The sequence below is a fragment of the Alligator mississippiensis genome, chromosome 14 (genome assembly GCF_030867095.1).
Source record: "Alligator mississippiensis isolate rAllMis1 chromosome 14, rAllMis1, whole genome shotgun sequence".
NCBI lineage: Eukaryota > Metazoa > Chordata > Crocodylia > Alligatoridae > Alligator > Alligator mississippiensis.
The window spans coordinates 25,853,360-25,925,448 of record NC_081837.1 but is presented as its reverse complement, the minus strand read 5'-3'; positions in this window follow the sequence as shown (position 1 = coordinate 25,925,448).

Sequence of the window (72,089 nt, the reverse complement as noted above, 5' to 3'; positions counted from 1 at the left end):
TTCTTTTTTCCATGTATGTTTTTTGTATTGCCAGTCTTCAGGTTAGGGACCATCCCTTGCTAAGTAGATGTATTACATCTAGTTCAGTGGGGCCCCAAAGAGGTTTTTTTTGTGGGAGAAAGGTAGGGTGTGTTGTTGCAGAACAAGGGAAGTTTGTGACAGCTGAAAAGTGTGCCTGTGTGATAAAGGTGCTTGCTGAAGGCTCTATGAAGATTAGACTAAGTGTTTTTCTGTATTTGTTTAGATATTAAGCTATATGTTGTTGCTAAAAGTCTAATTAAAGTTTAAGATGTAGTGAGGCCTTGTATAAAGTAAGGCCTAGTAAATTTAGCAAAGCCTTGAAGTAGTAAGACCCTGTGGTGCAGTTAAAATTACCTTATCAAAGGAATGCAAGGCTTGTACTGCTATTGGTCAGTCTAAGGACAGTTAAAGTAAAAGGAATCTGACCGGTCATACATTATCAGAACCATTCAGAAGCTATAAATTAGCTGAAATATCTGGAAACCATTCAGAAGGAAGATACAGCTCTGTGAAAAGGATTAGTTAGCTGTTGCCTGGATCAGTGGGCCCGTGGACCTCGAGGAGCCCAAGAACTGCATTCCAGGGTCCTTCCCAGTACCCCTTGGACAGCGCTGATTGGGGACGCCTCACTTCACTGAACTTTGTGGAAAGAGAAGCTTGCACTGTATCAGGCATCAGAGGGGACTGTCGATAAGTTGCCTACATGAATTGCTTTTGTCTGCCATTGTTTGTCTTGTTACTACGTGTAGTTGTGTTTTTGCTAAGTCAATAAACCTTTTTTACCTTTCTACCCCTGACCACACTCTCAATCCCGAACCCTCCACAGGCAGCTGGGACAGAAGTTAGATGGGGACCTATTTTGGAACAGATTATGGTTTAAATAAAGTGCCTTTTCTAGGGTTACCTTGAACTACTTCCAATTTGGATCCCCTTGTTCTAGAATAATAGTGTCTGTGCAGGGAGCTATTGAAGACCAAGGCAAAACTAAACAATGTTGGGTTTTGGGTGGTGGCAGCACATGAAGTTGTAGTAAGCAGCCACGCAGAGTTTTTTGCCCCCACTCCGAAGTAGAGACCTGGGGCTCACTTCTTAGTTATCCTACTGATGGCAGAATATCCAGTCCAGTCAATTTCTCCCATGCATACGATCTCCATCATCTGAGACTTTTTTTACTTTGTAACATTTTTGGGGCTGCAGAAGTAGCCACTTGGGGGAATCTTAGAAGCACCAGACAGTGCTTCTTAGAAAGAATTAAACAAAGAAACCTACACAACATTTTTTGTGACAATTTAGGAGATTTTTATGCCACAAAGTGGTGTTAGAAGAAAAATATGTAGCTACTTCCTGAAAAGCACGTTGTGCATGGAGCTTCAAGTAATTCAAGTCATGGAGATCCTACCACTCTCCTTTACAGATGATTTCCACAACTTCTGCTCAGTGCTTTCCCACAGAAGAGGCCAGACCACAGAGATGGATATGTAGGGACTTGTGGTTGGTCCTGCTTTCATTGGAAGGGGAAAGAGCATGGATACCTTTGCTTTGATGACCATGGAAAGCCACTGGGTGTCACTAGCAACCCATATCCAGACTGACTACTCAAAGCCTGTGGAAGCAAATATGCTTTGTGTAGACCAGAGAACTGACTCGGAGACTCTCTTGAGTAAAAGCAGCAATCTCAAAATTGTTTGCTTCAATGCAGGGAAGTTCCCTTCAACAGGGTGAGCAGACAACCGGACCTTCTGAGTGTAAACACTAGTTGTGGGTGACACTACATACTATAGGAGAGTTGATATCTACTGAAGGGCTTCTTTAAAAAGTAGTAATCATTTATCAATTTTTAAGGTCAAAATCATAGTTTGGAGTGTTAGCAGAATTCACAGGTATTACCAGGTAGTACCTGACAGGGGTTGTGACATGAATGCTTCTGCTATGGCCCCCAAGTAATTCTGAATGATAGCTGCCAATGCATCACAGGCTGTCTGAAGTCTACCACCTTAAACAGTGTGCACCTGCTGGCTGGCATCACTCCTTCTGACATCAGAAGAGTAGTGGTCAGCAGGATATAACGATTGAGACAAATTGAAGATGTGAGACACCTGCTGTATGACCATCCTGCGGCACACAAACATCTGAAGTCATACAGCAGCTTCCTCACCAGCACCCAACCTCTCAATGGCATACCCAAAGATACATGGCTACAGATGTGGAATGAGAAGTTGAAGAAAATACCTGACAGTGAAAAAATGGACATTTCAGCAGCCAAGTCCTTGCCACCAAGGGCTGACCACCCATGACAAAGGTGGTGATGTCTCAACCACCTACAAACCAGAGTTGGACACTCCAGGAACTAAGAAAGCAGTGGGGCTATACCATTGGTTCAGCCAGATACAACTGTGGCACAGAGCTTCAGACTATGCAACACCTGCTGCAATGCCTGCTGCTTGAAGGCACGTGTACAATGAAAGACCTCACAAAGTCCAATAAACGAGCACAAGCACATGTAAAAAAATGGTCAAATGTGGTGTAGAGACACGAGAAGACAAAAGGTAGTAATGAGATGTGGGTTTTTCCAGCACAAGTACATATGGCAAGAGGTACTATAGCTCCTTGATCTACAGGAGAGATCTCCTTATTGTACAACACGGCTAAGCAACCCAGGCAGGACTTCTAGATTTCTTACTGTGATACCTGCTCCCTGCATCACCACAGAGTCCATGTCGATGCCCATCCTGTCCTTGTCCCATCCAGAGTAATCCCTGAAATTTCTCTGAAGATGCATGTTCCTTTCTACAAGGCATTCCTTGAGTCCTTGAGACTCCTGGATTTGGAGACAAGATTTGAACTTCAGCCTTCACATCTGATGAGAAGGCACCATGCTACACATGCTGTTTTGGGATGGGTCTCTTCTGCTGGCTGTCTTTTATCATTTTATCAGAAGCCCTCCCAAACCTAGCAGCCCATTAGAGTAGGGTGATTAAAACATACCAGCTTCAGTAGGCGATGGCAGACCGGGGGGGGATGTGGCTGACATTGTATCTGACCATCTTTGACTACTCAGCCTTAATAACTCAAGGCATTTATACACCTGCTCCGGGAGCCAGGGGGAGGGAAGGGTGGCTGGTCTGCTCTGACTCAGTGTAATTAAATTGAGTCTGCTCTGACTCAGTGTAATTAGAATGGATCAGAGCAGCCTCACTGCATGTGTATAGGCATCCTAGGTATCCATATACAGTTGAGGGCTGCCTTTAGCATGAATCCACACTTCTGGAGCCAAAGACAGACACCTTAACCTTAATCAATGTATCCTCCTTTATGCAAGTAATTAAACAGTTGTGTTGGACTGAGAGAGACTGACTGTATCGCACAGTGATACTGGCACTCACTTGTGATGTCAGAGGCCTAAGTTCAGGGTCCTGGGTTCCTTAGGTAAAGTGTGGACTTGAACCTCTTCCTATTTTGAGATATTTGAATGTGTTACTTGAATGTGCTTATCTGAATCCAAGAATGGGTTTTTGCCCCATGTATTGTTGAATCTGCTGTTGGCAACTGATTGATAGTTTTACTTTATGTTTACCATATATTCTGTGCTGGCTAGCATGGAAACACTCTTACCCACGCCAGTATCTTAAGTCATTTTGCTTTACACTACATTAGGGGAGAGACTGCAACACCTACCACATCGTAAATGAGCACACTATTAGGCCAATCTGGAATCAATGCTTCTGCTCCATTTTATTAAGTATTAAGAAAAACTCCTAGGGTCTTTAGTTTATCTCATTGTGAAAAAGAATATTTTTAAACTAGAGAAAACTTTTACCAGACAGGAAAACCTTTTTGTGTCCTGAGGTAGCACTTCCAGCAACATTAATTGCTCTGCTTTCCTTGTAGACTTCTCCTTCTTACTGTCTCCTATAAACACCCAGGGCTAGGTTTTCAGCAGGAGTTTAATTCCAAGTCTTAGCAGCTGCCACCTAACATTTCATTCACAAGCCTCAAGCATTAAGAGACCATGACTTGTCCAATCTTAAGCAGGAGGCTTGCAGCAGACCGTGCACTTGCATGCTCCACTATCCCTGACCAGTGAAACAGCAATTCACTAGCCTACTACAGTCCAGCAATTTTCCCATCCCTGTGAAGACAGGTGCCAGCCTTTCCTGTAGTATAAGAGAGTGGCAGTCCCATCCATGCGGTTGCTCAGAGACGCTGAGGGAAGGGGCCAGGGGATGTTGATTTCTGTGGCACGCTGCTGCTGAGTGATACATTTTTAATACTATTTCCATGATCATTATTCCTCAGCTGCAGATATTGGTCCCTGCTCTCAGCTTGGGGAGTTAATGGTGTAATTGGAGCTCCAGCAATGAGGCCATGTGGGAGACAGGCTCCATCAATCCTTTTCCATGTACATGAGGCTTTGATTAAAGGTTATGGGGTTAACTTGCTCCTATTCACTGTTCCGAGGCAGGAAAAGGAAGGGAAAGAATAAATAAAAGCTCTGTGTTGAGACGACTGCCAGGCTCTATCAGCTTGGGCTGCACACAGTGTTGCTATCAGGCACCTGCCCCTTTTGCCCCTAAGAGCTATTTGTGTTACTAAGATGCTGGGGAGTAAATGAGTTTTGAAAGGAGAAGTCAGGCAGGTTAACGACAGAGCAGGAAGAGAGAGAAAGGGAAGATTCAATGAGGTTACATATCCTCTTCTCTCTGTCCCTAGAGCCCATTCAGCTGCTCAGCTCCCTTTCTTTTCCTTCTCCCGCCCTCCCCACACTGCTGTCCGCCACAACCTGAGCAGCACCTGCTGTCTGAATCTGTGACTGGATCTCTTCAAGTCAGTGGCTGTCCCTGGGGGACTGACAGGGGCAGTCACATCTAGTTCAATCTACTCAGACCTGGCCCAGCAGTAGGCACTGGATGACAAAAGGCAACAAACTGGGGTCTCACTTATGCTAAGGGCCCTTTCTGCTCTTCTTGCATAATATGGCTCTTCTATTTATCTGTACCAGCCCTGCTTCCAGCCTCTGTGCTGGAAGTGTGCGGCAGAAGCTGGATGGGAGCAGCAAGGATGGAAGGATCTGGGGCATAGATTAAGATGCCACAGATAGGCTGGGGGCAAGAAGATAGAGGGAGGGGATGGGTCAGAGGATGTGTTGGAAGATGGGGGGAAAGGAATGGAAGTGATGGTGTGTGGCCAAGCTTGAGTGGGGGAGGAAACGGAGAGAGTTGGAGTGTGGCTAGATAATAGGAAGGAGGCCATGGAGCATGTTAGGGGCAGGAAGAGGGCACTGAACAACTGCAACCTCCCAGGGTCTACAGTGGGCCGTAGGAAGGAGAGTGTAATTCAGAGCAGCTCTAGTTGCCTGCCGGTACTGTGACATTCCCTGAATGGTCCCAGGTTACAGAAGGCACAAAGATGGCTTTAACCCCCAGCCCCAGCCCCAACTACAAGAATGGGGTGACTGAGGAGTATGGACTGTGGTTCAGTCTTGAAACACTCCTAATCTCTGGGTAAATTATGCCCAGGCAAGATGGGATCTGTCCAGACCCATCAAAGCCTGGTGTCTTGCCAATTCACTTTTGATAGACAGAAGTGGCTGTCTGTGGCCTGGGGAATAGGCTCTGCACTTGGCCTAGGCTGAGCAAATAAGGTTTGCAGTGCACGGATAAAGGAGTGATTTACCTCCCTCTAAATGAGATTTGTAGTTGTCTTGAGTATTTATCAGTGATGAGCCCTGTCACTCCCTGCCCAAAGGATGTGGGTTTATAGCAGTGAGTCTGTTCTTTCATGGCCATGGGGGGTGATTTATGATTGACATACTCAGCTACAGTTTGGATGGGCTCATTGCCCTGCTTCATGCAAAGTGAGTTGGCTTCTTGTTTGGTGATGCCATGTAGCAGTATCTCCCCATTGCTGCACCCCCTCCTTAAGTCCTCATGTCCATTAGTTTGATAAGGGGCTGCCATTACCCTTCCGTCTTTCTCCAAACAAACTGTTGAGATTTTTCCTTTCTTTCCTGACTATCCTTTGTATGATCCCTTTTGCAGACCCTGCATATATAACTTCTCAGTCAAAGGAACATCTCAGCCATCCTGTCTGCCTTATTATCCCATTTCATCTTCAATGCACCCTTCAGTCTACTGATGTGCTTCTGCTATATCATTCACTTGAGTTGACACTATTAGTTACTATCAGTACGTCTAAAAGAGAGAGCAGCTCAGAGGTCATGTGACACCTTTCACTCCTGCCCCTCAGTTTCCCTTCTCAGCTATTTGTCTGATGGTATTTAGAGTGGGGACAGGTCCAGATCAGGATTGCCACCTATTGACTACAGTCAATATAAAAAGTCCAGAGATCCGGATTGTAATTCCAGCCATTTGATGTCACACCTGGTAGCTAAGCTTGGGCAGGTGCTCTGAGCTATGGTGAATCCCCTTCCGACTGAGCTCTATTTTCCTTGTGGCATGAGTATATCCAGATCCTTTTACTTCAGTGAGACATTGTCTCTCTGAGAATGGGGAGAATTTGGTCCCTTTAATATTTGTGATCTTTAGCTGCTATGGCCCATGGATTATGTTTTCATGACAATCATTTCAGGTTGTGTTTCCAGGTTAATCAATTTAGTACCCTTTTTTTTCTTCTCCTGACCCCTAGCCTGACCCCTGCCATGAGGTATTTATCAAGTTAATATCAGTTAGAACAGCACACTCCAGGATGCTCCTTGCTTCCTCACAAGCCACAGTCCATAGAGCTCACAGCATACTGGGATCCCAGGACATGACAGCCTGTAAGGCTTGCAGAACAAGACAAGAATGCATATCAGCCTCAAACCCAGCAGAAGGACTGAGGTTTGCCATGGGCAAAAAACACTGCTGCCCTGTCAGTCACCTTTTAGCATTCCCCTCTTCCCACTCTGTGCCATTTTCCTTTTCCTCCTTGGCTCACTTCTTCTGTTGTAACCTGAGCTGATCCTCTCTTAACCTCCCTTAATCTGTCCTCCTCCTACTGTTGTTACTTTGTATGATCACTAATCTTGTACATACCTCCAGGGCTGAACTAAGAGTACTTACAGTTCATGATGTTGACCTCTGAGTAGTAAGACAGTCCTGAGCCCAGGGATTCTTTGGCTTATCCCCAACTGATATGGCTCTTACAAAGGCACCCCAGGGGTGTTTTAGAAGGAGTACCTACTTTTCTCTAGGGGAGCAGAGTTAGGATGCAAGAGGTCACCTAGATTTATTGTAGTAACAGGTGGATTTGGATTTGTGCATAGCAAGGCTTCTTAAAGATGCCATGACCCTGCAAAAGGCTCTGTGAAGCCAAGGTCATTGCCTAGGCCTAGCTTGCATGTATACATATTGCCAACATAGCAAAAAGTCACATCCCAATCCAATACAGCTACACTAGCAGAACCCCTTGTGTAGATGAAATTATAATAACACAGAAACTGGTTTCCTGGTGTACAGCTCTTTTGCAGATATAAGCTATGTCTCCCATGTGGGGAGGAAAGCAAGTGTTTATTATAGTTAAGCCATAGGTCCACATGAGCCTAACAGCCCAGCAGGCAAGTGGCATTAAGGCTCTCCAGTTTCCATAACCAATAGCACACAAGAGAATGATTTGGTCTTAGGCACCTTTGACTCTCCAACCAAGTATTTATTTTCAACTCGGTAAACTCAGGGTGGCCTTTAGCATAAGTCCAGAACAGAACTCAAACTCTTGCCTATGTAACCATAGCAAGGCTTCTTAATCACCCAGCCATTGTGGTCCTTTCCTGGCATTATGCTATTGGTAACACTCTACCAGCAAATTCTTGTGGGTTTAGATAAGCTTGTAAACATTTCAGCATAATTATTTTGGGGACTATTTTATGTCTCCACTGAATGTAAGGCCTAGAGCAGTGATTCTCAGTCAGGATGCCACAATACCCTGGGGTGCCTCAGGATCTTCTCATGGGTACCATGCAATGTTAATACTTTTAGACGTGCAAACAAAATTTATAAAATAAACTCAGAGATTTCAAATAGGAACCCATAGTGTTAAAAACATTCTGACCCATTGGGTGTGTCCAAATGAGCCTTGATGCATGGTATGCAGTGCCACAGATTCGTTTGTGGCACCACACATCACATATGCACATGCAGGCATTCCCTGGGCTGGTAATTTGTAGCACAGGGTTTTTTTTAACACCCAGTGTAAAAAAAAATGCACCTTGAAAAAGAGGGGCGGTGCATGGGGCAGCAGTGTGTATTGCTGGAAACGGGAGCCTGGCCAGCCAGAGACACATTTTGGCTGCTGGCCAGGCTCTGTGCTGCTGGATTGCCATGGCTGCAACCCCTGAAGGCCTTCAGGACCCCAGGTCAGGCTGCTGGGGCCAGCCAGCCCAGGTGCTGACCCCAGCCTCCCTTACCCCACCCAGGGCAACATGTCATGGAGTAGAGCACACATGCACAGGCATTTCCTCAGGACAAGGGGACAAGCAGCAACGGCACATATTGCAGGGAAACGCACATTTCCACTCATGAGGACATGCTCATGGTCTTCTTCCTGAGATGTTTGAAATAGAAAAAAAATGCTGTGTTATTTTTTTACAGTAAAAGATTGAGAAAAATCTAATAGCTGGCATTTTCTGAGGAGTGCCTTGAGCCTGTCTAAGGGTGCCTTGAGTCTAAAAAAGGTTGTAGACCACTGACCTAGAGGGACTATGGGGTCATTTAATATGCCCTCTCATATAGCACCAGCCATAGAATTTCAGTCAGGGAGCCAAATAACTTTTATTTGACTTAAGCATATCTTTCAAGAAGGCATTGAGTCCTGATGTGAAGACTCCCTGTTGACATGTTCCACACCAATTCAGTGAAACACACTTTAACAAGCAAACTTTTGGCTGAAGGAAAATCTCCTTACATCTTTTATCTCCTGGTCTGTGTTCCATACTCCAATCTCCTTTGTTTTCTTTACTTTACAATTTAAGCAACCAGAATAATTAACTGTCTATTTCCCCCCTCATATTCCTCAGACTCTTTCTGACTTTACTGTTTTTCTTGAAATTGCTCTCTACTTTCCTGTGCCTCCACATGCTCCTTTCATCTTGCTTCTATTCGTGAGTCTAGTTTCCTTCTTGTGAGACTGTTTTCCCTAGAGATCTTGTCCTTGTTTTTCCTCATTCCCTAACCTGTCATCTTCTGGCTCAATATTTTTGCAGCTTTTCTCTCCTAAATTTTTTCCTTTGTGTTTATGTTTCCTTCCTTTCCTCTGTCTTAATTCTTTCCCATCTGCTGAGGCTCATTTGAGGCTTAACAGCATAGGCAGCAGAAGGTGGGGCTAATGTGGCTTAGTCCCCCCCCAAACACGGGGCAGCAGTAGGGCCACAAGGCAGCCCAGCTGCAGGCTTCTAGTGGCTGCAGCAGGGGTGGGGAGGGGCACGCACACACAGCAGTGAGGGGGGGAGTGAGGCTGGGGCTGGGGCAGGCACTTCACAGCCGGGGCGAGGTGCAGGACTGAACACCCATGTTTGGCTCCCAACGATTAACCTGCCTTTACTGTATCGGGAAGATCCCCAGAAATATTATTGAAGCCCATGGCCCAGAATTAAGCCTCTGTCCCAGAGGTGTATATGTGCTTCTGGGAACAGATAGAATGTATTTGTTTTTCCATGTAAAGCAAAGAATGGCAAGTAAGGTCATTTTTGGTGCATTGGCTGAAAAGACTTACTGCACTCACAGAATTTAATGCATATATGAAATCTGGCAGACTATTAAATTTGTGTTTGATGAAAATGAAACAGAAGGGTGATCTGAGGAGATCTGGGGTTTTAGAAAATACTATAGCAGCAATGGAATTCATAACCCAGGGATGTCCTCACCAGCTGGCATGTGGTCCAGAAGCGGGGATATTGTTCCAACTCCTCTTCAAGTCAACGGATGTTTTTTCTTAACAAGGGCTTCAGTGCCCCTGGGGAGTTCTCTTTACACATCTCAGACTCCTCCAGCATCATGTCCTACCCCCAAACCCTCACTTTTCTCTATCCTTTCAGCCTCAGAAAGGCTGGGGGCTATGGCTCCCTTCTGCTACTGTTTCTTTTGCAAGTCTCTCTTAACTCCGCATAGAAGCCTCCATCTCTCACATACCTTATGCACATCCTTTTGTCCTCCAGTTACCCTGACCATTCTATCCCATGGTATTCTCAACCTTACTTCCCTTCCATTCATGTTATCTCCTCTTCCTCCACCAGCATATTCACAATAGCAGCAGCAGAGAGGAGGACAATTTGATTCATGCTGGCACCCTGGCACTATGATAACTCCTCAGCAATGTAGACTTGGTATCTAGCCAACTGTCAGGTGTATGTATTCTAGGGCCGTGACCCCTGTCTGGTGAATGTTTTTATCTTGTGTCAGATATTACTTTGAGGATGCTAGTGTTCCCTCCTGAGTGTTTTCCACTTCAGTGATTCTTACCTGCCAAGACCTGATGTTCTGCTGCTGGGGGAGTTGGTCAGGCATAGGGAGTTATGCCAGTTCTATGCAACAGGGTATAAGGTCAATTTGTGGGGTCCTCCTCCCCTACACCCCACCCTTAACATTGTTCATGTAGGGCTATGAGCCCAGACCTTCAGTGCACCTCAAGCTGTCTCTCTGGGGAAGGAAAAACCTTCACAGTACCTTCCTGTCACTGCTTCTCTGGCAGCTCTTTCCAGCTTCCCAGATGCATCCTCACACTCCTGTCAGCTGTACCTCTGTTTGTAGTGATCCTCCAGCCTCCTGCCTTTCTGCTGAGCTCCTTCAGTATCAGCAGGCAGGTGCTGGCTGGAGAGCTTCCTTAGCATCCTGTCCTCAGGAACCCAGGAGGCTCTCCCTGGCTGTCCCTCTCCTGGGCCAGAAGTACTTTCCCAGTCTCATTGCTGGTCAATCACGAGGGAGCATTTGCTTCAGAAGTGCCGCTCACCACTCTGTGCTTCCCTGAGTATTCTCCCTTCTTCGAGGGTAAGTATATAGAGGGTTTATTCTCTATTGTGGGACCCACCCTTATCCATAATCTTCTTCTATCATGCCAACCATCATCATACAGAAGGGCAAAAATATAGGTAGAGGGTGCTTTGCTCAGAAGACAAAGCTAAAGCCAGTGTTGTGAGGAAAGGAGTTCTACACAGATTGAGACTCCAGAATGCAAAGGCCATTTGTATCCAAAAACACACATTGGCTATTTTTCAACTCCAGCATAGTGGCTTTTTCATACGAAACAGGCACTGGATGTTGCTGACCAATTGCCAGGACCTGGAATGGAACAGGACTCCCAGGTCTCTGTTATGCCAGGCTTCACTGCCAGCAGTGGTCAACATACTTTGGAGGAAGATGGGTTGCTGCACCACTGACAGGTATATGTTTTTTTTATGATTGAGTCAAGGCTTTGAAGCTTGGGAATTCAGGTTCTGAGGATGGCATCACCCCCTAGGTCTTGTGGCTGTACAGACTGTGGGGTAGAATCACCCTGTTGGGCCTGTGTTCCCCATGCATTTCAGACCTGCTGGTTTTGTAGGGGAGGGGAGGGTGGAGGATTGTACTTTGTCTCTGTGACCTGTTGGGTACATAGATTTCTGACTGCAAGGGACTGGAGTGAGTCACTCCTTTGGGTCTGTCCTGAACTGGATGGGTATGTTTGTCTAGTGAAGTGTGTGTACTATGATGTAGGAGTGTGTTTCTGTTGTTTATAGTGTTTGACTGTGTAACGGGCTCTGTATTCAGGTTGGGGAATTGTCATTGGATCTGCATATGGCTGTGTGTATGGGCAGTAGGGTCTGTAACCACTTGGGCATACAAGATGTGAGGTTGGAGTTGTCCTCAGGGTCTGGGCTCACCTGGTCATAAAGCTCTGAGGTTGGAGTCACTCCCTTGAGCTTCATTAAGTGTTTTTCTTTTTCTGCTTCTCAAATTTTATTTTGTGAACTGTGTTTCAGTGATTAACCTCAGGGCCATCGCGCCTCCTAAGGAAGATGCTCTCACTTCATTAAGAGATAATGGAAGCTGTCACAGATTTGAAGGATTGTGCTAGAAATAGGAGCGGGAGGGGGGAAGAAATATATTCTCAGCAAAGTTACATTTTCATGTAAATTGTTTAAAGATTTAAATGGTTTCTATTAGGAAGGGTCACTGGGGCTGTGCAGAAGCTAAATTAGTCCTTTTGCACAAAGGCATAATATTGTCTGTAAATGAAAAGGTATAAAAAGAGTTGTTAATTCTTTTATCTCTTTCTCAGTTCCTCTCAACCTACCTCCCTCCTTTATTTGATCTCTTGCCACTTCTTTCCTTCCTTCCCTCCCCAAGATCCATTGATTGACCTATCTACTGTTGATCTGTTGATCTAGTTATCTATCAATCTCTTCATCTTTATCAAATAGACCGATTATTCCACTTCCAAAGACACCTCCCTTCTTTCTTTCCTCCTTTCCTCTCTCTCATGGAACCCAGCCTTGGACTTCACTGTTTCCCACCCAAACTGTGGCCCATCAACCCCAGCCAGCAGCCTGCACATCCAGTGTGTTGTTCTCATCCCTCTGAACCATGAGACCAGATATGCATCTTTTGCTACTTTTCATTTAGTATCTCCAGGGCATAAATAGCTCAGAGCCTGCAAGATCCATTAATTAGTTAGTGAATAGAACAAGGTGGTTTCCAGCCTTTCTGCTGCTTTCAATAAAGCATCAGTGAGAAGGTGAAGTGATTGCTAGTTTTATATGCTGCATGCTATCTAGGGAGCTAGTCTCTCATGGGTGGGAAGCTGGGCTTATGGAAAAGGGATGCATGTCAAACTACTGCTTGGGAGACTAACCAGGTATAGCAAGGGCAGCCCCTCTTCCATTCTTCTTCATCCTCCACCCGTAGGAGTGAGAAGAGAGTTCTGTCTTCACAGCCCAGTCAAGCCTCCTTCACTCTGATTCTTAGGTTCTGTGTGTGTTTGGATTGTGGGATTGCTCACCTAGGTCTCATAAGGTTATTTTCCCCTGCAAATGCTATGTGCAACTGTTCATAAGTTCTCTTACTTCACTTGTGTATTCACATGTAAATGCATATATGAACAAAATTCAGATGTAAACATATATGCTCAGAATCGTGCAAATACAAGTGTGCATTAATATTCACATAAAAATAAATCCTTTCATAATTACTCACAGAAAACCCTGTTTGCAAATGGTCACATGCAAATGTAAAGCAACAGGTGTATACAAAGCAGAAATATTTTGTGAATGACTATTAAAATGCATATGCATAATTCATATGCAAATATACGTGTATATGGGTGTTTCAAGGCAAATGCACATTTGCAGAGTTATGAATGGACAAATACATATTTGCAGAATCATTGCATATGTGTGTCACCATTATTTGCAGATTATTTGCTTTGCTGCAAGGAACCCTGCTAATACAAGCCTTGTCGCCACTTTTACACAAGAGACAGTGAAGAGGTGTTCAATTCTGGCACCATGAAGTAGAGGATTTACCTGGCTTTGCCCATCTCTACTCATGAATCATTTGGATAAACATACCCAGAGGTGAAGCACTCAAGCTGCATTGCAGGGAACAGTCCTGCACCGCACATAACAATAATGGCAATAATTCATGGACAGCAAGGAAGATGCATTTATTTCAGTGAAAAGACCAGACAATTAAGGGCATTTTGTAATCATATTTGGCTCTTAGTGCTTCTCATTCACAGGCAGCTGGATAAACATTGCCATACAGGCTTATCAACCCCTCTCCTACCCCTTGTGTGGTATAGAAGCATTTTTGCCATTACACAGATGGAAAAAACTAAGGCATAAAAAACATTCTGCCTCTACATGTCAAGTACCACCTTTGTGGGTCCTCTGATTCTCAGATCATATTGTGCTGCCTCTTAGCTTCAAGGTGAGTTGTTCTGAAGCAAGATTCAGCCTAGCAGGTTCCCCCACCATGGCATACATGTTGTCTATTACTATATGGATTATTAATAGAGAGTGGCCAAGTTCCAGTTTTGCTTTCAGTCATGGAGGCAGAGCTCTGATTTTCTGAACTGGTGAAATAATCACACTTTACAACACTGTTTGTAATGTATAGGAAGATCCTCTGGTAGAAAGTGCTAGAGAACTGCAAAAATGATGAGGAAGATAATGAAAATGATAGTGATTTTGCATTTTGATGAAGGCGCTCAGTTAGAAGAGGAGAATATTGAACAAATCTGATTCTACTTGAGAAGGGAACATATTAGGGCTGTGTGAAATTTCGCCAGCTGTTTCATTTCAATGCTGCTTCGACTCGTTTTGAGCTTGAAAAAGTGAAATTGCAATGAAACGAAGGGCTTTGAAACAGCCTCAAAACATAACGAGGGCAATCAATACATTTTGAAAGTTCTGAAACGTTTCAAGTTTCAAAGCTGGGATTGCTTGCAGCTAAAGAGAAACTAAGGAGTGGGAGGGGGAGTGGGAGGGGGAAGGACTGCTCTGATATTGACATGTGTAGCTGGCCAGTGTCTGTGATCTGTCCCTGAGGTCCCTTCCAATCCCAGTGTGCTAGGGGAGGGATGGAAAAACAGCATAGAAAGCATTGTTTGAGCTGAGCTTTCTCTGTGCCTTCACACTTACAAGTGATGTAAGTTTTGCTCTGAACAGTTTGAGGTGCAGTTTCCCAGAACTACACCTACACCTATCTCCTACACCTATTTTCCTACACCTCTCTCCTTGAAACCTGGCGGGCTTCATGGCCTCAGAAGGGGCTACCATGCCTGCAGTTTTCACCCTGATGTGCCTTAACACGCATGTGTGACATGAGTTTTGCTTGTCAGCAGTTTGAGGTGCAGTTTCCCAGAAAATCCTACACCTATCCCCTTGAAACTTGGAAGGCTTTGTGGCCTCAGCAGGGGCCACCATGCCTTCAGTTTTTACCCTACTGTGCCTTAACATGCACACAACATGAGTTTTGCTTTCAAGAATTTGAGGTACAGTTTTCCAGAAACCGCTGCACCTATCTCCTTGAAACTTGGCCAGCTTCATGGCCTCAGAAGGGGCTACCAGCCCGGCATGTTTCATCCAAATAAGGCAAGAAATGATAAAGTTATAGGCAGTTTTGTGTTTCCACATTATAACCTATGGGCAAAACCTGTAAACAGCAACAAAACAGCGACACAGTTTCAGCAAAACGAAACAGAACAGTGCTTTCGAAACTAAGCAAAACTCTAAATGAAACACTGTCCTGTTGAAAGGGTGAAATGGAAGTTGAAACAAAATGGTGCTGTTTCGCACAGCCCTAGTGCATATAGTCTCTCTCCCTCTCTCTCATACATGTTGGCACTGGATTTATAACCCATATGCCTTATTTCAGGTGGACCCAAACCCTCAGACTGACCACAACCTCTCCATTCAATAATAGGCAGATTGTATTGATGCACAGTGACAGCAGATAAGAATAATGCAGGCAAGCAAAACAAAATAAAAGCCCACCCCAATTTTATATCTACCAGTCCTAGATCTGTCAAAGAGGGAAGGTACCCATGGCCAGTACGTGAGCTTCACCCTGAGGTTCATTCTTGAATATTAGATGTCAGTGGCTTGGAGGTCAAGAGCTGAAGCACACTTCCCCCCACTCTCCCCAGTGGTGGGGGTGAGACAACCTGGTGGTGTGCCTTCATTCCATTGTGGCCTTGGGTTCCCTCTCAGGGACCTGTTGCTGCTCTGAAATTCCTCCTTTTGTATCCTTTTCCTTCTCTGATGACTTTTCATTTCCGGGGATCATTAATTGGTTTCCTTGTGGTCATCATAGTGTTCACATTCTGTTCTGCTAGCATATTCCTTTGTTCTAGCAAACCCATCACATGAATTTGGTTATTTGCCAGGCCTCCTAATTTGGACTGGTCACCAAAACCAAAAATCCCAAGGGCTCTGCAGTTGGGTACTGTGACCTGGTGCCAATGCTGCAGAGTCCCTTATCTCTGTTACAGTACACTGTTCTTGTTATGGAACAGCATAGTACATGTCTTCAATTTCCACAGAAGTGGAAAGGGACCTTGGAGTCTTAGTGGACTCCAAGATGAACATGAGTCGGCAGTGTGACGAAGCCATCAGAAAAGCCAATGGCACTTTATCATGCATCAGCAGATGCATGACGAATAGGTCCAAGGAGGTGATACTTCCCCTCTATCGGGCACTGGTCAGACCGCAGTTGGAGTACTGCGTGCAATTCTGGGTGCCGCACTTCAAGAGGGATGCGGATAACCTGGAGAGGGTCCAGAGAAGGGCAACTCGTATGGTTAAGGGCTTGCAGACCAAGCCCTACGAGGAGAGACTAGAGAACCTGGACCTTTTCAGCCTCCACAAGAGAAGGTTGAGAGGTGACCTTGTGGCTGCCTATAAGTTCATCACGGGGGCACAGAAGGGAATTGGTGAGTATTTATTCACCAAGGCACCCCCAGGGGTTACAAGAAATAATGGCCACAAGCTAGCAGAGAGCAGATTTAGACTGGACATTAGGAAGAACTTCTTCACAGTTCGAGTGGCCAGGGTCTGGAACGGGCTCCCAAGGGAGGTGGTGCTCTCCCCTACCCTGGGGGTCTTCAAGAGGAGGTTAGATGAGTATCTAGCTGGGGTCATCTAGACCCAGCACTCTTTCCTGCCTATGCACGGGGTCGGACTCGATGATCTATTGAGGTCCCTTCCAACCCTAACATCTATGAATCTATGAATCTAAGCCTGTGTGTCTGCTAGCTTCAGACACAGTGGGCCTTGAAGGAAACTTTGCCACAAACAGATTTTCAAAAAACAATGAACCCTTGCCATGCCCCATGACCATTGCTCTAGTACAATATCTATTTTACCTACAAGCCAATTCCCAAAAGCAAACCTCTACATACCATGTTATAGCTAACAATATACACATACACATACACTGCCTCCAGGTCTGATTCCCTTCTAATAATCATAATAAATATAAAAAGCACTGATGCCCACACATATATAAAAATAGGTCTGTAAAATGCCACTAAACAGAGGTCAGTGAGAAATCCCTTTCTGCTAAAAGTGGACATCAAGGTCATCAGCTACACTGTCTACACACAGAAAAAGCTTTGAATTCCAATCAGTATGGAGGACAATGCTGTCTCCCTACCCTAGGCTTGATTCTGCCCACTAAGGTTGCAAACAGTGGATATACATACCTTATGCTGTTGAAATGCTGGTGTCTACTACATTAGTCAGTGGAGGCCCCCAGTGGTGGTGGCAGAGCATACCCTAATGATCAAGCGCCCAGTAGTGATGGTGACCTGGTTGCGGACATTAGGGCAAATCTGACATTCCATGGGATAGGGGACAGCAGGCCATTTTTGGACCATAGGAACATAATGTTTAGAAAGGTCATCTGGATCATCAAATCTGGTCTCTGCTATCTCAGGCACCATGGCATATAATCTGTTTTGGAAACTGACATTTCCTAAATAGTTCTCCCTCCCTGGTGTTTGTCTTTCATGAAGTATTTGGAGAAAGCAATCATATCCCCTCACAGTCTGTATTTTGCCAAGTTCTTTTAATCTGCTTTTATAAGACTATTTTTTTTTATTCCTGGGTTGTCCTAGGGAGATTTCCATTTAAATCCAAATCTGACCTTTTAGGTCTATAGCAGAAACCTAACACAAACCCAGAAAAATGTTTTGGCTCAGATCACTTTGGGAAAAGATTATTAAAAAAAAAAATGTTTTGTCCATGCTATCCCTTCTTATCTCTTCACAATCTATCATATCATTAGTATACAAAGTTACCCCATTCACTTTACCTTCATTTCCATCTTCCCTGAATAGTACATGCTATTTAATATGCAGGTTCCAGTCACAGCTGTTGTTCCACCAAGTTTTCATTATCCCTGTTTTCACATTTTCCATCAGCACTTCAAATGCCTCCATTTTGTTGCCCTGGTATTAGTTGTATCTCTCTGATGTCACTTTCACTAAATGTATCAGCTCCATGACTTTGTGGTTACCCATTGTTGTCAATGGCAGTCAACAGTTTCTCCTCCATCTTAATTTTGATTATGAGTTCTCATATGGCTACAGAGTCCAATTATGAGGAGCATTTTCTTATGCAAAGAACAATATAATGTTAAGTTTACCTAAAAGTTGTTTTTTCTGAGTTTCCTTTGAAACTTACCTGGAAATGGCTGAGTTTACTAATGTCCTCACTACAAGTCCGGTACAGCTCTCACATGCCTACAGTGAAGATGGTATAATTGATGTCTTATCGATCTTAAGTATGGTTGCCAATTTAATATTCCTTTACCCTCACAACCTCATCCACAACCTTTGGACAGCCTTTGGTTTATTTTGTCATGTAGAAGCATATCATGTGATGTGGCATTTCTTGCATAGATTATCTTATCCACTGCAGACAATGAGTACCCATCTGTGGTGATGTTAGGAGGTGTGTAACATGTACCAGGAGAAGACTGGTATGTGACTTCCATCTTCTTGAGATTAATAATAAGCCCAACATTCTTACAAACTCCTGAAAAAAATGGTCCATGAAGACTTGGAGATCCTCCTCTGTGCTGAGAGAAAGAAGCAACCATTAGTAAACAAGAGCTGTCAAGTTAGTTCTGAATTCTTAGTTTTAAATTGTAGGTGGTGAAGATTGTGCCCAATTATGCTGTCATCAGCATTAGCACTTTCTTTCTCCCTGCTGTCCGCCCTCTGACATTCCTGTATCCACGGCCATATACTCATTTACCTGATTCCTGCATTCTAAAACCAGGTGCAGAGATTACCAGAGTCTCTCCCAACCTGCTTCCCCTATATCTTGGTTTAAACTTCTTCTAATCAGCCATGCCAATGTCAGCCTCTAAGGCCAAAGCCCCAAGTATTTCAGAGGCTTCCTTCCTCTGAGAACAGGCCTCTTTCTATGAATGCCTCCTCACAGTCAAGCATCCCCAAACCCTCCTCAAAGCCACAGTACATTAGATATATGCTGATCTCCATGATCTTTTCATGATTTTCCCTACTTCTTTGCAGGCCTGCAGAACTGCATCAAAGTTCACCTGAGTTTCCACTTCTTTGAATATCTTCACTAGCCTGGTAAGTCACCCTTTATCCGTTCCATCGAGAGTCTGTCAGTGTCATTTGTTTCCAATCATTTGTATTAACCCACTCCCATCAGGATCCTTTTCAGCCTCCACTTCTTATCTTTCTCCTGGCAGACAGCTCAGCCTTCTGTTCTTTGGCTTTGCTCTGGTGACAGGCCTGTCAGTTCTTAACAAGGAGTCCCCAGTCACACAAACCTGCCTGTGCCTCCTGTTGGTGTGAATCCCAGGTTTTCTTCCATCTGTTTGTCCTTCTGTCTGTGGATCATCCCATCTTCTGCTTTTTCTCTTAGTCTCCTGTAGAATCCCTATTTCCCCCTCAGCTCTAGTCCCTGGCTATCTCGCTAGCCTCTTCCTCTCTGTTGCTGGGACTGGCTTCCCTTCTTTTTGTATTTGCTACTCCATTTTCTTCCTGTTTCTCCTCATTTTTCAAGGCAGCAATCCTTCCCTTAACTCTAATCCTCCTCCATTAGCTGATATCTTCCTCTACCATGTCCTCCTAATTATGAACCTCCTGGGCCACCCATCATCCATCAGTTTGTCCTTAAGGTCTTCTTGTTCAGCAAATGTCCACGATGTTTGAGTTGTTCTTGTAGCCTCATTTCTTTTCTGCTCCTTTATGCCTTCAAATCCTATCTTATCTTCACCAACATGTCAAGTTCCCTTCCCTTCTACAAATAGCTTTCCCCAGGTACTCGGTCAAGGACAGTGGTATAACTAAGGGGTAGCAACTGGAGAAGCTGTTTAGGACACCAACCTGGAGGTGGGGGCGGGAGGAACTGTCGTTGTCACAACCTGGATTCAGTTGCCATCAGGACATGTGACCAAAATCAGTGGCTTTCTCAGGCTCTTCCTAGGTAACAATTTTTAGGGATGGTTTGTTAATGACCACCAGGCTGACTGAGGTATGCAGTATATCAGAATGAGTTCTGTTCCTGGGAGCTGTGGGGTTGTGTAGGACACCTTTTTATCTACACCTTTGTGACTATAAGAAGAGTTTAGATCTTCTAAGAAAAGAATCAGACAGATTTGAATGGGGCTTCCATGTGTTGTTTAGATCTGTTGATTAGCAATTTTATCCAGAATCCAGAGCAACTAGTGAGCATCATAGACAAACATATACCAACTGACAGTACCTAACACCCTCTCTCACACTCAGGAAATCCTGACCCTGGACTTTTCTAGCAAATCCGAATCTAAGAGCTGGGCTCCACTCAACAAAGTGGAGTCACATTGCATTGACCTTCTGCAAATTACCAGTAAGCAGAAAGGGAGATGGGGACACCACAGAATCTGCTGTTTATTCAGAAGCTCGGATTACACCTTCTTGTGAGTGTGGTACACAGCTGCCAGCCTCATTTTTCCACCTTCCCATTCCCCTGTGCCTTGGGATTAAATGGGTCTTTGGTCTCAGCATCCAAAGCTTCAAGATACACATCACCATTGGCCATTGCCTGTATTGCTTCCCCACACAACTTTTGGAAAATTGGCAGCCTTTCCTTAGAGAATGGATGGTGTCCCCAAGGGGTGCCTTGTTTCTTTTGTTTTTTGGCAAGAGTGACAAAGATGGGGAGGCGCTGAGGTTGACAGGACCAATAGGTGGCGCCCATACTGTGGTCAGGGTTAGCAGGGATATGGCAGAAAGCACCAGTTGATTCCTGATGGGCTCTGGCCTCAAAGTTGCGCAAAGCATGAGATGGGAAGACATTCTGGCTGCCATCCAGGAAGACATATTTGATGACCCTGGTGGGATGGAAGAGGGTGTTCTCAGGGGAAGGGGGGAGATACCCAGGTGTCCATTGATAGATATCCTGCCTCACTCTCTGAGGAGCTAGTGTTGACATGGCAGCTGCCCTAACCTGTGAAGAGACCAGATGACTTGGTAAGGTGAGGATGGTACAGGAGATAACTCTACAATTAAACCTTGTCAGGGATTTCCTGAGAGGTAGTTTTTCTTTAGAAAATGTCAAGAATATGTTAGTTTTGACTATTTTTTTATTGAGAAAAGAAAGGTTTTTCAACTTCCTGATGATTTCTGGTCAAAACCAAGGAGAGAGACCTGCCTAAACTAGTCAGCAGTCTAGTCACACCTGAGATGCATGAGATATGTCTTCAAGTCCCTGTTCTGCCTGAGTTAGACCAAACTTGAGTTTCAGTCTCCTACATTGTGAGGAGTGCACTCAGCATCAGTGTCTGTGGCCAGTAGGCTTTCTCCTCCTGAACTTGCCCTACTTTGCATAAATAATTAAACATTTAGTAGAACAGGGACTTGAACGTTTCTCACATGCCAGGTGAGATCCCTGCCTAGTGAGCTACAAAGTCAATCCCTTGTTCTCTCTTCCTAGACCACTGAATACTTAATTATTGTTGCAAAGTGGAACAACTGCAATAGGAAGGCACTGGTGAGTAGGACTCTCAGTTAGGTAATGGAATACTTTAATTCATGTAAGGCAGGGCAAAGACTAGTATCTGGGTCTCCTATCTCAGTGTCATAACCTCAGTGCTATTCTCAGGTAAAGGACATAGTTCCATCAAAGTGGATGATGTTTTATGATGTTTTGCACCAGTGAGGACTTAATCAGTTATCTGTACAATCATGGTGTGGTGGCAGGCTCTGTTGAGGGTGTTAGTGGGCCCAAGCTCTCTTGTTCATGCTTCAGGACCTGGTTGTTCACTGAGTCAAAAAACACTTCATGGATAATTCATATCATACATTACCCATGCATATACATTTCATGAATAATTTATACTGAGAGGCTGTGGGCTCTAATGTGGAAATGAAGGATCTCTCAAAAACAGGATCTGATGGGAAGAGTCTGGATGCAGCTGCCCAGGGTCTGAATCTGGCAACATGAGAATGACTCGGGGAGCAGAACTAAAGAATCTCCAGGACTGCAAGACCTGCCAGGCAGGAGCAGACCAAAGGTCTATCTAGTCCAGTGTCCTGTCTCTGACAGTGGCTCAGAATCAGATACAAATAGTTGTGGGACAGGGTTGACTATGTAGATTTAGTTATAGGCAAGACAAGGATTTGTATGGGATAGTTTGGGAAGGAATGATCCTGCCTCAGGCAGGGGTTTGGCTTAGGTGAGCTCCAGAGGTCCCTTCTAGATCTGCTTCTCTATGATTCTGTGAGTCTAAGGTATCAAAACTCCTGTATCATTTAATCCTATTCTGGTCCCAGTACTTCAAGAGTGGCTGAATCAGGAGGTTTGATATCTCTATATTCTCACAGGAAACCTATAAGAAGCACCTTGCTACAGTCAGTATTGATAATCCAAATGGTCAGTTATAGCAACCAGAGAGCCAATACCAAGGACAAAGTGTCCCCTGCAGGTGACTCATTGGATGCCATCAGCTGCAATGGGATCAGAAATTAGCCATGTATCAGGCAGTCTGCCACATCAAATAGTTCGAAGGATGTTCTCAGGTTCCTGATGCTGCAGCCCCTTCTACTGAGGCTGAATGATACCTGCCTCAGTTTATTTTGCTCAGGAGCATTGCTGGGTGTCCCTCATTATCTGTTCTTCACCCGTCACTCTGTCTCCCCCACATGGCAGTGATTAAAAGTCTGATCAGAACCTGGGATTCCCATCCTGATGGGAATAGCACAGTGTTGGCTTTTCTATCATTTCAATTTCCTATGAGAAATGGAAATTTTAAAATTCCCTGTGGAATGATTCCAGCCAGCTTGTTTCTCCATCACCTTGGGATGCCCAGATCCTGGGCTGCTTTCCTGGCAATTTCCTATGTTGCCAGGGCTTCTAGTCACCCTAAGATCCACAGCTCTCCTGAACAGTTCAATCTTACAGAATCAACATTGTCCAAAGGAAAATTGTTTGGTCAGAAAATTTTCAGCCAATTATAATGACCAGCCCTTAATGGGGTTCATTCTACAGTCCACTGGTTTTTGGCTATGTTAGTAGAACCATGACCCACTTTTAAGCATATATGATACTGTGGAATATACTTAGTTATTCTGAGGTACCACCTAGAGGTTTCAGTCATGGATAGTGGCACCTTCGTGCCAGGCCTTGTACAACAGCACACAACATCAAAAAGTTCATTGCCCCAAACTGCTTATAGAGTACAGACAAGACAAGACATGAGAAGTGGCTATAACAGACAGACAGGCAGAGCCCACAGAAGCAGTGAGGGAGTACTGGACAGTACACTAGGCCAAAGTCTCGGTGTAAGAATGATCTATATTTATTTTTGTTTGGTAGGCAGCACAGCAAAGAGTTTTTGGGAGGGAGTTAGAAGAGGAAAATGAGGAATGGATCTTTGTGTATTCATAAAGAGTAGAGAAAAGGCTGTTACACTAAACAGGATAAAATTACAAGGGTATTTTTCCTGTCCCAATGATTTGTGGTATAAATGAAGCACAACATAAGGTGAGAATTCCTCCCTTCTTTATGCTGTCTTAGGCATGGTGAATTAGGTGCAGAGCTGCCTGGAGAGTAGAATTCTCATTCCATGGGAAATTCTGGTATTTTGACCTTGGTTGTCTTCCTAAATTGAGATTTAAAGTTGAAAAACTGATCCCCCCCCACACCCACTGAATCATTCTCCTAGTGTCTGTACTATGACAGTGCTTCATGGGATTTTTATCACAGGGAGAAACTGTTGTGCAGCAGAGAGGATGTAGTGCTGCTAGGAAGTTGTATCTGTAGAAGAAGAGGGCATGTGCAAGTCGGAATAACAACTCCCAGGAGGTATTACAGCAGCCGAGGCAATGCTTAGCCCCAAAACTCTATCACTGCATGCTGCCGGGTACAGGATTTGAAGGCAGGTAGCGCAAGGATCTGTTTTGACACATTCCATTTAGTTTTACTGGTCTCAAGCCCCACAGTTGACCCACTCTGGAAGATGTACTCTTGATTACAAAGGGAAACCACAGTATAGATGATGGCTGCAGCATCACAGCTTAGGTATGGTTGAAGCTGTGCAAAAAATGATGTCCAGTCCCAGAGGAAACATATATACCAGTTTGTAGAATCACGTTTGAACTGAATTTTTTTTTTAGTTTTTATCTATGTGGGTTTCTCCACAAATGTCATTAGAGACTCTTCATTTTCAGAAGCTTGCCTAGAACCAGACCAGTACTTGGTATATACCAGTACTGTGAAATATTTAGTCACATTTCTGTCCAAATTTAAATAAGAAAGCAACGGTAATGGGAGATATTTTTTGTCAAGAGTTTCTTAGGCTAATCCTGCTGACCCAAGAGGCTGCTTTTAAAAAATAACTTAATGTGTCATTATTCTTGATATCTACTATTATTGAATGGTGCTTATAATTACAGTGGCTCAGACCATTTTTTCTTCTGGAACATTTTATCAAAAATGATGTAGTCATGAAGTCAAGGAAATAGGCAAATCTTTCTAACGCAGTTCATTCTTCTTCAAAAATCTTTTCCTCTTGCATAAGTCTATCCCAGCTATGCAGTTAGTGCAATGAAAGATATTTTCCACAAAAATCTTCACTTCTTTTTTTTCACTATTCTCTGAAATTTTCATGAGGAGGTTTTGACTATTCATTGAAAAAACAACTGAAAATGAGTGGCCAAAACCTGGAAAATTTAGTTAAAAATAATGAAAACAACTACAAACTGCTGAAAATAAAATACTTGCTATTTATTTTTTTTATTTCTTTGTGCAAAAAAAAAGAAACTAAATCCCAAATTTTCATTGCAAACTGGATGGAAAAAATTAACCAGTCTTAATTGTAAAGTGGACTCAAATAGATTTAAGCAGTTTAATGGCGGTGTGTAGGAATGGATTAATCTTACCCTTAGAATGTAGCTCCAGTGGTTCCAAACCTCCCTGGAACATCCACTGGACAGTCAGGAAAATTCCCGTAAGCACTGACAGAAGGAACAGCTCCCTCCGTTCACAAGATCACAAGATTTATCTATACGTTTTGGACATTCTGTCTCTATAGCGGGTCTGGTTTGTGCTTGGTAACATGTACAAGTCACTGAGATATAAAACAGATGACATCCAATGACAAGATCAAGCTGCTTGCAAGCCCAAGGAGCTGTGCTAAGGAGCAACTCATAGACATCAAACATTTAAACAACTAGAAGGCTGAATTATTAAAATCATGCTATGTGAAATGTTTCTCTGCAAGGAGAATAGCACTCCCTTCCCTGGTTCATTGTCTCTCTGTGGGGTGTCAGCAATGCTAAGGCTCAGTCTGCCAATCCCATTCCCCTGACATGCTCAGAACAACAGAAATGCTCCCAGCTGCCAAGGAAACAGAATATTTATGGATTCCCTTAATCTCAGATGCAAGGGCCATTCCAGTCAACCCAGGCTTGTATCTTTTTCCTTCTGCAGGGTGTCTGAATTTTCTCACAAAAGATGAGATTTGCCAGCCTGGATCACATCAATGGTCCATCCCATCTTGCTGATGTCTAGCAGCATCTTAATTCAAGTGCTTCAGGGGAAGGTAACACTCCAGCCTCATGGTGACACCTAATTTGGTGTAATAAACACACCAGGACTTCATTTAGTGACAGGGAAGTTACATAGAGACATGCATAACCAACTTCTGACAGGAGAAGTAGGAAGATAATGAATGAAGGGAAATGTCTCCTATTGGCTTGCCCTTTTCACATGGCCTACACACTGCTGATAACCCACTCCAACACTACCTACTACTTCTGCCTACAGCAGATATTGGAAAAAAGAATACATACTTATGTGAGTTTTCACTGATTTACAGCGTGTAAGGATCTCATTAGTAATGTAGAAACTAGTAGTGTAATTTTGCCAAACCAGAATGAACTGTCTTTGAAAGAGCAGCCAGACTTCCAGACTCCACCTTGAGGTCTTGAGATCGCATACTCCCTGCCTCATCCAAAGTTTTGGGTAGGGACTTGGACTGAACCTCAAAACAAGACTCGTCTTGTAAAAATGGCACAAGTATCCAAGGGATGTAGTAGGCTCTGAAGATGGGGCCAGACACCAGTCTGTGATGAATGATTTGAACAGAATGATATAATCCCTCCCCATTCTTCAGGGCTGACACACTTTAATTTCAGGTTGTGGATATGGTTATATAGACAAATGTCTGAATGCTCAGTGAAATGAATGTTGAGGTTTTCCACACCAGAGCCAACAGGGATGAAAAAGCAGGTCAAAATGTTCATAGAGAATTTTGATTTGTCTGTGGGACTTACCTGCATCCCACTTATTTCTCTTCTTGGTTCTGTGTGTGATAGAGTTATTTCCTTGGAGTAACTTCTCCACCCTGACTTCACAAGTTACTGGCAGAAATTAGACATAAGTGCTATTATGACATCATGTTAGCAGGCTGAGCAAAGTTCTGGGACTCATATCATTAAGATGCAAATTCTGATTTCAGTGATGGATGAGTGTAAATAGCCACCATCTATTTTTGCTTTCCTGCAGAACAGCTTTCCAAGACTGGCTTTTTTCATACCTGAGAGTTTTCTGACCATCTTTAATTTCTTGATCTATTTTTCTTTTTTTTTGTTGTTGTTGCCTGATGAAGGACATGTGCATCCAAAAGCTTGCAAATAACAACTTTTTGCAACTATTTAGTTGGTCTAATAAAAGATATCACCTCTACTCAAAGATTTTGTCTGCCTCTGTGCTTAGACCAACGTGGCTACAGCCTAGATTCCTGAAATATAGAAGATATCTCATTTTGCTGTTTGAAATGGAAACTTCACAATATGAAGAAGAAAAAAGTCAATTTTAACAACCTGGAGTAAAATTTTAACATTGAGTTTATGGCCCCTCCAGCCTGCTGGACATCTGATACCAACAGTTAAACAACCTGCCTTTGTCTTCTGCATCTTTTCTAAATTTGCATTCCTGAAGAACAGCTTTCCAAGACTGGCTTTTTTTCATACCTGAGAGTTTTCTGACTATCTTTGATTTCTCTCTCCATTTTTAATTACTTTTTTTTTGCCTGAGGAAGGACATGCATGTCCAAAAGCTTGCAAATGACAACTTCTTTGCAACTATTTAGTTGGTCTAATAAAAGATATCACCTCTACTCAAAGATTTTGTCTGCCTCAATAGCCACCAGCTGCATTCAGGTTGGCTTAGTAGATTGCCTTTGAAACTGATGGTTAGAAGACATTGGTTCCCGTTCCACTTTTGTGACTAAAATGCTGTGGAATCTTGGGCAAATTATTTTCAATTTCCGTGCCTCTCTTTCCTCTCCCAGTCTTTGCTTTGCATGATTAAAATGTGAGCAATATGGCACAAGGACTATTTTCTATTGTGTATATATGCACCATTTGGTACAATACAGCCATGACCTCAATCAAAGCTTTTGTAGCTTCAGGGCTCTGAACAGAGTTTGGTGCCAAAGGCCTTGGTCTCATGTCATGTTATACTGGTGTAATCAGCCTTTGTATCGGTGTAAAAAAAGCTGCAGACACAATCTGTGGCCTGACACTGCTGCTGTTTACTTGATTCTGGTACAGAATCACCCTGGTAAAAATCATGGTAAGCCTATAACTAACTGGTGAGAAGTTTTTGTGTGCCCACAGCTATCCCAAGAGATCTATTTATCATAGGCAAATGGGTGACTTCCTGCTCCCCTTCCATCTACTGGTGAGGTGCTGTAACAGCACCTACTGCAAATAACTGCACTCAGGAAGCCAGTATAATTTCCATTGGTGTATGGAGCAGAGGTAAATTACGCTGATTTAAATATGTTGTGTGTCGAAATCTAAAGTATTGTTCTGAGCTCTGAATTGCACAAGACCCTGGATGCTGGAACTGATAGTGACAGAAAAAATTCACTTGGGTACAATTTAACTGTCCTAAAGTGTCCTTCATAGCTGCTCAACAGCTGCTGCACTGTAACCTACAGCAGGATCAAGGGATTCCTTTGCATACTGAAGGGGTTTTTTCAGCACACTGGAATTCTTTGGGAGCAGCAATGCCTTGTAATGGAGACCTGTAAATATTGATTAATATCTACTTTTTATCTAACATGTTTTCTCAAAGGTTCCTCTGGTGGGTCTGGCAGTCAAGCAACTTGCTTAGACAGCCCTGTAGCATAACTAGGGTGGGTTGATCAGAGCACCAGCCCCACAGGCTGACTTCAAGTGGGAGCACGACTGGTGATGGCTGCTGCTGCTTACCCAGCTGCTGCTGGCCCAGTCACTGCCACTGCTCAGGGGTCAGAAACTACTTGTTAAGCCTCTGAGACAGACCTTAGTTTTAAGAGCCCCAGATACATTTAGTATTGAGCACCAAACAATTCACTTACTGGACTCTAAACTCTCGAGGACCCAACTTACCCCATCTTTCACATGCTTTGTACTGAGTATTACAAACAGTGATAGTCTCGAACCCCACGCCTTCTTCTAAATAGCTCCAAGCTTTGAGGAAGTACAGACCCATTTCAGAGCCTTACTGGTTGGCCCATATTCCTCTAATAGACTGAACCCAAATCCTGGAGCCAAACAGTCCTGGACACTTGGGAATTATGAATCTGGATCTGGATTAGCTAATTAATGTCTGTTATATTGCCCTTAGTGTTGCCAATTTGTCAGTTGCATTGATCTGTTGTATTTTATCATAATGGTGGATTGTGAACTCCCTGATTCAGATACTGGCTTTCTGTTTGTGGAATCAGAAAAAATATATGCCTTAAACTTTGATTATTTTAGTTATAAGATGACATAACCGCTTTGTGTAGAATTGCTGGCTTTGTACAGTAGAACAGATAAGGGCAAGTGTTTGTTCTTTGTAACTCTTCTGCAACTGCTTCCCTCACCGCGGCCTTGAAGGTAGCAAAAAAAGTATGTACAAAGTAGATTACCAGGTGCAAGAAGGAGGTTTGTGAACTAACCTCGCCTCCCCCATAATTCCCATCCTGATTACAGCAAAGAAATAATGAAGTAATATTATAGCCGCTTTTCATGCTAATTTCACTATATGATCACGTGAGTTGTAAGCGACTGTTAAAAAGTATATAAGCCTCCTGATTTTGCTCTTGGGGGGGGACCCCTTCCAAGTGCTTGGGAAATCCATGTCACTTTGGAACTCCCCCTACAGCTGTAGTTTCTTTTGAATAAAAGCTTCTGCTGACCTGACCCAAAAGTACTCTGTGTGTGTTTCCACGACATGTTATATGGTTGGATAATGTCCAGCAATGATCCCCAACTGGTGTAGAGAGGTGTAATAATAATACCAGCAACAGCATCGACAATAATAATATTTTGCATATGTACAGTACTTACACGAGAACTGTTACTGTTGCTATTATCATTAATTCATTAAACTGAATCTGGCTGAAACCCATCTTTACTTGCAAACATTATGAAGTTCTGTCTCAGGATCACCTTATCCTTCAGTGAACTGCAGCCATTTCTGGGGCTGAACAAAGGGATGGTTAACAATGCACAGCAACAGCTGGTGTCACCTGGGGTCACCTGACCTTCACTTATCTTTCCTGCTTGGTGCTTGATGCACAGGGCTGGACCCGATGATCTTCTGAGGTCCCTTCCAGCTTTACAATCTATGAAAACACTGGAGGGCTTGATGAGCAAATGAAAAATCTGGTCTGTAATTGAAACTTGCCTGTTTTGGTAATTTCAAGAGAATGCTCAAACCATGCCCTGCTGCCCTCCCCAGACTTGCAGTTCCAACTGCACTGTTTCACAAGGTGAATTTATTTCTCTGTGTTCATTTGTCTTGTTTATTTCTTCCATGCATTAATACAACAGGTCATACATTTGGAGGAGTGTAGCATAGATAATATACATCCTGTCATAGTAACAAGATCATCAGAAGGAAAACTGAAGAGATAATAAACCGGCAGGAAAGCTGAAGGGTGAGAAACAAAAGGGGAACAGAGAAGAAGTGACAATGTTATCTTTGTTTAACGCTCCTCCGAGTCACCATTAGTTATTTAAGATATTCATCTGCTGGCTCCCAGAACCTGTCAAATGAAGAAATCCAAGCTTTTCTATTACAGAACAAGTTTCCTTAGCCCAAGGGGAAGGGAAGGTGCGTGTGATTGACTGATTACTTTTCATCATAGCTCACTTGTAAGGCAAGAAAGCTGCTTGGTAATAGTTGTAAGTCCATGTCAAAATACTGGCTCTGTGTTGATGTGATGTCAGCCTCTAGTGACTGACTTGGATAGTGGATAAAAGCAAAATGGCTGAGTACAGGAAGACAGTAAAATAATGGGCAGACAATGGGTGGGATTAAGAGATGTAATTGAAATGCAGTATGCCCAAGTGAATAAAACACTAAGCTGGGAGTCAGGAGACTTAAGGTGCAGACAGAAATGCAGCTCCCAGGTGTAACTCATGGTGCTTCACAGAAAATGCCATGAGATAGACTGATCCTCCTGACCCAAGACATTAGCTGTTGGGTTGGGAAGGTCGGGGATTGGGCTTCAATTTGGAGCCATTCCAGGGAGAGAGGCTGCATCTCTGCAGCCTCTTCCCCAAGCTTGCCACCCTCCCTCTCGGCTCCCGTTTTGTCTCAGGATGGGAGGGGGAGAAGGCAGGGGAAGTAGGTCTTTCTGGGGTTCCCTCAGCCACCCGGGATTCAGGGGAGGTGGATTGGAGTCCCCCACCTGGGGGAGAGCCTCCAGGCCACTTGACCCACCCTCCAGCACCAGCTGGGCAACCCCCCAAAATGAGCTCCCTCCGCTCCTTTTCCCCTTCCCATTCTAAAAACAGTGCAGGGAGTAGGGCTGGGCTGAATCAGTTGAACCCTGCTCCTGGCACATGTGAGCACAAGTTAATGAAGATGCTTCATTTTGGAGCACCTTCATATGAACCCTCATGTAATGAGTATTCAGAATGTCATGGGATCAGGCCCTTTTAAAGCAGTCTATAGTCATGCACTTGTGTTTGGTCATGGCTGTAGAGGGTTTTCAGGGGTCAGATTGGGCAAAACGTGTTGCTTCTGTCTGCACTTTCAAAGTCTGCCCTTCTCTGTGCCACCAACTTGCTGCATGTCCTTTGTCATGCCCCCATGCCCAGGGTATTATGTCTTTAGATTTGCCATCTTCTTCTATACCGTGTGGCATCCAGCAAAATGGGGACAAATTTAGCATGGGGGAGGGGGGAACCTCTGGATGCTTCTGTAATATCAAAAACAAGAAGTTTATTTTTAAAGGGTCCTAATTCAGCAAGGAGCTTACTGAAGCATGTGCCTAACTTTAAGCAAAGAAAGGTCCATTAATGCACAAAACATTGTTGGGGCTACTTTTCCTTTTTTTCCCCAGTGTCAGATATTGAGATAAGTTGGTAAGACCTGGGGGCTGCTGGCCCCACTCTTAGATGCCAGCTATTGTATGGAGTGTGAGCAGGAAGGTGTGAACTGGTATGTTCTTGTCTCTGCCTTTTTGCTTCTGGTAATTAGCTCAGGATTTGAAAATTGCCAAGATATTAATCTAACATAAGGACTCAAAATAGCCATCCCATCCTTTCCCTTTGGACTTGCAGAGACAGAAGGCACCTGGCAGGGAAGTGCAATGAGCAGAGGAGGCAGCAGCAAGGAAATTCAATCAGCTGCAGGCTGTGCTTCTTTTTTCTCTTCTACTTTTGCTTCTGTTTCCTGTTCTCTTCTTTTCTTTTTTCTTTTCACCTGTCCCCAGTTCATTCTCTCTCTCTCTGTTCCCCTTTTTTCTCTGCTTTTCATGCCCCTCAATCCAATGGCTCTGCTTTGTTCCCACCCCTTCCCTGTTTCCTCTTTCTCCTTTCTCCTCCCTCCCCATGAAATGGGAATGGCCTGTCTTTCCCTCTTACTCCTTCACCTCTCCCCCATGACTCTAAGCCACTCCCAGGATTACAGGCATAAACAGAGAGGTGAGGGGCAGAAAGAGGCTTCACTGTCCTCTGCTGCCCCCCTAGTTGTACCTTGCTGTCCTCTCACTGCTCACCCTTCCCCCAACCTCTATTCCCTTACAACAGGGGACTGCTGCTCCAGCAATGCCAGGTGCCTGGTGACATTGTTTCTCATACCAGCTGCCCATTACACATCACCTAAGCCACCCCAGTTCCTAGATAATTGAAAGTAATGTCCATTATAGGGTTACTTAAAATGTGTTGCAGATTGGAGCCTTCTGTTCGGACGCTGAAGTGGAGCAAAGCAAATCCTTTAGGCCTTTGGTTGATGAGATCAGTGGAAATGGGGACAGAATGGGCAGACCGCAAAGGATCATGACTTTCCCCTTGGTGCAAGTATGTGGGCATGCAGGATGGAGTAAATGAAATTAGCAAGGAAAAGAAACACTATCAAACAAGCAAGAGAATGTGCTAAGCCTGAGCTTGGGGACCTGAACTCCCAGCAGCAATTTCTTAAATGGAAGAATGATTTCTCTTCAAAGCACTGGTTAAACTTCCTCTTAAGGATATATTGGGCTGGTGATGGACTGCTTCAGAAAGGCATTTTGGAGCAGCGTTCCACATGGAAACAGAGAGGTTAGCAAAGTCTTTCATCAGAAGTCACAAAATGAATGAATGTTCTAAGACAAGGGATGAAACCTGGCTTCTGGCTGGAAAAGGAACCCAAACTTTATGTTCAGGGGATAACACTCAGGGGCCATTTCATATAGGCACTGAAATCCCGTGTGGGTTCTCTTCCCACTGCTTCCCCCAGAGTCATGAATGTAAGTCATGTAAGCATAAAAGGGCAGAAGTTTTGAGGCGATGATGAAGCAGGTAGGAATTTGAATGCTGGAATTACAGCCCAGGCTTGATTTCACCTTTAATTTCAAGGGTCTGATTTCATAAAATCTCAGCACTGACCTCTCTCTGCTCCCATTGAAATCAAGGGAAAAATTCTATGCCATGGGTACTGATAAGGGAGACAGGGTGGTCCAAGGGATGAGATCTTGGCCCTTGTTCTGACTCTTCATGAGGCCTTGAGCATGTCAGTTTGCTTTTCTATGCCACTTTCTCTTAAGTTGATCACCTCTCTTGATCATCATTTTGAGATCTAGCAATACAGAACTCTCTACCAGAGCTAAAGATAGTTATATATGCATCCTAGCATCAGTTCAGACTTAAGGAACCAGCACATTTCTTCCTCAAAAGTCCCAAGCACACCCCCAGGCTGAAACTTTGTGGACCTTCACCACAGGTTCTTAGCTTCTGGCTCTGGATCCAACCTCCTCTTCCTTGTGCTCTTCTAGTTGTAGCCTGGGTGTACATGGGTTTGTAGTTCCCTCTCCAATTGAGGGAATTATTGGCAGGGCAGCGTGTTGTGGAGGGACACAGCAGCCCAGTGGCCACCTCCGTCCCCTATAGAGTCAGATTCAGACAATCAATTACTTAACTATATACAGATTTATTATCACAACAAAATCATTAAAGGTAAGGATATATATATATATATATATATAATCTATGTACAAGTTTATAAAACAATAAACCTTATTTTTTATATATATATATATACAAACACAGATATACCACACCCAGTTTGGGGGGGCAGGGCTCCCCTGTGGGGACCTTCTGTCCAGGGTAACTTACTACTACTTTGCAGTCCCGGAGGGTTGCCTCTTGTTCTCCACGTCAAGCTCTGTGCCTGTTGGGTTTTCCTGTCACCTGACTCTGCCACTGCTGTCCTCACTTAGGGCCACAGGCACTGCTGTGTGTAGTGGATGCTTCGCCTTATGCTAGGGGTTGGAGGCCTGGACAGCCTTGTGTAGCACCGAGGCTTGGTCTGTTCCCGGAACCTCCGGGCTGCATCGTCTGCACTGAGCTGCTGCCCCAAGTCAGCAGCTGTAGATCCGAGCCACCTCAAGCAGCTCCCAGGGTCTCTCACCCTCCGTGCAGCGCCTCCTGCACTGAACTTCCAGCCTCGTTCTGGGGGCTGAGGACCTGAGCCACCCCAGGGGCTCCAAAGATCCTGCTCCATGCACTGGCCTGTGCACCATGTCTCTGGCTGCACACCAGAGGTTGCAGACCTGAGCCACCTGATGCAGCTCCCAAGGTCTGGACACCGTGCGCTGTGCTGTGCACTGAGAACCTAACTACTGGAGCCGTCCCCTGCTCTCCGCTGACAGAAATCTTCAGGGGCTCTTGCTGGGCTACTGCTTTGCCTTGCTTAGCAGCTCTCCTCAGCTCTTCTAAACCCTGCTCTTCTCTCTTCTCAGTCCTCGATGCATCTTCCCTTGTGCTGAGCACGCAGCTCCTTTTATATGCTCCAGGGCTCCACCCCTGAAGTCTTCTGGACCTGACAGTTTGCAGTCTTCGATCAAGTCTGGGAGAGCTTTTCTCCCCCTTCCCTCAGAAGAGGGGCATGATGTTATTTCTCTTGCTGCCTCCTGAATGGTGGATGGGCTGCACCAATCAAAACAGCAGGATCTCAAGCCTGGGCTTCAACCCAAGCTCTGAAAGGTAAGCCTGCTACATAGGTCATGCTTAGAGATGAGCCCACAGCTCTGAGTGCAGGGCTGCTGACAAAATGGGCCAACCCCAGATTTCAGAGACCTGGAGATTTAGCAGATTTCAGGTGCATAAACTGAGCATGAATATTTGTGTTACTGTATCCATTTATTTTAAACAGCTTTAATGCTAGAGAAAGATGTCAAATAATAGAACCTTCTGCTTATCCCCAGAAGTGGAGCGGCATAGATTGTGCATGAAAAAAAAATCTATCCCTGGTTCCTATGTTTCAGTCCTGAGCTGGAGGTGCTATTGCCATGAGTACAAAGGGTATTCAGAATACATGGGCCATTCAGTCCTTGGCTTCTCTGTTGAGACAGAGGTCAATTAGAACCAACTGTGTTAGCATCTACTAGAGATATGGACACCTGTGTTCTAGGAAATGGCTTGAGACCCACCAACCCATTTCACACATGCTATCAAACAGCTGCCAGCCAGTAATGACTTCCCATCACTGCCGGCTAGGGCCATATTTGAACCAATGACCTCGAGGCAAGAGGCACCGTGGACCATCACCAATCTGCTGAACCAGCTGTCAGCATCCTTGCTAATCAGCGGCTTGAAATCTGTGAGGCTGAGCCAAGAATATTGTAAGCCCCACTCTCCACCACTGGCAGATGGGACTGCAAAAGTTGAAGATGTTTAATAAGGGCAGATTGGTGAATGAGGAAAGCATTCTCATCTAGCTGATAACAAAGGGGTTGCTTATTATGAACATTATTATTACATCCATTATATTTTAAATGCTCATGATAGTGACCTAAGGGGATGATGAGAGAGCAGGAGATCAGAAGATCCCTAAAGGCCATGATTCAGTAGCTCAGCATTCCACAGAAGTCCAATTTTATTTAAATTTAAAAAATCATGATTGCCTCTTTTAATCTCATTTTTAAAGTGGATTTTAAAAAAAATATTTAACTAATTACAAAGCTCACAGTGCTGGAAAAGTACCTTGGTAACAGCCGTAGAGACTGAAGTTTGCCCGGAAACCATGGCAAGGGTCTATGGTTCCAAATGGAAGGAATGTAGATATTTATCCATATCATGGATGCATCTCTGTGAAACTGGAATATGTGAATGGCGTAAGAAGGTTTTCTCTCTCCCTTATTTCTGATCAAACCCAGAATAAACCCAGTTTAAACTTTTACACCATTGTAAGTAACTCGGTTTTAGTGATTCCCTCTGAAAGATGCTGAATGCTCAGGAACTCAGCTCTTGCATAAATGAATTTTCCTGCCAAGGCTAAAACTAAGAAAGAGGTGAGTTCTTGGAGCAAATAGCTAGTCACTTCAGAGCCAGCCTCCCCTCCTCCCAGCTCCCCAGCTGAGCCTTGCAATGTAAAATAAGGCAGTTGAATGCATAATTAACTCCCCTTTCCTTACTTAAAGTACTGTTTAGGGAATTTGATTCCCAACCTCCATTTATGGCTATTGATTTCTGTACTTCTATTACTGCGGTAACTGACCTGTAACCAGAGTTGCAACTGGCAAGTTTATCAATCTCTTTCAGGTAATTAGTAATTTAGGAAGTTGAGGGAGGAAGTAAACTGTGTGAATCAGAAAAGTTTACTTGATTTAGAACTGGATGCAATCTACTCCAGATGAACATAAAATCCAGCCCTGGATTTCTCCATAACTTGGACAGAAATAAAGCATGTACTGAAGTCTGTAAAAAAAAAAAAAGAGAGAGAGAGAGAGAGTGAGATTATCTCAGCACCTTAAGTGGTTTGCAAGATAAAGGAGAAAATGTTGAATTGAATACCTGGAACTCCCTGGAATGGAATCTGGCTAAAGTCCTTCAGAGAGAGGAAAACTTGAAGTAGATTGCTGTAGCACAGGTGAACTAAGTCAGCCAACAAACGATTCTGAGATCATTCTCTTCCCATCAGACACTAATGCAAACTTGGGCTGAACTTTGCTTTCATGGAAATTAATGAGATTATTCTATTGGCTTTACTTGGTTTTACTTGGAGTAGGATTTGGGGGTCTTGTTCTCGATCCTTTCTTTCAGGCTGCATAGTTTCGCTCAGCCCTGTTGTAGCTGAGTATCTTCCCCCGATAAAAGGAGTTTGATGTGTTAGGTGTGTGGTGGGCCAGTATGGGGTGCTCCTGCGCTGACCCACCCACCTCACTATACCTGATTACCTTCCAGGCTCCAAGTACCTCCCTGGGGGTGCCTCATGTCTGGCTGACCCCCTTCCTGGAGCACACCCACTAGCCTGGGGTAATGCTGCCACCACCTAGAGTCTGGACTGATCCTGGACCTGTGCCCTCTGGGAAACACAGACCCATTAGCCCTTGAGGGTACTTGACCCACTACAAAAACTTGGGGTGCTTCCCGCAGTCTGGTGCACAAATAGTTGTCTCCCTTAGTCAGCCGAACCAATAGGACCCCAAGGCATAATCTCCTACACTAGGTACAAAGGAGAACTTTATTGGTTACAAGGTGTAGATTTAGAATAGGGTACAGGGTAGAGCAATATCAGAGAAATCCCTTAGAGCAAAGTGGCATGGTAGCCTTTGATCATGCATCTGAGTTACTGAAAACTATCTATCTAGTTAGATCTCAGGTAGCTTACTCACGGAGGCAGGTGGAAATTCTGTCTGCAGGCAGCCAGTTCATTGCTCATGAGTTTCAAGAGAGAAAGCGCAAATTTCAGATGGCATCTCTCTGTGAGTTTTCGTCATGGCTACTGCCCCTCCTTAACTTATATAGCTCTTATGACCTCATTTACCTGATCCAATGAAGGCCAGCACCTGCTGGCTGCCAGCCAACCAATTTGAAATGTATCACTGGTTGCTGGGTAGACTGGCAGGTCTTTAGCCCCCTCCCAGTCAGGTTGGCATTGCTTAGAACAATAGGGAGCTTAAGCCCCTCAACCAGGTATGTGATGCCAGTCACGTAAGCAGAGGAAGCAGGTTTCCCCCTCCCTCAGGAATGTATCCAGCTCAGGTTACAACTCAGGGTTACATGAAGAGATGGAGCAGAGGAGTCTGCCCTTTGCAGTGACCATGTTATCAAACTGTCAGGTAGCAGAGTTTGGGGAGAGCCAGAGATGGTATTCTGCCGCAAGGCGTTCCATGGAAACTACCAGTACAACCAGAAATAACCTTTGTTTTGGTTGTCATAGATTCATAGAGTCATAGATATTAGGGTTGGAGGGGACCTCAACAGACCATTGAGTCTGACCCTCTGCTCCAGGCAGGAAAGAGCGCTGGGGTCAGATGACCCCAGCCAGGTGCTTGTCCAGTCTCCTCTAAAAGACCCCCAAGGTAGGGGAGGACACCACCTCCCTTGGAAACCCATTCCAGATTCTGGCAACCCTTACTGTAAAGAAGTTCTTCCTGATGTCTAAGCTGAGTCTGCTGTCTGTCAGTTTGTGGCCATTATTTCTAGTTACTCCAAGGGATACCATGGTAAACAGAGCATCTTCTATCCCTTGGTGCCCACCCCCTGATGAATTTGTAGGTGGCCACAAGATCACCTTTCTGCATTCTCTGAGAGCCTTCTCTTATAGAGGCTGAAGCGATCCAGGTCCCTCAATCTCTCCTCATAGGGCCTTACCTGTAGGCCCCTAACCATATGAGTGGCCATCCTCTGGACCCTCTCAAGCCTATCCACATCCCTCTTGAAGTACAGTGCCCAAAACTGGATGCAGTACTCCAGCTGCAGCCTCACCAGTGCCACATACAGGGAAAGTATCACCTCCTTGTACCTGTTTGTGATGCACCTGCTAGTGCGATTAGTTTTACTGTTCACTTCATCACATAGTTGACTCCAAGATGAACATGAGTCATCAATGACTCCGAGATCCCTTTGCTACAGTGGTGCTGGCAGGGTCAGCCTGTAAGCGTGTTGGTGATTCCTTCTCACTAGGTGCAGCATTTTGCATTTGTTCTTGTTGAACTGCATGCTATTCTGTCCTGCCCACTTCTCCAACCTGTCCAGATTTGCCTGGATTCATTCCCTGCCCACCTGTGTGTTTACTTTACCCCATAATTTGGTGTCATCCGTGAATTGGGAAAGAGTGCTTTCCACACCCTCATCCAAGTCACCGATGAAGACGTTGAACAGCACTGGTCCGAGGACCGAACCTTGGGGAGCTCCACTCCACACATCTTTCCAGGTCAATGCCGACCCATCCACCACCACCCTCTGGGTGCATCCCATTAGCTAATTTGCCACCCACCTGACCATGTAAGCATCTACGTCACAGCCACTCAGTTTATTTATGAGTATAGAATGAGATACTGTATCAAAAGCCTTCTTAAAATCCAGATAGATGACATCTACCTCATCCCCTGCATCTAAGCATTTTGTTTCCTGGTCATAAAAAAAAATTAGGTTAGTCAGGCAGGATCTACCTGCTATGAATCCATGCTGGTTGCCATTCAGCATTATTTTTCCTGTTGGACTCCCACAAATGTGATTCGTAATCATTTTTTTCAAAGGTTTTCCCAAGGATAGAGGTGAGGTTAACGGGCCTATAGTTATCCAGATCCTCCTTCCTCCCCTTCTTGAAAATAGGGACTAGGGCTGCGTGAAGCTTCAGGTGGTGGTTTGATTCGGAGGAGATTTGGCCCGATTTAGTGGCCGAATCTTTGAATCTGAATCAAATCAGGGGACCAATTAAAAGGTCCAAATTGATTCGAAGCTCTCTGAATCTTTGGAAAAGATTTCTGCAGCAACTGTGACCACCTGTAACCTGAGATCCTGCTCCTGCCTTTGTTTCAAGGTAATTTGCATCATCGCAGATCCTCGTAGGAGGTGAGAGGCTCCATACCAGCTATGAACTGGCTGCCCAGAGAAGTTTTCCATCTATTGACTCCTCTGTGAAATCTTATGAAATATGAAACATTAATTTCTACCCAAGAGAACTTTTACAATCCTTTCTCCAATGCCTGATGAAGGGTGTTTGTGCCCAAAAGCTTGCAATTAAATATTTTTTTTGCAAAAATCTTGTTGGTCTAATAAAATATATAATCTGTACTGTAAATCCTAATTGCCTTCACTAAATTGGCACTAACAGCTGGTGGGCTGGTTTCCCTCCTATACTTGCCTATAATCCAGTTGGGAGATTTGTCTTGATCCATGTTCAGGAATATGGAAGCAAAAAACTCATTGAAGAGCTCAGCTTTGTCTCAATTGCCCTAGTCTTCCCTACAGGGGTCCTATGTTACCCTGTGCCTTCATTTTGCTCCCTATATACCTGTAGAAGGACTTTTGTTGTTTTTAATTTTCATTGCCAGCCTAAGTTCCATTGCAGCTTTGGCCTTTCTAACTGACTCCCTGCAAGTGCGAGCCAGGTAGGTATACTCCTCCTTGGTAGCTACCCCCTGCTTACACAGTCTGTATACCTCTTTTTTTGCCCCTAGGCTTTCCTGGATTTCCCTGTTCAACCAAGAGGGTTTCTTGGCCCCTTTGCCCCCTTTTATGCGCAATGGGATTGCCTCCTTCTGCACCCAAAGGATTGCTCCCTTTAGGAATGACCACCCTTCCTGGACTCCCATCTAACCAATAACCCTGATCATCAGTGCCTCGCTGACTAATCTCCTGAACATACTGAAGTTGGCCTTTCTGAAGTCTAGCACTTCTGCCCTACTGGTTATCTTTCTTACCCTTTGCTGGATAGTAAATTCAATCAATTGATGGTCATTATCCTCTAGGTTACCTTGTACATGCAGATCCCCCACCAGGTCCTCCCCTGTAGCCAACACCAAGTCCAGTAAGGCATTTCCCCTAGTGGGACTGTATACCTCCTGCATTAGTTGGAGGTCCTGTGTGCAGGTTAAAAACCTATGTGAACAGTTAGATCTGGCTGACTGCTTCTCCCAGCAGACATCAGGGTAGTTTAGGTCACCCAAGACAAATATGTTCCTTGACCATATGGGCTATGAGAGCTGCCTTGAGAATTCTAGGTCTAGCCCATCCTCCTGGTGTAGCAGTCTGTAGTAGACCCCCACTACTAAGTCCCTTTCCTCTGGGCCTCCTTGTATTCTGACCCACAGTACCTCACTTTGTCCCTCCTCGGTCCCATCTTGATTATAGATGGGATTATAGTTTTGTTAGAGTTTTAGGTAGAAACCATTTAAATGAAAACTGAAAGTGGAATTTGTGGGGCGGTGAGGAAGTATAGTGGGGAACAGCTGAGAACCAAATAATTTCCTTAAAATATTAAAAACACATTAAAAAAAAATCCTGTTTTCTGGCTTAAAATGAGTTTGGTTTTAAAATGAGAATTTCAAAATACCATGGAAAAGGCAAACATTTTCCACAACCTAATTTGCTGATGGAAAAAACATCAACAGAAACTTGTCCATCAGGTATGCCAACAGATGGCTTCCAAAGGAAAGCATGTTGTGTTCCTATGTTCTTTTTCCTCATAAGCCTCATTATACTACTAATGATTTAAACATAAATATTATAATATTAAACATGTCTATTGTGGCTGCACCCATCAACTATAATGGCAGCTTATATTTACTGCACAGTAAGTGAGAATAGGTTGGCATCTACATGGGCAGGCATTAAAGCACATAAACACTGTGCATGGACTGACTTGGTACTAAAGTTTGTCCCAAGTCAGTCCACACACACAGTGTTACTGCACAGTAAGGCACATGCATTACTGTGCAGTAACTAATCAGGCATAAAATTGATACCTGCATGATGCAGGTATCAAATTTATGCTCAAGTTGGCATTTGTCGCCATATTAACTGTTCAGTACTGGTGTACACATGTAGACACATGCCCATAGTGCGCAATAATTTTGATTACTGCACAGTAAATGTGTATGTGTAGATGCATCCACGGAGTGGAATCTTAGTCCATTTGAACTCAATGGGAGTTTTCAGTGGTGCAGTCCCTATTTCAAATAACTTCATTTTTGTAAGACATTAGGTATAACAGGTATCTAAAATATACTAGCAGGCTGGAGTGATAATCAGTGGAGACAAGATACGTAATATGTAGCTCTTGCTTGTGATTCCTACGTACTGCACTTACATGTATCCTGTATCTTACATGTGCCATGAAACTAGGGAGTATCAGTATATTCAAGGCCCTAATTTATTTTGCATCCCATTGTAAATCAGCATGGTGGCAAATACAAGTTATGTGTTTGCTGATGCGATCCACCAAACCTCTGCTTTTGGTCCAAGACAGACAGGCAGACAGGGTACTCGCTTGGTGAAAATGAGGCTGATTTTGGTGTTAATAATGAACCACATTTTTCTGAGCCTCCACAATGAATCATTATATGTTTAAGGGGACTTGTGGGATTGATTCTAATTTTTGTCTTGAATAGTTCTCTTCACCACCTTGTTGTGGCCAAGATTATCAAAAATAGGAACCTAATGTTAGCATTCAGCTGCTCCCATTGCAATCAGGCTGTGCAGGAAAGAGTTCACAGACAGCTTTCTGCTCCTGAGGATGCTGCTCAGTGGAACCATAATCCATCAGAATAAGCTGTTTGATTGAAATTGAAAGGCAAAATGAGGTCAATTCAGCTAGAATTTCATTTCAGGAAAAAAAATTAAAGCAAACTAGAGCTGCCTGTGTTGAAATGCTCCATTTTTGAATGAAATGTTTCAATTTTTCATTTTGGAAAGATGTTCTGTTTCATAATTGGGTTTTTTTCTGTTATGTAGTACAGTGTAGTAGATTTTTTTTAAGAAAACCAAATCAAATGAAAACATTCTGATTTTGTTGCAAAGGAACATTGTGTTCAATGTGAAACAAAGTATTTCAAAACAGAGAATTAAAAAAAAATATATTCTGTTTTCACTCCAACTTGGAAATAAGCCAAACCTTAAAAGTCTTTGTGCAATAGACAGGGGTCCTGCACAACTTGTGGATGCAGCCAGCCAATTTCATGGGGAGATTGTGGGGCTGGCCACCACTTTCAGGGGCTGATTGTGGTAGGACTCCTGAGGCCTCTGAACAGCTAAGGGGTGCCAGTGGTCCCACCTCTCACTGCTGATTGGTTGTGAGGGCTGTCATATGACCCTGCCTTTTGCCACTAATTGGTGTGCAAATGCTGTCCATCACGCAGCTGCACACCTTTCTGCTGATTGGTGGAGAGGGGCAGGGCCGCATAACAGGCAGCCCTCTCAGCCAATCACTGGTAAGAGGCAGGGTTGGCAGCCATCTTGGGCTCTCCTTCATGCCACCTGCTTCCTCCCCCAGTGGGCTGCATGGCCGGGCCTTTGGGGAGCCATCATTTTACTTTTGGAGAGTGTTTTTTTTCTACAGATTTCACAGGCATTGCCCAATTTCATGGGCAATGCTGGATTTTGCGATTTCCGTGAAATCCATGAAATCACAATTTTGGAAGGTCCCTAGCAATGGAGCATCCATCTGCTGTACACCTCCCCTGAGTATCTCTGCTTGCTGGAACTACCCAAGAGACTGGTACAATTCCAAGTGCTGTCAACAGCACTGGAAGGCTGGGTTTCATGGTAACTCCTGGCCTGGCTTATCTTAGCTAATGAATGGTGCATTGTAGGGTTCAAGAGTGATAATAAGAAATATTTAAAAGCCTGTGTTTCACAGGAGATGGAAGAGTGTATGCAAAGTGAACCATAAATCCTGTGATGTTCAGGATGACAGTAGCATAATGGTGGGACCCATAGCTTAGTGTTATTAATAATCCCAAGCAATCTTTATCCATAGACCTCAAAGTACTTTACAGAAAAGGCCAATATCATTCCTCCATTTACAGATGAACAATACTGGGGCATAAGACTGTGACATGACTTGCCAATGTCATCCTGCAGGCCAGTAGCAAAGCTAGGAATAGAACCCAGCTCTCCTTCAGTCCAAGTCAAAGCACTCTCTTCTTTAGCAGGCTGGACTCCGATACCATGTAGGTCTGAACTGAAGAGGCAGAGAGGAGATGAGAATTAAGACCAACTAGAAAAGAATGGCTTTTCCTGTAGTCCCAAAGAGAAGGTGAAATCAGCCAATGGTGGATTTTACTATTCCTCCTGTCTTTCTCCCCAAAGTCAGATCTCTCACTCTATTTGTCTGTAGATCATTGCTTATGGCCAAAATTATTGATAGCAGTATCCAGTGGACAGAGCACTGGACTAAGATCCAGGAGATCCAGGATGTATGTCTCACCCATGAACTAATACAGGGGTTTTCAGCTTTTTTGGATCAGTGTACCCCAGGCAGCTGGATGTGGAGCAGTGTACCCTTGGTGGCTGGATGTGGAGTGGGGTGGGCATTATGCAGCCAGATGCAGAGAGGGAGGAGGTGGGGGAATGTGGCCAAATGCAGAGCGGTGGCAGCCACTGTGTGCAAGCTTACACTGCCCTCTGTGTTTGGCCAGATGGGCGGCACCTATGCAGCAATGCAGGATGGTGCATGGCAGCACTATGTCCCCACCTGCTAGGGCATACCCCCTAGGCCTTCTTAAGTACCCTGGTTGACAATTCCTGATCTAATGTGTTGCATCAAACAGAAGGGTCAAGTTGGTGTCAAGGGACCCTGAAAGCTGCTGTTCTAGATTCCCCAGGGGCAGGAGCTGCAAAAGGCAACTGTTACAGCATAACCTTCTGAGGGTTGCCTCCCAAACTCTGGAATGGAGTGAATGTTGGGAGTGGGGACTGAATAGGTGAAATTTGTCAGGATGTGGTCACAGCACAATCAAGATTCAGGTGCTGCTTTGGTCCTCAGAACAGTTTCGAAGACCCCCCAAGGTGAAATGATATCTTTGGCTCCTTGTAGCAAGATTCATATTCCAGGGGAGGCTGTGATGATCCCTGGTGACAATGCAACCTTTGTCCTGCTCCAGCTCCAGGGTGCCTTCTTGCTTTCCTCCCATGCCTTGATGTATCAAGGCCTTGGTTTGCCTTGGTTTGATCAAGAGGGAGGCTACCTAAAGGTCCTAGAGTGAGCTCCTGTTCTTTTAGCCACCAGCAGGTCCCTCCCAGACCTCGCTGGTATCAGTCCTGTCCCTCTTGGGCTAAGTGAGTCCTCCTGACCTGCCTGTGCCCCCCTCCTAGGGTACCTGTAGCCTTAAGGGCTATTACGTGACATCAGCAACCACACCATGCCCATGCCTCACAGACTTACTGTATAATCATTCTCTTGTTGGGCTCTTGGCCTTCTCAGCCTCTCTCCCTTTCCTCTGGCTGGAAGCCTCCAGCCCTGGCCCATAGATTTGAGTCTGGCTATCTTGGCCTCAACCCTGCAGTTATTAGTATTGCTGGGCCCCTGGTCCCAATCTCACCCTTCTTTGGGCACTGAGCCCCTGGCCCCAACTGTGCCTTTCTCATGTTGGGGCCCTTGGCTCGGTCTCTGCCCTTCCTGGGCTAAGGGGCCTCTGTCTCTGATTCTCGCTTGTCTAGGATGTGGGCCCCTGGCCCTGATTCTGTCCTTGCTAGGATTCAGTCAGTTTCTCCGAGCTTCAATCCTCTAGCTAAGCCTGCCCTATGCCTTAAGCCCCTAGCAGGGCTCAAGACACTCCTATGCCCTCTGGCATTATTAGGACCTCCACCTTTCTCTGACAGTCCTAAACCTAAGCCACTGGTTAAAACTAAAACCAAAAAATAAGCACTTTGACTATAACTAAACCTCTAGCCTCCTGGCTGTATGCCAAAAATCCTACCCAGCCACAGGCCTTAGTTCACTGCTAGCCCTCGACCTTTCCTTTGCTGTCTCTAGGCTGTCTCCAGGCATATAGCATGCCCAGGCATATAGCATGCTCACCAGGCATCTCACCACAGAGCTCTTTAGCTTTCAGGGCCAGACTGATTTCCCTAGCTCTGGCTCTGGCTTATATCTCTTCCAGCTCCTGCCCCTTTCCGGTCAGGTGACTCCACAGGACTCTGCAGGACTAGTGCTAGATGCCCTCTAATTAGACTCATTAACTGGTCTCTGTGGCAGCCCATCTGTAGCAGCCTTGTCTGCCTTGCAGGGTTCCAGTCTACAGCCCTGCTATGGAGCAGATAGCACTGCAACAGGCTTCCTACTGCTCACATGGGCATTATCCTGTTTTTCTACTCAGAGCACTCAGAGTCCCTACTTCCCGGGACCAGCTTTTCTGCAGCTTCTCCCTCACAATCTTCTCCTACTTGGGGCTCTCCCTGAGCTCTTTGTTCCTTAAAGTAAGAGAGAGCCTCCTACAGATGGCATAGTGTTATATTAATCCCACTGCCAATGGAGGCCTTCCCTTTGCATGTCTCAGAGACAGATGAGCAAATCTTAGCCCTGGATCCCTTCCCCTGCTCACATCTGTTATGCAGTGGTCGGGAAGCCACCTCACCTTGCCTCTGTATCTCTAAGTTTCCCCCCCTTTGTTGTACTGGGACAATGATGAATTCTCTGAAAGAAGGGCTGTGTCTTGCAGTGTGCATCTCTAGCACTGAAAGCCATGGGGCTCTGATCTCAGCTGCAGCCCCTAGGTACCACCATAATCCAGACAGCAGCAACAACTGGTTGCTTTCTAGTTCTTTAGGCTTAGACAAAAGACCCCAGGTATGACAGATGATCTGTATCTCTAGGTTTACTGAATAGAGAGAAGAAAAGGAAACATGATTAATAAACCACTGGAACAAATAACATTCACTTCTCATTCATGTCTTGTGCAGTATAGCAGCTGTAATACTACAGGGCAATTCTGGCTGGGGAAGAGAGCTCACTGATCCTTCTAACTAAGCAAGGTAAGGGCATGGCTGGATCCCAAGATGTCTTTCAAACACCTGTTCTCTTCCCTTACACCTGCAGGGAGTTGATTTCAGCTATTTAAATAATGGGTCACCCCCCTCACACCTCAAGGGTGAAAACAAAGCTACTTCTGTTGTTGATGAAGATTGGGGGGGAGGGGAGGTAACAGGGACCAGGGGTTGTATATAGTTTCCTTACAGGTGGAGTTGGTCAGATTATTCATTGAACCTACAGTAACCAATGAATTGATGTCTTGCTTTCTGTCCACAGTAGTCTTGCAAACTGATTCGATTCCTGCCAAATGATGGCAGGTTTGCTGCACATTGTTCATAGGTGCTATCCCAATGTGTTTGGTCCAGTGAGCTGTAGACTTTGGTTATATCTTGGTCAGTTTGCTGTTCACTACATGTGGAATTCTCCTTTGCTTGTAGGGTTTAAGTGCAATGGAGCAGGTGCACAGTCCTGAACTGCCTATCTGCCCAGTGTGAATTTCACTCTATGAATGATATGTGGTAGATCAGTGTTTCCCAACCTTTTCGGTCCACGGGTCAGGTAAGCAATGTCAAGTCCATTTGTTGGCTGGATCCAGTCTGTGGGCCTGATCCAGCATGTGGTGCTAGCCCAGCCAGGGCCAGTCCTACTTTAAGGGGCTGGGGCCCAATGCAACCATGTGAGGGTGAGGCCTCTTGCAGCTGTGTGGGAATAACCAGCCAGCCAGAACCTGATTCAGCCGCATAGGAATGGCTCAGTCTACACAGTTGCATCAGGCCCTGGCTAGGTTGTTCCCACATGGCTACATAGGGCCCCAGCTGGGCCATTTCTATGCAGCTGAATTAGGCCCTGACTGGACTATTCTTATTCAGCTTCATTGGGCCCTGGCCAGGCCACTACTGTGTAGATGGATCAGGCCCCAGCTCAGTTCAGTTATGCAGGAACGGGGCCTAATCCCACTTTGAGAGGCTTGGAAATTTTGTGGTGGTGGAGCAGTGGCAGTGTTAAATTATACCGTTCCCCCACTGTCAAATTTCTGGACCTGTGAAGAGACCTATGGGCCAGGTTACATGACTCTGTGGGCTGGATCTGGCTCATGGGTGGGGATTTGAGGATACTTCTGGTACATCATCTAAGTTATATAGGGACCCACAGAAGTTCTGTGCCATTTATACCTTCCTACATCCCATTGGACTCCCTTACACTCTGGGTATGTCTACACTGCAATGACTGCAGCTGGTAAAGATACAACCGCACTTGGGTCTATCAGGCTTGGAAAGTGTCAGCTTCCCTGTGGCAACTATTTTCTGCTACTGCCAGAAGCTCTGTTAGAGGAAGTCCCCCAGTGCAGACAAAACCTTGGGTGAGTTGTTGCCAGCACTGAGTACTGTTCTACTGTGGCTATGCTGTTGAGAGTACCCATGCCAATTAACCCTCGTACTTGAACAATTGTCTTCTCAGCAGTGACTAGTGAATCTCAGCAAGGGAACATGCTGAGATGCCAAAAAAACCTTTGAAGGTTGCTGGGAGGTGCGAGGAGATAAACAGAAAACCTCAGGCTCAGGTTTGTCCCTCCCCAGCTAATCCACCACCCCTAAATCTGCGCCCCTCTGAAGAAGGTAAGAACTGTAATCTATAAACTAGTTTTTGAAATTGGGTGCCACTCAATTAATAAGAGTAATGGAGGAACGTCTCGAGTCCATTGAGGGGTGCCTTGAGTCCAGACAGGCTGATAACCCCTGGTATAGATGTACTATCAGACTTCCATAGTCTGTACCACTGCCAATCTGAAGCAATCTAAACTGGCCTCATATAGACGTAGCCTAGGTTAACAGCAGTTCCAGAAATCTGGCTGGGATTGCTTTTTCACCCATGACCTCTCATACTCAGCACCCCAATGGCAACACTAAAAAGGCCTTGAATCCTGAGAAACAAGGAACACCCACTATTTGTATTAGAGTCAGTGGGGATAAGTAAGTTTCAGAATCCCTCGAGATCAGCCCTAGGACTTCAGGGTAAGGCATGGTTTAGAGTTTGACAGAAATGTGAGCCAGCAAAGTATCTTGGGCTTTTTCTGCATCTGAAAGTTGCACCAACTCCTGCCAGGGTTAAATCAATGTAGTCAGACAGGTGCTAACACCTGTGTGGATGCAGGTAAATCAGTTTACAACTAGTTTACATAGATTAAGCTCCATGAATTCACTGGAGCTAAATCAATACAAGTTAATTGTAAAACTATTTATGAGCATCTGCACAGGGGTTAATTAAATTGATCTAAGCAGTGATTTTAGTTAAATCAGCACAAGTTGTGTGTGTAAAATCAACCCTCTATTTCAGTCTCCATTTTATTAATAATGTAGGAAGAATGACTTACATGTAATATTATAGAGGGATTTAAAGTGCATTAGTGGAATCACTGCCTGTACACATTAGGGATGGGGAAACTGAGGGACTGAGCTATTGAGGTTGCATAGTTTGTCTGAGGTGGAGCAATACATTTTGGCAGTGTCTGTCATAGCTCAGTGACAGGATAGAAGTTAGGCCAGAGTACAACCTGAGTCACTAGTTTACAGTACCACCATGGCTAGACCTAGGCTTGGGACAGACATTCAAAAAGCCTGAGCCTGAATTGATTCAGTCTTTGCAGGTTAGTCTAACCTGGCTAGGCTAAACCAGTTTGTAACCGAGCAGACATCCCAGAAAGGCCCATGCCTTCAGCGGCTCAGGCTAGAAGCTGGGGGCACTAGAGCAGCCGTCCCTTCCCTTCCACAATGCTGAGCTGAGGAGGGGCATGGCCAGGCCCCAGCAGGATGCTCTGATTAGGGAGAGGTCTCCTCTCCCACCCCCAAGCAGCCCACAAGGCAGTTAATAACACAGTGTTTATCACCCCTAGCTCAGTGTTTATCACCCCATCAGAAAACAAATCCATTAGTTCAGGCTCTTCTTAAACAGCTTTTCCAAGGAAGGGACCAGTCTCCGACAGCACAGACCGTAGCCAGCATGTGGTCTGCTAGCTAATGCTGAGAGGTGTCTGTGTAAGGTAGAGGGGAGGAGGGGATCGCTACTTAGCAGGGAGTGGTGAGGGGAATGGGGGAGCAGGAGGAAGCCAGGCAGATGCCTGCAGTCTCTGCTAGAGCACCAGCCAGGGAGCAGAGGGGAGGGGCCTGCTCTGCTGTGGAGCAGAGAACCCTGCCCAGCCCAGAAAGCATGCTAGGATGCTGGGGGAGTCTGGTTTAATTTAAACCAGAAAGGGGTCTAGGACAGACATTGCATAAACCGGTTTGACCCAAATCAGTTAAGTCTGATACTACATTCAACCAGGTTTATCTCAAACCGATTTCAGCCATTTTCATACTGGTTTATGTGCAATGAACATCTGTTCTGTTACAGGTTTAAACCAGTTTCCGATCACTTAAACTGGTTTACGTGTAATGTCTGTTCCTAGCCCTGGAGTGTAAATGAGGCATTTGCTTATGGACTTTATTGGCTTTTATACTGTGTCTAGCAGCTGAGCCAGCCCTGTGATGAGAAAGCATTTTGGTTTCATTGAATTCCAAGGCTGGGGTTGTAGAGGTTCTGAGATGCAGATGCAACGAGTGATGCTGAAGCAGTGCTGAGCAATGTTTCACCCCCTGCAGGAAAAGAAAAGGTCATGTTCTGGATTTGCAATGCCCTGGAGTGTTTTACATGTAATTGGCAACTCTGCACCCGCATGACTGAAAGGTCACGGACAGTGTTCATCATTTTAAACATCACATTCTTCCCTCATGGTAACCTGTGATATGCCAGAAAGGAACATCTTTTTTGCACAAGGGAGGGCAGCTGAAATTATGACAGCCTCCACTGGTATGGTACAGTACCAGCAATTGTATATGCATGGTACCAGATTAAGGGGCAATTCCTTTTTCAGAGTAGAAAATAGAACATTTGGAATTGAAGCAGTTCATCACCTTCCAGTGCTGCCTGGTACCATGTGTTTCCAGGGCAAAACTGTTAAATTAGGAACAAAATCCTGAGTTTTTAAACTCCAGAGAGATGCTGGGGCATCTCTTCTCAAGCCAGGACTGTACAGCCCAGCCAGGATGTTTGGTGGGTTTAAGGCAGGAGCTGAATCTACTTTTGCATACAGTGTAATTTCAGGAGATCAGAATGCCAGCTGGTGTAAAATAGCACTTCTCCATTGGAGTTGATAGGATAGATCACAATCTAATGAAAATCAGCATAGCTCCATTTGATTCTATGGAGAACATCGCCAGAGCTGATGGATGAGATCCCCTGCTGGAATACATCAGCATTACGTCTTTGAAGACAACAGGTGTTGTTAGACAGTACCCGTCCCACATGTTAAATGCTCTTAAGACAGGGCCATCTGCATGTTAAGGCAGGAAAAGATGAACTAAGTGCCCTTTGAGCATCTCTGAGTTATACCTCTTTGGGTAAGGATTATCTCCATCTGGTTTTAGACAACTCATGTTACAGTAACATCAATCTGCTTCATGGCACCAGTACCAGCAATTTCCAGTTCTTCAGTATCCCTGGATGCACTGCTCCTATTGCTCCCCCCAGAACTCTACTGCATTGGACAGAAAGCTGGGCAACTGTGGGTGAGTGGGAAGCTGTGGGGGAAGGGCAGAGGCAGGCGAGCAGAGAGTGGGTGGGTGAGTGGGGAGTTGCCAGGGGCCCAAATGGGGTGGCGGTGGGGAGACAACAGGTGACTGGGAAGCCACTGGAGAGTGGGGCAGCCACAAGGCAGACTTGGCATCTCCTAGCTTATGCTGCTGCTCATCAGCCCTCTAGCGGCAAGTCAGAGCTGTGCCCTTAATTGGACTGCTCACCACATGTGCTAACTTTAATACTGCTTTACATTCCTTAGAGTTAGCATGTGTGAAATGTAACATGTAACACCACCCAGTGAGCCAGCTAATATAATTCAATACGGTCCTATTGACCTCAGTGATGCTGTGGCAATTTACACAAGTGGGAGATCCAGCTGGCTTCAGTGTGGTTACTCCTGATTGACATTGTGAGAGAAATCAGAGAAATCAGGTCTGATCCCTGCTGCCTTGTTCCAGTTTTATACCACTGACATGGGTGGAATGTGGAGTCACAATGGTACAAACTTCAAGCAACAAAGTGATGGGACAGGCCTTTTGATTCTCTCTTACTCCCACAACCCAGTGGTACTCTGGGATGAAAGTGACAAGCAGAGCTGGATGCCATGGTTTAAATAACATTTGTGTATAGTTACTTCTTATTTTCCAAGGCATAATGTCTCAGAATGGTGTGACTTACACAGGTGTAAGCTGCACATGGTGCGATTGCTACACTTTTTGTAAAGAGTGGGCGGATCTACATGTGTATTTATGGGCACCTAAACTTAATGTGCCTTTGCCTAAAGTGCATTACAGTGATTTAGGCATGAGCATACATATAGACATGCTAATATGCATTAAAGTGCATTAAATTTGGACGTGAATAGCTAAATTGCATTAGTGCATGTGCAGATGCACTAATGCGCATTAACATGGTATGTATCCATTAACACACACCACATTAATACGCATTAGTGTGTCTACCACATTAATGTACATTAGTGTGTCTACATGTGCGCTAATGTGACTTAGCTTTTTGCACCTAAAATTGATACTTGCTTTATGCAGGTTTCAAATTTAGACTCACATAACCTTAAATCACTATTTTAAAGGTGCATTAAGGGCATGCACGTGTAGACACGTACCCTTAATGTGCCTTAAAAATGGCAATTTTAGGCTAAGCCTGCATGAAAAAGGCACATGTAGACTTGCCCAGTAAAGTCAAATTACTCTGGGGTAAATATATAATGTGTTTGCAACCTCTGTCCTTTCCCCATGATTCACCTCCTCAGCAGTGTTTACTTGACAGGAATTCTTTAAAGAGAAAGTAGCCTCTCTATCCTCCCCTGAAAGTAGCCTCTTTATCCTCTTGATATGCAACTGACTCCCTGAAATAAATTACTCTTTTACCTTACCCTTCCTATTTCATGGCCTAAAATTCCTAGCACGGGCTGCACCTTATGGTGGGAGAAGGGGACAGAGACAAAATTATTGATTACCTGCTGTGGGTTAAGACTCAAAGGAGCACTCTGGGCATTTGATTGTGATGTATTAAGTGCTGTGTAATTCAAGTGGGCTGCAATGAGCAGAATTTAAACTCCTAGACAATTCCAGGTGATTCACAATGGCCACAAAGCAGGACCTGAGTTCTGAATGCACCAAATTGAATTATAGCACAAAGACTTTGACAGGTCTTGATAGTGAAGTGGGTCTTTCTCTGTCAGTGTCTCTCTGGTGCAGAGACACCATTAGGATGGAGAGGAAAGGAACCCAATACTGGAAGGTAGGCACCTTATTGAAAACTTTCACTAGGAATGCTCATTTTAACCAAGCCATGGAATAGAGTCTTGGAGCCAGATGGAGATAATCCTCGCCCAAAGAGGTATAACTCCAAGATGTTCAGAGGGCACTTGGTTCATCTTTTCATGTCGTAACATGCAGACACCCCTGTCTTAAGAAGATTTAATATATAGGAAGGGTATAGTCTAACAACACCTGTTGACTTCAAAGGAATGATGCTGTATTCCAGCGGGGAATCTCATCCATGAGCTCTGGGGATGTTCTCTGTATAGATTCAAATGGAGCTATGCTAATTTTCATTAGATGGTGATCTATCCTATCTCCCTGTGAGGAGAGGAACTTGGATTGAATTATGAGCTCCCGCACAATGGATCTCAGCTGCAGGTGCTAGGAGGAGAAGTTGTATCTGATTTCCCTGCCTGTTTACAACAGCTGACCTCATAGTCTGTAATGTACCTTCTTGGGGGTAAGGACTCCCAAAAGAGACCCCGCCCTGTAAAACAATAATAAGTATACATCCTGATCTCACATGGATGGTCTGAAGACAAATTTGTGATGATGGACTATAGAAAAAGCCTATACACTGACAAAAACCACATTGAGTCATCCAGTTTGTAAATTACATGCCAAGGAGACTTAGATTACAGCTAGTAGTTCCCTTGGGAGAAGCTTTTGTTCCTTTATTTTTTTACAGAAAAGCTATCAAGACAAAATAATGGATATAAGAAAGTCTTTGGTAACTTCTTAAACCATTAAAAACAAAATAACTCAAATAACTGAATGTACTTTCTAGAATTGGTGCTGCTGCTTTGCTCCCTACATTTTGCTCATTCTGCTTATCAGTAGATAAAAGCCAACATGACCCAGAGACAAGTTTCCTGCACCTGCCTGATCTTGGGGCTGTTTAGATCTAGTCTCAAGCTAGACCCGAATCCCCCTTAGCTAGAGGCAGGCAATTATTTTGGCAGACGGCTGCTTACCAAGTTTTGGCAAGTCACTGAGAGCTGCATGGGTAGCCCCACCTCCTGGTCTACATCTTGGGACCAGAAGTCCTGTACCCTAGCCCCTGGTCTTTGCCACTGGTACCACATCCCAGCTGCTCCTGCAGTCCTGGTGATGCAGCCAGGAACCGGGTGGTGCTGGAGCCACTGGCCGGCAAGCAACTGGTGGGGTGGGGGGAGTGGGGAAATGGATGTGGCAGGTGGGGGAAGGGGCAGTGAGCAGGCATGCAGAGTGCAGCGACAGCTGGGTGGGAGTGCAGGGCGAGCATCAGCGGGGCCCAGAGCAGGGTGGCAGGAGCATGGGGTCTGGGCTGGCAGGGGCTCTATGGAGCTGGGTTGGCTTCTCCTCTCCCCGCTTGAGCAGCTCGGCCCAGCTCCATACAGCCCCTGCCAGCCCAGACCCCGCACTCGGCTCAGAGGAAAGCGCCCCCCAACTCCCACCTCGCCACCGCCAAGGAGTTTCAGCTGCATCTACCCAGAGCCTGCGCCACGCTAGGCTGCAGTGTGACTCCTTCATCACTGCCTCTGGGCTGCCCAGTGCGGCAGCAGTGACCGTGTGGAGCAGCAGTAGGGCAGCTCACAAGTGGCGGTGAAGGAGCCGTACCACAGCCTAGTGCAGCGTGCGTTCAGGGCAGCTGCACCAAAACCTGCTCGGTAGCTGCGGGGGGCAGGGGCACTTTCCTCCATGCTGAGCAGCAGTTTCTGCCCAGCTGCTGCTGCTGCTCAGCCCCAATGGGTGATCCTGGAGCCAGTGCGGGGCCCAGACTGAGCAGTGGCAGCAGGGGACAAACTGCTGCTTGGCATGGGGGAAAAGTGACCTCTCCCCCTCCCACTGCTGGCACTCCCTTGTGCAGCCGTTTGGAGCCCACGCAGGGCTGCCTGTGCCTGCTCTCTGTTGTCATGGCTGCCCCATGGGACAGCCCAGAGGCAGCAGTGATGTGGTAAAGACACAGGCAGCCCCGCATGGTCTCTGGGCAGCTGTACCAGGAAGCACCACCACAGAGAGGGGGAGGGACCACTTTTCCTCCATTCTGAGCAGCAGTTTGTTCTGCGCTGCCTCTGCTCAGCCCGGATGGGTGAGCACGGGGCGTGCAGGGTTGGGGCTGTGTGCGCCGGTTCTGCCTGTACCACACAGCTGAGCTGGGGGGGACTGGGAGTGAGCTGGTGTGTGGGAACCAGAGACAGCTAGACTGGAGCATGGGGCTCACACTGGTGTCCCAGGACGAGCGCTGGCAGGGCCCAGAGCAGGGCGGCAGGAGTGCAGGGTCCCGGCCAGGTGGGGCTCTATGGAGCCGGGCCAGCTCCCCTCTCTCCCTGCTGGCACAGCCCAGCCTGGCTCCATAGACCCCTGCCAGCCCACACCCTGCGCTCCTGCTGCCCTGCTGGCACTGGCCCCGGTACACCAGCACAGACCCCGGGCTCCTGCCTGGCTGCCACTGTGCTCCATGTGCCCACTCACTGCCCCTTCTGCTCACCTGCCACAGCCATTTCCCCACTCTCCCCACTGCTTGCCCGCCTGCCCATCAGCAGCTCCAGCACCATGTGGTTTCCGGCTGCATCGCAAGGACTGCAGGAGCCAGCCTGGCCCAGCCCTGAGGACTGGGGTGATTGCCCATGGTCCTCCCCTGCCTCTCTCCCCCCACTTCTCCTTGTCTGTATTTCACTTGGTGCAGGGAGGCAGGAACAGTCCCAGGCCAGAAGCCCCTTCCACAGAAGCCCCTGCTAGGCAGAGGCTTCTGGTTGGGGTGGGGCAGGGCTGGGCTGGATTTGCTGCCAGGGCTTAGTTCTGCCACCGGCTCCCCCTGGCTCCCATCAGGCAGCCAGGAGCAGATTAATATTAATTTTCTAAAGTTTTTAGGGGCCCCATGGGCTGGATAGAAGGTCCTGGTGGGCCGAATGTGGCCCACAGGCTTTATTTTGCCCACCCCTGCCCTTAGTTTCACATTCCACTGCTTCTATGCTATTGCCATATTGCTGTGTTGTGCCCCTTGAATGAGTCAAAAGGCTACGTGTAAGTACTGTGGGGCCTAGTCTTATGGGTCAGGTTTTTCAGAAGATAGCAGCAGATTTCATACATTTTGTGTGCTGCTGAGTGAGCTGCCCATCATAATCAAATGGGGAAAACTGTCCTAGGTGTTCTTTGGTCTTTGACACAACCAGTCCCAGATACTGATCGATTGTGGGCAGCAAGGTCTGGCATGAATCTGATAAGAATTTAATAGATCCACAAAACTACTTCTTTGGAAGTGGATCCATTCATATTTTTCATATCTTTCCTTTCTGCTAATTTCTGCCAAATTTCACAACATATATATTACAAAATATTCTCATGTCACTTCTGGTTTTTCTCATATCACTTTGAAATGGCAAATTAGAGCCAATGTGCTAAAATAATGCAATTGGAAAGAGACCTGATTGAATAATGAATAAAGATTAATAAATTTTTGCAAACATAAATGATTACACAGTAATTGCTTTAATAATCTAAAACTATTTTTGCTGATAAACTATGATTAACAGCATAAACTGAGTATGTGAATGGTATTTATTGTTTTTGGTAACTTTGGTGATTAAATAACTAATATAATGATTTACAATTAATGTTGCTAAAGGCAATGATAATATTTTAATTGACAAATAAAGGTTGAGTGAACCTGGGGTTTCTGAACCCAAATGCATGCCAAATGCTTGATTTATCAAGAATAATATTAAAATGAATGAATAACACTAAACAATGTTGGGTGATTTTCTATAGCCCTATTGCGTGAGGTGCTATTTAGACACGTAAAAAGGGAGTAGCTGTTCTGAACAGGTTATAACGATGTGCCAAAACTTTTTCCCCTGTGGGACAGATGGGTGGTGCCACTCAGTCTGTCTGTGGGCTGGATCTGGCTGGTAGGCCTGACCCGGTCCATGGGTCACGAGCCCAATCTAGCCACATAGGGATGGGGAGTAGCCTGGTGTCACAAGGAGGCGGCAGCATGGTTCTGCCCTGACCTAGACACATGAGGCTTGGGAATTTGGCAGTAGAAATGGGGATGAAAAGGGGCAGTATTCATTGCCCCTTTCCCCGCCCCCCACAGCCAAATTTCCCAACCCCTATGGAGTCTTACAGACTGGATGCCAGATGCTGTGGCTCCATGGGCTGGATTTGGCCCTCAGGCCAGGAGTTGAGCACCCCTGGCTTATAAAACAGAAGCACCAGAGACATAGGGGGTGAGAAAAATGAAGGATTATTCAATCCATTTTACAGGTAAGGAGCTACAGCAAAGAAAGATTAAGTGACATGACCAGGGTTACATTGGGACATTGTATCAAAGACAAGGGTGGGAACCCTGAGCTTCCTGCAGCATCAGCAGCAGCATGCCTCTTTTTATCCTTCTCAGTTACTTTGGAGATTCAAATCACCTCTTCTTATACTTACTGAAGATCTTTGCAAGACCTCTATTATACATCTGATGACATGACCATCTTCACAATATGCTTGTGAAGTAGGGAGGTGTCAGCAGCTTACTTTTTTACATGGGTAAGTGAGTCAAAAAGATGTGAAGTGACTTGCTCAAGGAAGTCAGTGAATCTGTGGCAGAGCAAGGGGCTAACCCCAGCTTTGGCTAAATCAATGTTAGTGCCCTAATTACTGAACCAGTCTTACTCTTTAGTGCCTATGTCAGGGGCGGGCAAAATATGGTCCATGGGCTGGATCAGATCCCTCAGTCCCACCTGGCTCAGAAAACATCTGGCCCGTGGCATGTCCCGCTGCCCCTTGGGCATACAGTGGGGCTGAGGCAGATGGCAGCGGCTCCTTCTGGTTGCCACTGCTGCTGGCCCCAGCCCCGTGACACTGGCGGGTACTCACACACATAGCCTAAACTCTGACCTGCCCTACACCTTGTCTGGACTCAGCCCGGCAGTGTAGACCAGCTCCACACCAGGCAGAACATACCTACTCCAGGCTTGCCTGTCCACACTGAGCAGCGGCAGTAGCAACAGCAGCCAGGCAGTGGAGAGGAGCCACAGGGCAGCCTGGGTGCAGGCTCTGGGTGGCTGCAACAAGAAGGGCCTGGCATTGGCGAAGGGGAGGGGGCACTTTTTTCCTATGCTGAGCTGCTGCTTCTGCCTGGCTGCTGCAGCTGCTCAGCATCGGCGGGTGAGTCTAGAGCAGGCGCGAGGCAGGCCAAGGTCAGGGCTGCAGCTGTGCGCTTTTGGCAGGGGCAGGGAGGAGCTGCAGGGTGCACAAGTTTCAGGCAATTGCAGGGGGGGGGGGGTGCTGACTGGCCTGCGGCAGTTCCTCAGAACTGCCTGTGTGGCCTGCAGGCCCAAATAATTGTCCGCCCCTGGCCCATGTGAAGGGAAGAGCTTTTGCTACAATAGCTGAAAACCCCATGAGAGGGCATATCACCATATGCAGCATCTCTATAAAAGCCATGTGTGTGTGTAAGAGAGAACATATATGTATTCATGTGCCAGTGTGAAACTGAGACAGCATATGTGCATTTTTTTTCTTTCTCTCTTCACCCACCCCATCTCTGTATGCATTCCAGGTCAGCAAATACAGCCACGGACAGTTTCACAATCAATAACCATAAATAGACTGAGAATTCAGCTTCCTGGTGGGAGATCATTTGGTATGTGGATAGCATTTTATTAGTCAGAGACAGGTCAGAATAGCAGAGTTCAGAGCTGGCTCCACATCCAAAGTTGACCAAAGTTATTTCCAAAGTTCCACCTGGTTTCTCTCCAGAAAACTGTTGTTCAGGCCAAAAATTGACTAAAAGTGCAAAGGATCTATCTGGGGGGCCAGTGGAGAGAAAAGTATAAGAGTTTGGAGCAATGTCCTAAAACACCAATGCATTGAAAATCAGGAGGAAACACTGACAGTGAGAAATGGGGCACTTGTAAGAAAAATATTGGTTGTTTGCCCCTGTTGGCTATGCTGGCAACATAAAACAAAGCATTTATTCATGCCACAGGTCAATTCTAATGCAAGAGCATCAACGATGTCAAAAACTAACAGCAATGCCCATGTAGACTTAGGAAGAATGAAGACAGACTTATGATCAGTCTAAGCTGGTTACGTGAAGGCTGCCATCTTGACCAACAATGGGCTAGCTGTTTCCCTCCTGCGCTGCTCTGAGCTCTTGAACCCTCCTGTACAAGGTATAGCTATCAATACCTGTGGTCCAATCATAGGTAGAGTCCCACCAGGTTTCCATTATCCCTATGAGATTGTATTCATTTTTGCTTAGTAGAATGAATGAACATGGGGAACAAATCTACCTGTTTGTTCCCCATGTTCCTGGCATTTGTGGACAGGCAGCTAAGCCTGCCACTGGAAGCCCTGGGTTTCCCTGTCCTCTTAGAAGAGTCCCATCCTTGGGCTGGGGTAGGAGTGAGTTCCCTGGTGTTACCTGACCTGCTGATTCTGCAGTTGTCACTTCCAGGACTTGCACTAGTGATTGTCCACCCATCTCTCAGTGATCTTAGTTTAAAGCCTTGCAAAGCAGGTCAGCCATACTGGCCAAGAAGAGCTTCTTTCCCACTGGAGTGAGGTGGAGGCTGTGCCTTCCCAACAAACTGATGCCTCTCTCTCCAAAGTGCAGACTGTGATGAAGAAGCCAAAGCCTTCATCTGGCACCAAGGCCACAGTTATCTGTTGACTTCTTCAGTACTTATCTCCCTCCTGTGCCTATGACCCATAACCAGAAGGATTGAGGAGAAAACTACCTGCTCCCCCAACTCTCTGAGCTCAGCCCCCACCGAGGCCTGTAGTCACTAATGACCCAGCCAGGATTGCTCTGAGCAAACCTTAAGCTTATTGGAAAAAGTTGGACCTCTTAGTTTACAAACTAATTCTCATGGGGGCAGGGAGGGGAAGGTGGGGGGACTACAAAAGGTATCGTGGGCCTCTCAGATTCAGCACAATCACGCTGAAATATCTTAGGATATTCTAAAGTCTACAGGAGTTTCTAGGTATCCCCATTTGGGCTACCTGGGGCCCATTTTGAAAACTTGGACTACCATGTCTTGGTCAAGTCCACACAGGCAGTCAAAGCTCAAACATAGGAGTCCTGGTCTTAGATAACATCACCATGCAGTTTTCTTTTCAAAGTATTTTTCTCATCCCTCTCTCTGAGCCCTGGGAAAGAGCTTTCCATTCACAATTACTTGATCTAAGCACCTCTCTCTTTTTCTGTCCTGGAGATTCAGATGACTTGAATAAGCTGTTTGCTGAAATCAAGGGGTCATATTCAGTGTGGGGACCCTCCAAGAAGCGCTGAGTGCCCTCACCTCCCACTGACATCAAAAAGGAGTTATGGACATTTAGTACCTCTCAAAAGAGCCTTGAGGGATCAGTGTAGCAGGCAAACTGAATTATGCTAAAGCTTTTGCTATAGTTCAGGCCTTCCCAGAACTAAGCAACAAAATTGAACAGAGGGAGTTCAGTGTGAGTGTACGAGCTTTCTGTGGCACTGGGAGATGCGAGTGCTATGATTGGGCACTGGGCGAGCCAGAGACAGCAGTTTCCCTATAGGGAATGTGGCTGGCACAGTGCCAGGGGATTGGTGCACCATATAAGGAACGCTTGGCACAGAGCCAGAGGATTGGACAAAGTGGGATGAGAGAAATTACAAAAGTGATGGACAAACAAAGGAACACATGTGTTGTGTGTTGCCACCCTGGGGAGACAGGAACAACCTTGGACTTCTTGTTTGAACAAGGAGGAATCCAGAAACTAACAACCTGCACACCCAGCAAAGGATCTGAGGCTAGTACCACTGAAGGTCGCTGCCGTAACGCCTGAAGGAACTGCTTGTCAGGTCATATTGCAAGGAAGAATACATGTAATAAGCCTAGAGGTTACTATTAAAAGTTCACTTGATACCAAATTGGACGAGGAGCCATGTCAATCCTTGGGGGTCTCTGATAAAAAGGAATCCTAGGGGCAACAATATTCAGTGTGGGGACCCTTCAAGAAGTGCTAAGTGCCCTTACCTTCCCCTGACATCAAAAAGGAGTTATGGGCATTCAGTACCTCTGAAAAGAGCCTTGAGGGATGATATCTTAGGTGTCCAAAACATCTGTGCCTAAACGTTTGATTCAACGAACACAATTATCTCTGGTGAACTCCAAAGTTACCTCTACCCACTGTCAAACCAGTGGACAGTGTAACTCAGTAGGTAAGATACAGGACTGGAAGGGGGGTCAGAAGACTTAGGTTCTACTACCTTTGACCTACTGTATGACTTTTTGATGTATTGTTTCTTCTCTTACAACTTGTGTATTGGGATTGGAGGCACTTGGGACAATGACTTTCCTTTACTATATTTATGTGGACCCCTCTATATACAAAACAGAGTTTCCCTGACTAACTCTTTTTCCTTCCAGTGGGGTTAAAGTAACTTTTCGGGCTGTTCCTCCTTCTCCCATTCTTTTGCATTAATTTAACAACTGTACACCCTCTTTTACCTAAATCATTTTGGCACCTCTGTACTATTTGTCTCCATGGTGACAGAGATAAATAATCCAGGTGGCTGAGTCCCCCCTCCCCGGCCCACAGGATGTTAATGAAGTGTTTAATCATTCGTTTTCTGCAGGAATCAGAGAAACACTCGAGCGTGGAGAAAGGAGGCTATTGAATGACTGTATTTGTTATTTGCCCCCATGATGGGGAATTAATTGCCTTTTGATTAATGAGCCCTTCAGAACAATGCCAGAGCTGGCGGGAGAAAGAGAAAGAGAAAGAGAGAGGAAGATAATAAACTTATCTGCTCTAACCTTGAAGCCCTTAGAAAATGCCAGGTTGGTGTAACAGTGGCCTGAAGACATTGGAGTGCTCTGGTTGGAGGTGGCGGGGGTGTCACAGGGTGGATGCGGTTGGTATCATTTATGTGGTGTGTTTTGGAAGAAAAGAAACAGCTTTGAACTGTGACTCATGTTATGAGTAATTTAGCCCCTCTTGGATGGAGAATGGGGAAAATGATTTAATTAAAAATATATTTACTTTTAATGCAACCATCAATATTTTCCCTTGTGCTGATTGCTAAAAAGGTTTTGTGTTTGTGCAGGTTTAAGCAGAAACACACACATGCCGTCTCTCTCATCACTCAGTGGGAGCCTTTCCAGCATAGTCTTTCCATGAACTTTCTTGTTGCCCAAGATTGTATATTAGATGTGGGTGGCTCAAGGATCAGCAACTGGACTAGTGGTGTTGCCATACCGCAGCCCAACTTTGGTCCCTCTAGTCCATTATTCTGTATCAATCAGGTGCTTCAGAGGAAGACTCAAGAAAACATGACAAAAGTAGTTATAGTATTAGCTGCCCCTAGAGAGAAAGGTCCAGGGGGTTCTAGCCTAGGACCTGGGAAAGTTGGGTTCAGCTCTTTGTGAGTCTTAAGGATTCCCTCACTGCTTCATCTGCAGGGATCCTGGTTTTCTCTGTTTAAAAATCCCAAATTCTCTGATTAAAACCTCCAAAATCCACATATCAATGTTACTATATATAGGTATCAGTTGAACACAGTGTTTTATTGATATATTGTTGATGTTTGATTGATATATTTACAATTTTAAAGCAATCTGGAAGCCTACTGGTACCTCAATCATTATAATAAAATAATTTCTACACACCTATATATTTTGGTGTTTGATTTTGGTTTATTAGAATGGAAAATCAGAGGTCCTCCTACCCCCTTCACTCACCAGGACACAGGTACAGCTACAGTTGTCCCCTCCTGCTGCTTTGTGGCACTCAGCAGACCTGATATGTTGGTGCTCTGCCCCTGCCCAGGCTGGTGCTTCTCACTCCCAAGCCACAACCCTCTGGCCCTGTCAGTACCCCTCCCTCCTGACCCCCCGTCCTCTCACCCTGATGGTGCTCCTTACTCCAGACCCACAGTCCCTAGCCCCCAGCCCAGCTGGAGGGGGACCCAGCTGCCCCTTGCCCTGCCTGGTCCTGCGTGGACTCACAGGATTGTGGTCTGCGGGGACATGGCGGGGATGGTCTCCAGTATGAGGTGCATGCAGCACACCTCATGTGGAATCACAGGCAGTAGCTGCAGCACCACACGCTGTCCCACGGTGCCAGCTCCACAACAGCTGGAGGACCAGCGCCATGCTCCACAACAGTAATGTTAAGCCAAGCATGGCTTTGGCCTGGGCCATACTGTGGGCAGCGGGAGGAGAGCAAGGGGCTCCAGGTACTGTCCGTCCTACCCGGGCCAGAGCGCAGTGGCTGCACCTTGTGCAGGTAGCAGCAGATCAAGTCCAGCCCCAGCATGGGGTACCAGCCCCTGGTGCCGCCAGACCAGCCATGAAGCTCCCCATCACCCCCAAAGAGCCCCCTTGACCCCCTCCCCCACTGGAGGGACAGGTGCCTCTGGGCAGGCCCTGCTGGCAAGAGTATAGAGCTGGGCTTGCTGGCAGCACCAAGCACTGCCTCAAACCCTGCTACTCCATTATAGCCCTGGAGTCCAGAAACCTTCCCCCAGCGCTGGCAAGCACCCACTCACCCCCTCTACACACCCCTGCAACACACACACATATGCTCCACTCCCTCTGCCCCACCAGACAGTCCCCAAGCCCTGGCCCTCAAACCCCCAGCCCCCATAAATTTATCTGTATCTAACTGCCTGGCTGTATGTCGGCCATGTGTGCACAAGCATACAGATGCACATGACACCCCTGCCTCCGACCACCCTCCTCCCACTCCTCCCAGCCAAAGCAGCTCTTTGCAGGTTGGAAAGCTGACAGCCTGCAAAGGGAAACCCACCATTTCCTGCGTTTTTCTCCTTTAAAGGAGAAAATCCACGTTCTTCCACAGTGAATGGAAACCTGGATCCCTGCTCATCTGTAAAATTGGGATTCTAGCTCCTCTCTAGCACACACGAAGGGGTTAAGATTACATACACTGACATCAGAAAGGAGCTATAGACATTCAGTACCTCTCAAAGGAGCCTTGAGGGTTCATATCTCAGGTGTCCAAAACATCTGTGCCTAAGCAATGAGGACAAATTATCTTTAGGGGACTCTAGAGTTACCTCTACTCACTGTCAAACCAGTGGACAGTGTAACTCAGTAGGTAAGATTCAGGACTGGAAGGGGGGTCAGAAGACTTAGGTTCTACTACCTTTGACCTACTGTATGACTTTTTGATGTATCATTTCTTCTCTTATAACTTGTGTATTGGGATTGGAGGCACTTGGGACAATGACTTTCCCTTACTATATTCATGTGGACCCCTCTATATACAAAAAATAGCTTCCCTGACGAACCTTTTTTCCTTTCAGTGGGGTTAAAGGGGTTGAGATTACAGAAATAATGAGGATACTCAGAGGGTTTTGTAATAAGGGATCCTGTAGGTATCCCTGGGGTTTTCAATTCCAAAGAGTTTAAAAAGCCTTTCTGTTCTCCCTTTGCTCAGTATGTCTTGTCACATGTGGCCTGACACCCCAGCCTGGTCTCCCTTAGGAGACATGTATTTGTTGGACAGCAGAGGGTACTAGATTGTGCCTAAACACTGCCTACATATTATAAATTGGATCATAGCATGACAACCAAGCTAAATCTAAATTGTGGGAAGACCTTGCCTAAGAAGGCTGCAGGCTGGTAAATGAACAGCTCTTATATCCAAATAAATCAAGCTGATTAACTTTATCTTGGAGTCATCTCTGGTTGCTGCTGCCTGTTCCTTTTATTACCCAATCGAACCACTTGTGATCCTGGGTGAGTGTACAGATGCTCCATCCCAGTGAATGCCTTTTAGAAGTTAGAGTTACTGTTGCTAGCATTTCCATTTAAGAGCCATGATTATATCACACCTAATAGAGTGGTTCTGGAAAACTATCCATTAAAACCTAATCACTACTCCAAACTCATACAAGAACCAAGGAAAACCTTTTCCAAAGTTCAGAAAGAAAGAAACAAATAGATTGCTAGATTTTAAAGCTCACATAGTCTGAGTCCTTCGCTTAGTGGTTTTGTCATAAGCCTGCAATTCATGGCTGAACAAGAACATACTGTTCAGAAAGACCTCTTCCTGTCTTTTTAAAGACTCAAAGTGATGGGGAATCCAACATTTATATTAGATATGTTGATCCAAGGATTATCTTCCCCATTAAAATTTTTTTTTTGATTTTTCTGGCAGCCATTCAATTTGTTGTTGCCTGCTAAATAAAAGCCCCTTTCACTAGCCATAATATTTTCCCCTGTAGAAAATACTGACCCCGGCAACAAGCTTCTTGTTACCACCTGCCTCAGCAGTTTTTGTTTTTGATTACAGGAAACAATGAAACAAGAATGAACAAAAGTAAAACCTTCAGGATGAAACCAGGAGGCATCAACTCATGTAGAGTCAAACCAAAATAAAATGTTTTCATTTCATCTTGCTGAACATTAATACCAAAATATATCCTTGGTAGAAGAAAATATTGGTTGGGGATGATATAGATGTAGCTATGCCTAAGTAATACTATGGGTATTTCCTGTTTCTGGGCTCTGCTGCTTGCCACATGGGGCTGGGAGAGAATTTCATCCTCCCCACTCCCCTGCCTCCCATTGCTGTGTGTCAGGGTTTTGGCTGCAGCCAAGGCTGGGGATTTTGACTGGGGTGTGCCAGTGCTCCTGCTGGGATTTAAAGTCAGAGGTTCCTGGACAGATGAATCACCACATTTGGGGTCATGAAGGAATTTTACCCCATGGTCAGATTGGCATCTGTAGTGGGGGACATGGCTTTCTGCCTGGGATCTCTTAAGCGTGTATTAACAGCCTTTTACAGAAATAGGATGTTGGCTGCCATAGTCCTCTTGCTTTAGCTGTGTCATTTTAAGGTGTTATGTCTCGTGTTGTGTCAGTGTTGACAGTAGCTCTACTAAGGGCCTTGTTACATGGTAATTTTAGGTGGCTTCTGAAACTCTAAACCCTTGGGCTGGCTGCATGTTAATACCTTTAAAGTGTCTTAAAGTACTTGTTATTTGGTTTAACATTATGCCACTCCAGGGCAAGATTATCTCTAGTCCACCTAATTTTGCTCCTCTTCCATTAAGGTGTGGCCACTCTCCACAGCTATTCGGCCCAAGTTGAAGTCCTCCAGAATCCCAGGACGCAGTGGCCTCTCCTGAGTCCGTGTGGGGATGCACTGGGGCCAGGCACAGCAACTCTGCCCTGCTCCTCCCCCTGAGCACAGCCAGCAACACTGTCCTGGAGCACTCAGCAGTCGCGGTGCCTCCCTGACTGGCTCACTGCTCCAAATGCATGGGCTGGCCTCGGCTGATGCTCATCCCTCCTGCTGACCCATGGTTGAAACTGCACACAGCCCCGCACCCTGCTGTAGCGCATCTGTCACCTGGTGCCTGTGCTCCCACAACCCAAACACATGCCCTGGAGGGGTTGAGCAGCTGAAGCAGAGTGGAGTACAATGGCTGCAGTGTGGCAGCCTGAGGCTGGTCTCTGCTGACCCTGTACTCTTTCAGTTTATGCAGGGTCTAGCCGCTGGCTATTCCCACCTGGCTCACTTGGCAGCAGCCATGATTGGCAGGTACCTGAACTCCCTGGGGGAGGTATATAGGAACAAGATTTCCTACCCCTACCAGACTTGGGAGATGGCTGTAAGTGGCACAACCTCCCCGTGTACTCTATGCAGCCCCAGCCCAGAGAGGCAGTGCTGAGCTCTGCACTCTGAAAACCCCCATAGTAGCCAGGTGGCTCTGGGCACAGAGGCTTCAGGAGTCTGCCAACCATGACCACTGCCAGGTAAGCCAGACAGGGGTAGCTAGAGGCCAGACCCTGCACAGCCCAGCAAAGCACAGGATCAGCGGGAACTGGCCTCAGGCTGCCATACTTCAGCCACCAAGCTCTTCCCTGCTCCAGCCACCTGACCCTGCCAGGGCATGTGTCCAGGTCCTGTGAGCCCAATCCTTTTTTCTTCCTCTGGAGCTTGCCCGCCCATGCTGCCACTAGTTGGGTGCTCCCTGAGCTTTGAGGGATCAAATCTTTTTCAGAGCTCAGGCAGTTCCCAGCAGCGAGCTGGTCCTGCCTCTCATTCCTAGTCCTGACCCTGCTCACCAAGCCTCTAGTGGCAAGTCACAGCTGTTCAGGTGAAAGAAAGCTAGAGATGGTTTTTCACCTTAAAGTGTGACTGCTCCACTAAGCTGAACAACACTAAACTGATTAACATTTGTTTGGTTTACAGCATAAGGTGTAACAAGACTCTAAAAGATTAGATTATGCGTTTGTATAGAATCATAGAAAATTGGTTTGGAGGGGACCTCAGGAGGTCATCTAGTCCATCCCCAACTAGATCATCCCAGCTGGGTCATAAAAACATTTGAGGATGGAGCTTCCACCACCTCTCTGGGTAACCTGTTCCAGTGTTTTACTACCCTTCTAGTGAGAAAGTTCTTCCTAATATCTGACCTAAACTTCCCTTGCTGCAACTTGAGACCATTGTTCCTTTTTCTGTCATCTGCCAACACTGAAAACAGTCCAGCTCCATCATCTTTGGAACAACTCTTCAGGCACTTGAAGGCTGCTATTAAATCCCCTCTAAGTCTCCACTTCTCTAAACTAAATAAGCCCAGTTCCATCCCCCTCTCCTCATAAATCATGTCCCCCAGCCCCCACATCCTTTTTGTTGCCCTCTGCTGGACTCTTTCCAATTTCTCCACATCCTTTCTATAGTGGGAGGCCCAAAACTGAACAAAGTACTGTAGATGTGGCCACACCGGTGTGAATAGAGGGGAATAATCACCGCCCTTGACCTGCTGGCAACACTTTTACTGATGCAGCCCAGTATGCCATTAGCCTTCTTTGCAACAAAGGCACACTGTTGGCTCATATTCAGTATATTGTCCACTGTATCCCCCAGGTACTTTTCTGCAGAGCTGCTGCCCAGCCTGTCAGTTCTGGGATCGTTGCATTCTAAGTGCAGACTTTGCACATGTCCTTGCTGAATTTCATGAGATTTCTTTTGGCTCAATCCTCCATTTTGTCTAGATCACTCTGAATTCTAGCTCAACCCTCCAGCATATCTACTACTCCTCCCAGCTTGGTTTCATCTGCAAACTTGCTGAGGGTGCACTCTATGCCATCTTCCAGGTCGTTGATGAAGACATTGAACAAAACCAGCCCCAGGACCGACCCCTGGGGCACTCCACTTGGTACCGGCTGCCAACTAGACATCAAGCCATTGCTTACTACTCTGTGAGCCTGGTGCTCCAGCCAGTTTAAAAATGTATAGCAGCTGTCCAGTGGTTTAAAGTGGCATAGCTTCGCCCGAGCCTTGCTGGGGGTTGCAGTGCTGTGAGCCTCAGGCATTGGTGGAGGGAAGTGATTTTGTCATTACTCCAGTTTTCAGTCCATTCATCCAGCCCATACTTCCTTAGCTTGCCTGCAAGAATTGTAGGAGACCATATTGAAAGTCTTGCTAAAATCAAGGTATACCACATCCACTGGTCTTCCTGCATCCACAGAGGTAGTCAACTTATCATAGAAGGTCAGGCATGACTTGACCTTGGTGAATCCATGCTGATTGTTCCTGATCACCTTCTTTTCCTCCAAGTGCTTTGAGATGGATTCCTTGAGGATCTGCTCCATGATTTTTTCCAGGGACTGAGGTAAGGCCGACTGGTCTATAGTTCCCTGGATCTGGGCTCTGGGCAAGCAGCAGACTTCCTGAGACAACAGGTCAGGTTGGCAGATGGCTCCCTCCATCCCCTGCAGTAGGGAGTTTCCACCTACCACCACCCATCACTTCTTCTTGGTGGAGGTTGACTTGATCCTTCCCACCTTGGTGAGGCCTGGCCTGTCCTCTTCCACCAATGGAATGTGCTCCTCACCCTCTGTTGCCAAGGCTGCATATCTGTTCTCCAAACAGATAGGATCGATCCTACCTCAGGCAGGAGGTTGGACCATATGACCTATGGAGCTCCCTTTCAGCTCTACTTCTCTGTGATTTCTATGATTTCTACAATTGTTTTGGCTTGGAGGAGGGATTTTGACTCCTTTTAAAAATGAAACAAAGCTAAATTTGGAAATGAAATGTTACTTCAGAATGACAAAAATAAAACATTTCATTTAGAAAATGTTCAACTGGCACATTTTGCTTTTTTCAGACCATTTCTATCCGTATTTGTTTTTCAGTTGAAGCTGTTAGCCAAATTCAAATTCCTTCTGCAAGTTGCTTCAGACAACCCAAAATTAACTTTTTTCAAGTACTATTTGCCAAAAAAGGATCAGCTGTATTTAAAATCTGTGTAGAATAAAGCAGACATAAATTTTATGCAAAGTTTAAGCAAGGACATATACAGTAAGGTTCCAATATCCTTTCTGATTTGTATTCCCTCCCTGTGTCAAAATACATCCCAGTTACCCATTTGCCTTTCTTGTTACTACACTATGTGGAAGGATTTAAAGGATTTCTCTACAATAGCTCTTAAATCTCCTTGCTGGTTGCCTGCTGCATAGCAGTAGAGTTTAATATGTCTCCTCTGCCTGGGTGCATTGCTATATCATTTTGCATTTGACCAAATTAAGCTGGTTTGGGGTCTTTGTGCATTGTCTGAATCTAGTGGGAAACATGACGGGGGACAAAGTGCAGATTTCAAAAGACATTGTCAACAAAAGAATGCTCTTGGCTTTGCCCTTGAGAAAGAAGTTTGATGAAAAAAACATTGTGACCTGCTCTGTTATTCTACTTCACATGCCATAAAGAGAACCCGTCATTCTTAGACCTGAGGAGCATTGGTTCTTATTTTCAGAACTTTGATTGTCTATTAACTGAGCATTAGGAAACAGCTCTGAATGGATGCAAATGGGTCAGTTCACTGAATGGTTTGGCTCAACAGTTTTCAGCCTCAGATTTCTGACGTGGAAGGATATTACCCAGTGCCTAGGGGTAATAGTAGATCTACCACATACCTGGTGTAAAGGGTGGTCCATAGTTCAATGGCCCCAGAAGCATTTCAGGGGAAGACTCAAGCCTTAGCATGATTTTGGGAAAAGGAAGGGTTAATGTTAGTCCACATCCTTACTGCCATAACCTGTGCACCAGCTGGCATATTGTGGAATTGAAGTGGATGCTTCACTCCCTGCCCTCTTGCTGTTGGGAGCAGAAGTAGGCATGAAGGTTTCCTGCATGGTTCAGGTAGAGATCTCTCCACTTCCCACTAAGATCTGACAGACCTGTCATGGGAGAGAGAGGAACAGGAAAGAGTGGATCAACTCAGAACAGCACTTCCCTCTCCTCTCTGCCCACATCCAGCAATGGGGGTGGTTCCTCTTCCCCTCTCTGCAGCTTCTGGCCTACACATACCTGCTGCAGCTGCTCCCACAGCCCTGTGAGAGATTAATGAGGAGCCCCAAGAGCTGCAGAAGGAGCAGAAATGGGGGTGAGGGGCAGAGCTGACATGGGAGCTGAGAAAGCAGAATTGCTTTGAGGGCTAGAGGGGCAGAATAAATTGCTGAGAAGGGGACATAATTAGACCTTTTTAATCACTGGGCATGGCTTTGCTTCTCTCCCTAACCCCCCAGACCCTGTTTGGCCTGGTTTCACTTTTCCAATGAAGCAAAGGCTGCTTTGTTGTAAATAGGCAAGAATTGTGTAGACCCAACCAAACCTACAGTTGCTTACAGTTGCCTGTAGTAGGGTATCCAGAAGTGTTTTCAGTCATGGACGTGGGAGGCAATGTTAAGTATATCCAGTATGTGCCAGTAATGACATGCTGTAATATTAATTTTCTATTTACGCATCAGACAGAAAGGAACAAAATCACCCCTCTTTATTAATGCAAGGAACTGCTTCATTTACGCTCTTATATTTCAAGTGGAAAATTTTGCAAAAACAAAAATTAACAGGACATTCCTAATACTGCAACAACACACCGCAAAACCTATTAGCAAGAGCCAGTCTCTGTGTGAATTGTTATTATGCTGTGCATATGTTTACATCAGTGCAGCTAAAGGATAGGGCTGTCATTGGGATCAGCAGGATAATTCTTTCTTTCCTTCTGTAATATATTTCACTTTCCCAGCTCATCATGAAAGTCCCATCAATTCAACCAGAAGCCAGGGTAGAGATTCACTTTATAGACTAACTAAATCAGAGATGCATAAGCTTTTGTGTGCTTGAGCTCACTTCATTAGATGCTGTGAAAGGACATGCACAGAGGAATCTATCAAACAGAGTGATTTGAATACAAAAGACAGGGAAGGGAAGAAAAGGGAAGGGAAGGGAAGGGAAGGGAAGGAGGGACAGTGCTGGGAGAAGCAAACAAGCAATACAACAAAACAAAAACTAGTCCAGATAATGGGATAAAAATTCTGAGTCCCTGTTCAGGTCATACATACTTAGTATAATCCAGTCTGTAAATGATTTAGCATTCAAAGTGGTTTTTAAAGTTTTGTTGTTTACTCTGACGTGAGCTCACAAAAGCTTATGAATTTCTCATTTAATTAGTCCATAAGGTGCACCTGTACCTTGCATTCTGCCTGACTTCAGCCTAATATGGCTAACTACCTCTATCTGCCCATCAGTTCAATGCCTTTCTGAGGAAAACCACTTGGCAGATCTGTTCTTAAAAACAATAATATAATTTGGCAGTTTCTAAAACCGGAGTAAGTCAACTCACGTTCCTGAAAAACAGACCTCGGCAACAACTGAAAGTTCAGCATATCCCACTTGATCACACGGGTCAAATCAAATACTGGGAGAAATTCATAGAGTAGATTGGGAATTTTCTGTTAAAATGACCAATTTGTTGAAGCTGAAACTCTTCTTGGGGAAAAATTTTGTTTTGACAAATCTCCCAATTTAGAAATAAAGAGAAATAGAGGTAAAAATTATTTAAATTGTTGAAACCAGCAGTTTCAATATTTTTAAAAGTAAAAGGTAGCTTTTATCTTGTCTTCAGTGATTTCTTGTTTGGAAGGCATCTTCTGTGACTTTGGGCAAGAAACTAATGCTTGCATTTTTTTACCAGAATGTTATAACTCAGAGCTTGAGTGGCAATGATACCAGGCCACTTCTGCCCTCATTGAAGTCAATGCAGTCACTCAGGAATTTAGATGATAGGTGAGCAAGGGTAAGCCTTAAATATAACTAGATGGGAATTAATTAGACAAGTTTAATGAAGAATGTTTTTTAAGGTTTCTTCAAGCACAGCAAAGTTAGGAACTGTCTTATTCACCGTCTGGTGGTTCTCAGAGCCCAACCAGGTATTAAGAAAAAAGGACAAATGACTGGAAGTGACCACTTAGGTCGTGAAGACCAACACATTGTAAGACCCTGCAAGACTTCCCTGAGCGCCATCTTAAAACTAGTAAGGGTTTCTTTATTTTTCTTATAGAGCTGTTGAGACCCTCTATCACAGAGCATGCCCCTTTGGGAGGAAGCTATGCCTCAGAACTCCCCAAGAAGCAGCCTTAATCGGTCTCCCTCTCCTGAAGGACCCCCCTGAAGTCACACTTGGCATGGCTTCTCAAGGGACAAGCCTTTGGCTCAAGACCCTGGCTCTTCTTTATCCCTGG